The 71951-nt window shown below is 36.3% G+C and overlaps 2 protein-coding genes across 3 annotated transcripts; one reads left to right on the top strand and one right to left on the bottom strand.

Annotated features, from left to right (window-relative positions):
• Positions 1–11632: 11632 nt before the first annotated feature.
• Positions 11633–30072, bottom strand: PHF17_1 (Protein Jade-1). 2 transcript variants are annotated; one of them, XM_051213070.1, is made up of 8 exons: positions 29883–30072; positions 29683–29849; positions 29605–29652; positions 29273–29573; positions 29050–29237; positions 28750–29017; positions 22900–23069; positions 11633–13204 (listed from the first exon to the last, which is right to left on the bottom strand). In XM_051213070.1, exons 1-8 carry the CDS (start codon positions 29964–29966, stop codon positions 11989–11991), a joined length of 2442 nt encoding a protein of 813 aa, XP_051069009.1. In that variant the 5' UTR covers positions 29967–30072; the 3' UTR covers positions 11633–11988. The 2 variants fall into 2 exon arrangements, with proteins under 2 accessions (XP_051069009.1, XP_051069010.1); XM_051213071.1 differs by having other exon boundaries at positions 29273–29849; positions 29883–30029.
• A 5692-nt stretch (positions 30073–35764) lies between these two features.
• On the top strand, positions 35765–44897 carry MS3_00005053 (uncharacterized protein). Its single transcript, XM_051213069.1, has 2 exons — positions 35765–36655; positions 42754–44897. Exons 1-2 carry the CDS (start codon positions 36101–36103, stop codon positions 43708–43710), a joined length of 1512 nt encoding a protein of 503 aa, XP_051069008.1. The 5' UTR covers positions 35765–36100; the 3' UTR covers positions 43711–44897.
• Positions 44898–71951: the final 27054 nt, after the last annotated feature.

Genomic DNA, 71951 nt, shown 5'->3' with positions numbered 1-71951 from the left:
AACGGCCGTTGAATCTGGTGGGGGAGTATTGTAGGGCCAGTGGAATATCACTGAGCCCTAGCCAAATCATCCGGCAGTTGGAACACTGAATGTCGAACAGATCATCGCTCCCTGTCAAGGTCATGTACAACCAACGCGCATAAGTTAATCGTGTACCATGGACTGGTCGGCACGGACTGGCGGGTAAGCCACGGATTTTCGCGCACACGTTACATATTGTCGTGGATTTTTTGTGTCGTTATTTAACAGCCATTAACAGGCTTTTTTGCATGACACATCAATTTCTGTATTGCTAGTGCTTGTAACATAGTTTTTATTCCAATTTATTGGCAGTTTGACGTATTTCTTGCTCACCACGTAAGTAAATCTGAAGTTAGCTTAATATAGTTATTTGTAACAATACAAACTCAAGCAAGTAAAGTTCACTGTGTTACTAGTCAAAAAATACATCACAGATTGAGTTTTCATGAAAATGAACCGTAAAATCTTTTACATATGGTTCACCTCCTTGATTGCGGTGACGGTGAACATGGATGTCGGTAGTTGTTTATAAAATGTAAGTAGAAGTAATCAAGCGTTAACCTAATTGTGAATATTATATAACTTGTTTGTATTCAGCCATAAACAGTTATATCCATTAGAGGTACCATTGTTTTGTACCGAAGTGACATAATTATGTAACGTATCTGAGAAAAATTATGTGAGTGACAGTTGACGTTTATAGTGTTGTCCAGCGGCTTTGTGAACGTCTGCAGTAATAGTGTATAACACCACATCAAGTAGGAACAAAATCTTCATGAGTAAAACGATCGGTGTTTCTTTTGAGCATGGTGACACAACCATGTTTTTTAGTTAACACTGATTTGTGACGTATCTGTTATAGGGTTCACAAATGAGTTATTATAAACTCTTCACTCCGTCTCGGTAATACAGTTGTTGTGTTACTTAGGAAGTTATGAATGAATGTCACTACTTGTAAATAAAAGACTTATAGGCACAGTCTGTTACTTGCTATTTGAATAACTTATTGAACATGATACTGAGAACAAAGTTTAATTGTTTGTCTCAAAACGGATTTGTTGTTTTTCAGAATAGTATGAAGCTTATGGAATTTAGGATTACGGAAGATCGTGTGGAAAACCGGTTTACAAGTTTACGATAACTGTTTTATATTGCCTACTGCTATGTTCACTCATCTAATGAATTACTTAAATATAAATATAACAACCATAAGCAGTGTTTTACATTATAAATCCTGTAAGTTTGTATAACTATGGTCTAAATAAAGCCAAAACAAATATTGACGCAGAATCATGTGACTGCATTACATTTCGTGGTTTCTCACAAGTTGCATACAACTGAATATGCATTAAAATTTAAGATTGAGGGAAGAAATAGTATGAAAGATAATAGAAAGCAAAGAATTGGAATGACCTAGGTTATCAATAATAACTATACATATGTATATGCTTGAACAGGTCAAAGGTCATTTGATGTTAGACTTAAGGGAACATAAAGGATGGGTGGTGTAATAGTCGAGTGAAGCTCAGAAGCATACAAGATAAATTGTGTGATAATTCTAGATGTAATGAATAAATCAGTGAATTAAGAACTAATAAGATAAGCGAAGACAATCTGAAGAGTTAACATAATTTAGCAAAGAAGTGTGAGTGGAAGGGTGGTCTAAGGATTACGTAATCCATCTTATCAGGGAACTAGCTGCATGAAATTGTCTAGTTCCATACTAATACTAACTTGATAATGGACGTAATCTGACAACGAAAAATATGTAAGGCGGTTGTTCAATCTGTAAGGTTTTACGTGGAAGTCGCATTGTTGTTTTATTTGACTCGTTGATTCATCACAATGAACAACGATATAACGCTAAATTCTAACGACAGTTCGTAACTAATACAGTAGTACAAATTCTTAATTTTCACACACAATTATTCGTTAAAGCGATTGGTAAACCTCCCCATGAAAGTATGAAGAAGACGAAAATAAAAAATGAGAAAAAGTTTATTGATTTTTCATGACTACTGAAGTGGAAAGATAAGTTTACAAGTTGTATAAATAGTGGTATAAAATAAAGCCACAAAGAACTGTTAATCGTAAACCTGCTGTCTAGCTGTTTATAATTCTTAAGTAAAAATTGTAGACTTTTCTCTCCACCTGATTCGCGAAGCGTTCACCATATTTCTCAACAATTTGTTGTTTACACATTCTTTGGAGCCGTTGAAGTTGTATATATTCTTTACTCCGTCTCCGTAATGAAATTGCTGTGTTGTTTTGTAAGTTGTACCTATTGTCTAATTTCCATCTGCAGCAACACCTAAGAAGTTGATGAGCTATGCAGTTTATATTTTATAATTTAAATAGCTTACCTGTTAGATTTCGTCTTTTAACATATGCCAGCAGGAGATGGCGGCACGGATATCGACACATAATAAACGTGCTACAACTACATTGACAAATACTTACATCCACTTCATAATGTTGTCCGCTGTCAACCATAAACAACCACTCGCCGCTTTCATATTCTAAGTTAACAAAACGCATTTTTTAAGGTTCGCATAACACCTTGGATCTTGCAAATGGAGTCAACATGTTAAGTAAGGAGATAAGACGCTGTGGAGCATCATAATTGTATGTTCTTCCACTGATTATTTGGTCTTCAATGCTTTTTCTAGAGAATGTCATTGAACTCCACTTAAAAGCCTTGTACATGCATTTGTGCAAGCTGTCGCTTTTGCGTACATATCTTTTTATCTGCCTATTTAATGACTCAACACGATTATTCGTGTTGTTACCCAAAGTTAATACACTGCCGTAAAAGGCACGCGCCCACATTGTTTTACGTGGCATCCAGAAACGTGATAGGTACAGTTCGACCTCGACCCCAATTGTATGTCACCACTAATTGGAATAATGAATATCTACATAGTAGAACAAAACGAAAATCATATTCACTTTTTATTATTAGTTTTATAAGTAGAATCAATACACACGACTTCGGGATATTGATTGTACAGCCGTATCTGATCATAACTGCTGAAGCATATCGCCGTAATACATCCATTTTCTGCATGCTCTCTAACTTCACCGTTTTGTCGCATCATCTGCAATACCTGCTTCCGAGTCCAACCTGAAATATATTTATATACACTTACCAGTGGAGAGTTCAGCTTTCATATTTTTGATATCAGCAGCGGTCACCTGCTTACCTGTTCTTTCCTTAAAACTTTCGACAACTTCGTCCGTCGACTGACAGTACAATATAACTGGTTTCAAGTTTTCTTTTTCTTCTGATGACAATCGTCTACTCAACGGATCACAAACCATCCACGAACTAGTACACGGATGGTTGTGAGACATGTTGTAAGATTTTATAACGTATTGTTGACCCTCCAATCTTACGCGAAACATCGATTGGCAATTTAAAAATTTAGACCTTAAATGTAACACATTAGTTAGAGTCCTCACGGTTTTTTAATCACATTCAGACCTTCTGATTTACGTTTACGACCAAACGTGCAACGAAACACTACGAACAAGTATTTATATCTCACATCCTTCAACAATCTACTTTCTGCGTGAACATAGTGTGTATGGGTCATCTGAGAAAACATAGATTTATCCTATCATACTTTATGGAAATCCTTTAGCGCATTATCTAATTCAATCCAGCTTCCGAATCTCTTGTTCAGCATAATACGTTGGAACGCGTCACTTACGTCCACTGAAATTTCACTTGAGCATGAAGCACTAGAGACAACATACAATAGTTATTAAAAAAAGGTTATTCCTTGAGAAAAATTAACTGAAGGAAGAACAACAAATATTTAGGACTTACCCTTCAGTTGACATTTCGTCTTAACTCACAAAAACTATGCGCATCTATAACCTTTTACGTTATTTTATCTTTCTTACGTTGTTTTCTGGACCTTATCAACAAATTATATATAGCTGTTGACTTTCACTACGGCACTTAGGACCACAGATCAAGTTTCGAAGGAACAACAGAGCTAAAGTGTGCACTACAAAACAGAAAATACTCAGTTAATGCTCTTAGCAGTTATTTAGTGTTTATTATGCATCAAAAGATGACTTATATATGGAAACATTTAATACTCATAGGACCCAACACACACACGGCAATTGAAATACGGAATGCCCGCTTCCAGTCAGCGCGTTCAAGGTCGTTGAAACGAAACGGCGGACAGGTTTGAAAGGGATTACCGTTTTTACCTTGCCGACTGGTCCATGCGGCAGTGGTCTTACTTTCGCTTGTATCTACTTTAACTAATATATTTCTGTCACGACGTCCCCTGTGTTGTACAGTCTTCAAAGCATCTATGGTACCTTGGCATGTCAATGGGGTAGTCCACGTAAGGTGCTGACCATGAGGTGTGGCTTCGATGTTAGCTAGTTTGTCACACCATTCACGTCTAACTCGAGTAGGCCTGCAATCATTTCCGACATAGATCGCCTACGTTGGTGGTCTACAACAGATAGGAATTAGTTTGTAATATATGATGAGTATAACAGTAAATAACTAACGGGACATAACTCAGATACAGCTGGTTCAAGTGGGAGATGGAAATCCATGAGTCGGCTCATGTTGCAATTATCCGTTCTTGAATTTGTCTACTTAGAAAACTGTCTATTTGGTTCAATCATATTGTTTGACCATTTAACCAGTAGAATGACATTTTCTTTTTTTTCATGAGGTTCCAGATAATAATTGAGGAGCATTAGAACCAATAAACGTGTATATGTGTAAGATATAGGAATGACAACGGAAAGGGCTTCAGGAGAAAGAAACATGACGCAATTGTGTGATGCTGGAAATCATGGTTAACCAAAACGACCCGTGAAAAGCAAACAAAGCAAATTAATCACCAACAGGTGAGTAGAGCATTCGAAAAAACTGTTCATTTGACGGGCAACCACCCAACCCACTCAATATCGCAGCAGAACACACGAACCTCCGAATCGATGTTGACTCACCAACAATTGGCCATTAGACAAATCAAGGACGGCAAAGCAGAAGGACTAGACATTATTCCGGCAGAGCCACTGTAAACAGACATAGTAGCAAATGTAAATATATGCCCAATTCACTTCAGCAAGATTTGAGATGAAGAACAAGTACCAACAGATTAAAAAGCAGGACAACTCATCAACATACCAAATAAAAGCGATCCCAGCAAGTGTGAGAACTACAGAGGCATCACGCTCCTCTCAATACCAGGAAAAGTAAGTTCAGATAATAAAGGATAACATAACAGTCAGCTTGTAATAGCTAATAAAAGCTGATACATTGACTTTTGTTAGGTAAGAAATGTGTCATTAGTTCGAAAACTCTGGTAGGACTTAAATGATTTTAATTTTTCCTTATCTTCCCATTTAAATAAACTAGCTTCTTGTACGAATTTGTTGATCAGTCCGTGGCCAGTTCAACCAGATTAATTTTAAAATTGAGCTAGATGATAAATTAAAATACTGAGATAATTAGGAGTATTTGAGATATAACACAAATCAAGAATCTCAGAAATAACGCAACATAATAAAGGAGTATAAGATGAGCACGAACAAACGTATTGTATTTAAATTTCGAAATCATGCAGTCAACAAGTACAAAGAAATCATTATTTCATACAAACACCACAAATACGTCTGTAGAAACATAAATGTGCTCAGAGACATCTGCAAATTTTTCGTTTTATAAAATAAATTTGCGATTTTCTATATTTGATTCCTACTCACACCTAATGATCTGAATATTCAGGTCAACCTCGTGTAAACCAGTCAACTATTTTCTAGTACTTTGGTTTTTTTATCAATATTGATTCGTTGTTTTTTGATCAGGAATCGTCAGCAAGATGAAAACACCTGGCTTCAGCCGTTAGATGACCTTGAAAGATAAATGATTTCACCTCAAAATATATCGAGTACAAACCACCATTTGAATTTACAGAAGCTGTTTCAGATAAATAAATGAAGACACTGGAATCCAACTAATATCTTGAACCATTCATATAAAGTGGAAAATTAAAGCAAAGAAATTCGTCAGCTCTAGCAAGATTTGGACAATTATTGGATATTGGAAACAGCGCTGAGTATTAAATCAAGGTTGCTTCTAGTCTTCGTTTTGCCAAAGTAACTTTTAGTGATCTTATTTGTTTTCAGCTCGTGTGTGTTTGACAGGAACGTCACTCAATCACTTTTCTAGAGCTTCCATAAGAAGCATAACTACATGATTTTGAGTTATTCATAACCCTGGCACTATAGAGATAGCTATTAATGTTCACGTCGTTCATCATCTATTGTCAGTAACGTTAACTTTGGTGAAATGCAGACCTTTGGGGGTTAAGGTTTCGATCTCTAGACATTGCCTTACAGTGGGGAATTTTTGGGAAGGATCCCACTATTTACCTGGGTCGGGGTGAAAGCGACAATACATCAAGTTGTCGCTTATATTCACACCAACGTATAAGGACTTTTCAGAAATTCCCCTTAGTTTCGCATCTAATTCCTATCCCTTGTTTGTCTAGGTTGGTGCAACTAAGTGGCTAGATTTCAATCAACTGGGGTTATAACCTCAATGGATGTTGCAAAGTATCATCAACTGTCTGTCAGCATTAAAACCTAACTTCAAATAAATTGACTGATTAAAACTAACTCGTTACAAATGTATTCCAATAATCAGTGTACGTCTCATTAGTCCCAATTAAGGTTGCTTTTTGTCGAATCAGGAAAGTGTTGGGCTAGTTGTTGCTCCAAACTTTTACTCCTTTGGGGAAGTATGTTCAACGTCACTCCTTCCCCGTCACGAATGTTTACTGTGGTGATTCTAATAGGGTTGTAAAATGTTATTATACTATGTGCCCATAAAGATAGTTTGACTATTTGAATCGAGGATCTGATATCTAGTCTAACTATTTAGAAGATCGTTGTGGCTTGCACTAATTTTGATTTATATACTGTCGGAATGTTTACTCTTCGTATACACTACATCCATCTGGCTCCCACAAGTCAACGTTTAACAAATGTGAACTGTATTTCCCACGAAGTTCCAGTAATTTATCCCCCTCAAAGCAGAATAATGGTTTAGTGCAGCCGCATAAATAAATCTCCAACATTTTCACAGGCTTTCAATTCTAGTAATAAGACTTGATAATTCCTAAGTCAATGTTACAAGAGTAGCTGCTTGAGTAACTTTTCTTTGGGGTCTGTGGCCGACTAGAACTTTACTTATGCAGTATCCATTCCAGTAATATGACAACCACCCACACACCTCACGAAAGTGGTTGTGACTGGATTACTCAACTTTCAATCATTGGGCTGGAAGTCCGGACCCCGTTCCACCCCTTATACTGGTAGTCGGATAGTATTACTACTATTTACAAAAAGGAAGCTGACAGCAAACCCAATCCGTTGTTAAAATTCTAGAATGTCCCTGCTTGTATCACTAGTGCTAACGATTCGAATTGGGTAAGTTAATCTATGTTGTTCTGGAGTCTCACTCCAAACCACGTTTTCAAGATCCGAGTGTTCGAATCCTTTATCGAGTCAGACAACAAGGTTCACTAAGATTTATTCTTTGTCTCCCTCCAAACTTTGGTCATAAGAATTAGTTTATTTTCTGTCTACCAATTTTATTCGTCCCTTTTGATCCCTACTACCTATGCATCTCTATAATTCACTACATCAGCACACCTTCAAGATAATACGCCAAAATGGCAGACCGCTTCATCCCGTAAATTTTCATCAGCTGATGTGCTTAAGATGCTATTCATGTTCAGCGAGTCCTTACTTTGGTGGCCAGTACAGGTAAATCAAGGATGGTTTGAAAAGAAGGCTAAAGGTGCCTAAACCAAGAGTTGGTGTAAGCCCGTGCTGTCACTGATTTCTGGTATAAACCCTGTGGAAAAGTGTAAACTACTTGCTTGTATTCTACGTGATAATCGCAATAATAAGCTCAAAATTTTGAGTGACATGACTCGACATTTAGGGCGTTGTCGCAACTTATACTTAGTACATGGATTCCATTTATAGTTGAAGTCAAATTGTTAGGCTCTTTTTCCAAGTGAGTTCTGAGGATCTAACGTCTCCAACACCCCTTCCCCTCTTTAATAGCGTACTTTCCTGGAGTCGACTTGCATCTTGGCTATTGTTCGCCGCTGTCGGAGACGCCACCTTCTGGAAAGGAGATCAGCTTGTTGCTGAGCTTTTTCTCGTGGTGGAGCTGCCGGTAAGTTGAAGGTATCAAGCAGAATGTCAAGGGGAAGATTTACTCCTGTTGATGGGCGGTCTGGGGCTATCCGCTTCTGTAGTTGGTTTCGGTGTCGAGTCCACGTGTCTCTTCCCAACTTCACCTCGTACATAACTTGGCCTAGTCTTCCAGCCACACGTGCTTCGGTCCAAGGGCCATGATTTGCTCTGTAGTCTCGAGCGAACACAGGGCACCCAACCTCGTACGTTGGTAGCTTCTGAGACTTAGTCTGAGATGGTGGTGATGCGGTTCTTGGGCGCCTCACAAATACATATATTTTATATCATGGCACGAATAGTATGCTAGTTCGTCAAAAATGTATAATGTACACTAACGGTTTTATGTCGAATGGAGTCAGTCAAATAAATGTCATCGTACAATACACTAAAACAAGTCAGATTTTACTTTATGATTTGTCTTGTTGGTTTTCTTTGTCGTTTAGGATGACACAAAATACGAGCATTCCAGTCAGTTATCCTATGATGCCTCCGATAGATGATTTAAATAAATATGCACATTTATTGCAAGTCATTGAAGAAATGGGACGAGATATTAAACCAACCTACGCCAATAACAAAAATGCCGCAGAAAGACTAAAAAAGAATATTCACACTGCTAGGATTTTAGTCAGAGAATGTGTTTCAGAACTTGAACGTGTTATGAAAGCGTAGCATTTTTTTCTTCTATCCTTTATCTATTGTATTCTTTAATTAAACAAAATAAACTTTCATCTTTTGCTCTTCAACTCATAATGTACATTGTGGGTTCGTTCTACAACATGTTTTTCGCGTAGATCAGTGCCTTTCAACGTTAAAATGTCTTCGGGATATCTAATAGTTTTGTTTATTCGTTTCATTATCATATATAAATGGACTAAGACTGTTGGTATAGGCTTGTTCAGTACTTGTTGGTACTGTTTTATTTAACTTCGTACGGCTAAGTGAATTAAACACCTTAGAGAAAGCGCTAGCATTATGTGTTATAACAAATATGCTGTAGCACGAATTTATATTACATAAAATGTGTTCCAAACAAGCGATCAGGCGGACAAAACAAAGATAACTGAAATAAATGAATCTTAAGTATATATATATATATATATATATATATATATATATATATATCATCGTACATGTATGTCAAAATTATAGTATTTAGACCAAATAGACGATCGTCAAACATTCATACAAGTCCATATGTACATAGGTAAAAGTTCTCAGTTACATATGAGAAGTGCGAAATAACTAACATCGCAATTATACATCTGACTGTCAAGCATGTCTCATATTTCTTTTAGAGAACAGGTGTACAAACAAACTAAAAATAGTGAATTGGTTACTCCCAAAAATTAGGGCATATTGTCAGTGGACCACTCCTCGAACGCCCAACCTAAGAGTCTAATCTACAGAATATTGGTGCTATGTTAGAAGATGGAGATTCATGTACGTGGCAACCAAATACATTCAAATAGCGTTCGCTCTCACATTAAAGCAGTACGTAGGGCTTCCTGACAAGGTAAAAAAAATTTCCTAGGCATTTAAGAGTATTTCAAAAGGGGAAGTGGAATTACTTTACCGTCAAGCATACCAAGATATTTGGGGATGGTAAATCTGTACTGCAATTCTATTGGAAACGCTCTGAACACATAAGACGAGAATTAATTGCATACTTTGTAAAGGATGCGATTAGAGATTGTATGCAGTGGGATCCATTTCCGAAATCCTGAATGGTAAAAATGAGGGTTTTTTAATACCATGAGAAACCCATTTTTCTGCTTGTAGCCGAATTAAGTACTTAACTGTTGAAGTTGGTAAGACTAATTAAAACAATTGCTTGTGTCTACAATATTTGCCAGATATTTCTGCAGTTGTCCACGAACACATTAATGTTCACAATAAAAAACAGATTATTAAGAAAGGAGATAATAAAACACTACATAAACATTTTGTATCTAGATGCGGATATAAACCGACGATCTTTTTAGCGACTCCCTAAATGCATAAAATATCTTCAGTTTAACTGATAGCTACAATAAAAACAAACTTTTCGGTTAGACTAATTTATGGACGACCTTTGAGCGACTCTAAAGTGGCCTTGGGTATATCCACCAACTTACTAGCGCTAAATGAGTCATAAACCTATGTGAAGAATATGGATTATGATTTGTAGTTGGTGGTTAGGGTTAGGAATTAGAACTAGGGTTTTTATCACGAACTGATATCAGCTGAAATGCCAGAACTCTATTTGGTCAAATGCGTGAATGGGTTTCGCGCCGAAATCAAAGACCTATTATCTTAAGTCCAATATGCTATAGTCTCGCCCTCAAAATATCGTACAAAGTGTCCCATATACATGTCATACGCAGAAATAACACTGAAAGTAGCATGAAGCCATAGGCTAGAAGCAATTAGTTAACTAATCGACCAAAGCTAATGTAATGCAAGAATGAAGTTCAGTTACTACGGACTGGAAGACGAGTGGGGATATGTCCGAAAGTTGCGTTCCTAATAGATCCTGTCCTGCTTCAATTCAATTCCTTAAACGTAATTATGTTGAATTTATGTCATTGATAATAAACCAGATATCTTTGTAACTAAACAGACCGAAGTATTTAACGAATACTGCATGTCGTCCACTGAAACTAATCAATATCCCCGACTAAAATTCAATCTATGTCTAGCAAGTTCATTATTTCAAATGTTCTGCTAGTCATTACTTGATTGTTCGCAGTACTGCTGTTCAGCGAACACGGTCGCAAATTTTTCCAGAACATCCAGGATCGCCCATGCTGAAATCGGTGGTTTGTAAGTTAGAATTGTCCCAGTCCTAGACATAAAACGGCCTACTTTGGTCTTATTTCTGTAACTTCAGCAAGGTAAATCATAAAACAGTACAAATCTCAACACTCTTGCAAACTATAGGTGTGTTTTACCTATCGGACTAGTAATCTATTTTGAATACACTTTTATGATTAGATTTAATTAGAGATTTGAGTAATAAGGACAGTACTACATATGATCCACATCTCATGAATCATTTCCATACGATCAACTTTATTTATAAAAGCATCAAGCGATATGTTACTGGGACTGTACTATCAAATAAAACGACTACATCAGAGGTGTAGTGTTATGTTCCTTTTCGGACCTAGATGGTGAATCTTAAGAAATAAAGTTGTGCTCAACAATTTCTAAGCCTCAAAATATTCATAAGCATAAGCCAACTGGAAACAGCATTAAATTAATTAATTATACTATTTGTGAATGAAAGAAAAAGTCACGTATGCTAAAATTTTCAACGTCTAACATTTTCCAAAACATATCAGTACGTTTGGTTAACTAAAACACGAGACAGTCACAGTTAGCTAAAAATAAGCTATGTTACAAGCCCTTTATTTTTCTTGCAAGTAACGAATACATGTATAACAAAATATATTGGAAACAATACATGGAAAGCAAAAAAATAAAATATTAACACGATAACAATATGTTGAGAAAATTACAGAATAGATTGCCATATACAGTGTTATCGTGAAGTAATAAAACCAGTTTAGCAGAAAGCAAATTATCTGAGAAAGTAAATAAAATTATGTACAGGATATAAAAGAGATATGTTCAATGATAAATTCTAACCTTATAATACAATTATACAATATATTATATACAAGACAATACAAATTATTTAGTTAAAATCTTGTGTGAAAGAAAAGCTTATAGAAATTTAGCAGCTCCCGGTGATAAAGTAATCATTGCTAATTTAGTAAGAACAGGAATAGAATGACTAGGTGGTGATTTTTCGAATACTGAATTAGAATTATTCAATTGTTTACGCCTTTTTGTAGGTGTACATTCATTATTATCACTACTATTTACATTTTTAACACAATTAAACGATGCTCTATCTGGAATTGGCGATAATTTCACGTGAACAATAGGCATATCATTTTCTAATGGCTTATTTATTTTAGTTGATGAAGTTAATGGTGAAGAACAATGAGATCTTGAGGGTGAACGTTCAAATCGATTAAGTGAAAGAGACTTGTGTGATTTGATATAATGATTATTTGTTTTGCGCTTATGATTGGGACTTTCTACATGTTTGTCTGCTCTCCACATATTACAATTTTCAGCGACTAGTGTTAATGCAGAACGAAGTCTCTGTTTAATTGTATCGGAAACAATCAGACATTCTTTAGGAATAGCACTAATATTGAATGAATCTATACTTTCGTTTACTTTTTTAGTTGTATCAGGTATAGACGTCTGTAAAAAACTAGAGTTGTTTTCATTAACAGTATACACAGATGAAGGCTTTGACTCGTTATTAGATTCACTAATGTAGGACATATGTTTACCCTGATCAACACGCCGATGCGGAGGATTACTATGAGCTAAAAACAATTCCCAATTATCATAAATAGATTCACCGATATGAACAGTCCGGAGTAATTCACTAGATACTAGACTGTTTTGTTTATCAAGAGCAGTCAATTGGATTTCAGATATACGCCACATTCTCTTAAACAAAGCTAATTTTCGTCGTTCTCTTTGCAAGACCATATCTGCCATTAATCTAGCCCTGTCAAGACCGAATCTAATACGTTTAAATGACTCAAATGCTTTCATATCAGAATTAGCACGTTCTACTCGAGCTAGTTCTTCGTTGGTAGTGGCAGCTACTTGATCAGCACTTTCTTTCCAAGTTAATGGAACTGGATTGATTAGCGGTTGGTTAAAGTTTGAGCGCCTTTTCAAACGCCAGTAAACGAAAATGGCTGCACGAATGTCATTAGGAATGTTTCTGTTTTCACTTTCATTTTGAAAAGCCGAATTTCCTAAGTGCATTTTCATGGAGTCATTATCTAGCCAGATATTCAAGTGGGACTCTTGCACCAAATTATAAAAATTACACTCCAGTTCAAGGAGTCTGTAAATAAAGAATGCAAAACCAAAACATTAATCCAAATTCATATGTAAACTATCAAAGTGAATAAAAAATACTAAATTTTGATGAAAAACTGTGACATACATGTCGACATCACATGAGTTAGACTACTACGTACTCCAACCTCACGACAGTTACATAAGAGAGATATACCACTCGATACTGTGTGAAGGACCTGATAGAAATAGTCTAAAAACCCATACTTGTGCGATGATTTGTACTAATTTCAAGTCATTTACACCTTTAGCGATAAACGAGGACCTGATATCAGTCAGTCACAACGTAGGATTAGGCACATATATGCATCGCTCCAAGTTGCCATACCTCATTAACACAACAAGATGGACACCGGATTCATAAAAGTAGTTAATTCAGAGGTGGTAATATATAAAAGAAAGATTGCATATAAGGATATAGTATAGGAAGAAATAATTAGTTCGTAGAAAGAAAGATATGAAGCGATTTTAATCTCTTAGTTTAAGGGAAGACAGAGAGTGTATACACCTACGCCATTGTGATCGATTCTGAGCCATATCACCAAGAGTCTCCAACCACTGGTTACGATGGTCACGCGGACCCCAACCAAGTAGTCTGCATCTATAAACATGGCTCAGACTACAAGTTAGTGACTTCAAGCATTGATGCCACGTTTTGGTTTGGCCGCCCCAATTTTTCTTCCAACCATTTCCAATACTGGACAGCATCGCACGTCGTGGTAATCGGTGTCCGGGCATACGTAACACGTGACCCAACCATCTCAGTCGATGAATATTCATAACCTCATCAACTGATTTATCATCATTCCCTAATACCCTGCGTCTAACCTCACTATTACTTACCCGGTGATCCCAGCAGACGCCAGCAATATTTCTAAGGCATCTGTGTTCAAATACTAGTAGCTTACGGGTGTCTTCTACTCTTAATGGCCATGTTTCGCTGCCGTAAACTAAAACATAATGGACTGCCGCGCAGTATACTCGTCCTTTTATTGATAGACGGATATCTCGCCTTCGCCATAGGTGACGTAAGTTGGCAAAAGCTAAGCGAGCTTTTCGAATCCGTGCTGGGATTTCGTCAGACAGTAGTTAATTCAATCGTACAAATGCATAAAAGAAAGATTGTGTATAAGGATATAATACAGGAAGAAATAATTAGTTCATAGAAAGGTATAAAGCAGTTTTAATCTCACGATTTAAGGAAGGACAAGGAGTATATACACCTACGCCATTGTGATCGATTCTGAGCCATGTCACCAAGAGTCTCCAACCACTGGTTACGATAGTCGCGTGGACCCTAACCAAGTAGTCTGCATCTATAAACATGGCTCAGACCAAAAGTTAGTGACTTAGTGGACTGATGCCACATTTTAGTTTGTAGAACAGAACAGACTGCTGAGCAGTATACTCGTTCTTTTATTGATAGACGGATATCTCGCCTTCGCCATAGGTGACGTAAGTCGGCAAAAACCAAACGAACTCTCTGAATCCGTGCAGAGATTTCGCCAGACACCAACCCATTAGGGCTGGTCAGACTTCCAAGATAAGTGAAGTTGTCAACGCGTTCGACTACTTCACTCCCTATCCTTAGTTCAGGTGTTAACGCAGACCAGTCCTGAAGCAACAACTTGCATTTAGAGGGAGAGAAGCGCATTCCAAACATTCTGGCATTGTTGCTCAGTGCTACCAAAAGACTCTGCATTTTATCAGCGTCTTCATCAAACAGGACTATGTCATCTGCGTATTCTAAGTCGATAAGTGGACCTCCTGGAACGAGATCAATACCCGAGAACTCAGTCGACGAGAAAGTTATTTCCATCAGTAGATCTATGATGAAGTTAAACAAAGATGGAGAAAGTGGACAGCCTTAACGGACACCACTTGAGGTTGCAAAAGTAGATGACAGTTCGCCATAAGCCCTGACTCGACTAGTATTGTTCGAGTAAAGAGACTTCACAAGGTTTATGTACTTCTGGAGTACGCCTTTCAATGACAGACACTGCCAAAGAATCTCGCGGTCTACGGAGTCAAATGCTGCTTTTAAGTCAAGAAAGACCACCATTGTCGGACGTCGATAAGTATGCCTGTGTTCTAGAACCTGACGAATGATGAATATGTGGTCGATGCAGCCACGACTAGGTTTGAAGTCAGCCTGATTTCCTCATGTTTGTAGTTCATGAGTCTTTGTTAAGCGTCCGATAATTATTGAGGCTAGTATTTTAGATACTATATTAGTCAAACTAATCCCTCTATGGTTATCACAGGATGATTTTGACCCCTTCTTATATATTGGGACGATAAGTGATTGCGACCAGTCTGATGGGATTACGTCCGACTCCGAAAATCTTAGCTACAATACTGGTCAACCTAGTCGCCAAAACTAGACCACCATACTTGAAGACCTCTGGAGCCAATCCATCTGGACCAGCTGCTCTTCCTCGGTTCAGATTAGCTATAACTTTTTGAACTTCAATTATAGTCGGGAGACCCACTTCAATGTTCCATTCACACTGTTTAGTAATGAAGGATAGAGCAGGTGGAAGTCAGTTGAACTGCTCCTTAAAAGTGTTCCGCCCGTCTAGGCTGTGAGCAGATGTGTTCTTTTTCCGAGATTGTCTCACTTACACTAGACTTCTTAATTTCAGTTTCTTTTTTATCAGTCTGAAAAGCTATCTGGTGTTACCTAGAGCCACTGCCTTTTCCATCTGATTTATTTACGCTCTTCATCATGTTCAGAGCATGGTAGATGGGTTTATGAGAATCTATCAGTGCAACAGACTTAGTAGACTCTTTGGTTCAACTCATTAATAGATGTCGCTGCCCGGATAAAGGAGGAGGGTTGGGCATGGGGTTAGCGTCCCCATCCCGTAGAAAACTAACTCGCTAAAAAAACGCTAACCAGAAAAAATTATTCAAACCTTTTAAACTCTGCCCTGGGAGTCAGAAGATCTTCATTTAGAAGAATTATGACGCCTCATGATGAAAGCCGAATCCTTTCGGAAGTTATGAGGCCGATGCCCCTTCTGACAACCAGAGCGACCATTTATTTAGGTACATGGAATGTTCGTACAATGTGGGACACCGGAAGAGCCTTCCAGGTTGCTGCAGAAATGAGAAGATACAACCTAGAGGTACTTGGGATCAGTGAAACACATTGGACACAAGTTGGACAACAACGACTAACTACAGGAGAGTTCCTGTTATACTCCGGCCATGAAGAAGAAAATGCACCACATACACAAGGAGTTGCATTGATGCTGTCCAAACAAGCGCAAAATGCACTTATAGGATGGGAATCTCATGGACCAAGGATCATCAAAGCCTCGTTTAAAACAAAGAAAGAGGGCATTTCAATGAACATCATCCAATGCTATGCGCCTACCAACGACTACAATGAAGACGCTAAAGATCAATTCTACAATAGGCTGCAGTCAATAGTCGAGAAGTGCCCAACAAAGGACCTGACCATTCTGATGGGAGATTTCAACGCCAAGGTTGGAACGGACAACACTGGATATGAAGACATCATGGGACGACACGGACTGGGAGAAAGAAACGAAAATGGTGAGAGATTTGCAAATCTATGTGCCTTCAATAAGCTGGTCATAGGCGGCACCATATTCCCACATAAACGCATACACAAAACCACATGGACTTCACCGGATCACTCTACACAAAACCAAATCGACCATATTTGCATCAACAAAACGTTCAGGAGGACTATAGAGGACGTGAGAACCAAGAGAGGAGCTGATATAGCATCAGATCATCACTTACTGGTCGCCAAGATGAAATTGAAACTCAAGAAGCACTGGACAACGGGGCAGACAGTATCACAAAAGTTCAATACGGCCTTTCTTCAGGATACTAACAAACTCAACGAATTCAAGATAGTCCTCAGCAATAAGTTCCAGGCCTTTCATGATCTACTCAATGGAGAAGGAACTACTGCGGAGAGCAACTGGAAGGGGATCAAAGAGGCAATCACTTCAACATGTCATGAGGTCCTGGGTCACAAGAAGCACCACCACAAGGAATGGACCACTGTTGATACACTGGATAAGATTCTAGAAAGGAGGAACAAGAAGGCAGCGATCAATACCAGCCGAACAAGAGCAGAAAAAGCCAAGGCACAAGCTGAATACACGCAAATAAACAAACAAGTGAAGAGGAGCATCAGAACCGACAAACGTAAATATGTGGAAGATTTAGCAACGACGGCGGAAAAGGCTGCAAGAGAAGGAAACATCAGACAATTGTATGACACGACAAAGAAACTCTCTGGAAATCGCCGCAAACCAGAACGACCAGTGAAAAGCAAGGAAGGCGAGGTAATCATCAACATTGAAGAGCAACAAAACAGGTGGGTAGAACACTTCAAAGAACTGTTGAATCGACCAGCTCCACTGAACCCACCCAACATCGAAGCAGCACCCACGGACCTCCCAATCAATGTTGGCCCACCAACAATTGAAGAAATCAGCATGGCCATCAGACAAATCAAGAGTGGCAAAGCAGCAGGACCGGACAACATCCCAGCAGAGGCACTAAAAGCAGACGTAGCGGCAACTGCAAGGATACTCCACATTCTCTTCAATAAGATTTGGGATGAGGAACAAGTACCAACAGACTGGAAAGAAGGACTACTGATCAAAATACCGAAGAAAGGCGATCTCAGCAAGTGTGATAACTACAGGGGCATCACTCTTCTCTCAATACCGGGAAAAGTCTTCAACAGGGTATTGTTAAACAGGATGAAGGATTGCGTAGACGCCCAACTTCGTGACCAACAGGCAGGATTCTGTAAGGATAGATCGTGTACAGACCAAATCACAACTCTACGGATCATTGTGGAACAATCAATTGAATGGAATTCATCACTCTACATCAACTTCATTGACTACGAAAAGGCATTTGATAGCGTGGACAGAACACTATGGAAACTTCTTCGACACTACGGCGTGCCTCAGAAGATAGTCAATATCATACAGAACTCATATGATGGATTACACTGCAAAATCGTGCATGGAGGACAGTTGACAAAGTCGTTCAAAGTGAAGACCGGTGTTAGGCAAGGTTGCTTACTCTCACCCTTTCTCTTTCTCCTGATGATCGACTGGATCATGAAGACGTCAACGTCTGAAGGAAAGCGCGGGATACAATGGACATCTAAGATGCAGTTGGATGATCTAGACTTCGCAGACGATCTGGCCCTTCTATCCCAAACGCAACAACAGATGCAGGAGAAGACAAACAGTGTGGCAGCAGCCTCAGCAGCAATAGGTCTCAATATACACAAAGGGAAAAGCAGGATTCTCCGATACAACACAGAATGCACCAATCCAATCACAATTGACGGAGAAGATTTGGAAGATGTAAAAACCTTTACGTATTTGGGCAGCATCATTGATGAACAGGGTGGATCTGATGCAGATGTGAAAGCGAGACTCGGCAAAGCAAGAGCAGCATATTTACAACTGAGGAACATCTGGAACTCAAAACAACTGCCAACCAACACCAATGTTGGGATTTTCAATACAAATGTCAAGACAGTTCTACTGTATGAGGCAGAAACCTGGAGAACTACAAAAGCCATCATCCAGAAAATACAGGTGTTTATTAACAATTGTCTACGCAAAATACTTCAGATCCATTGGCCGGACACTATTAGCAACAACGTACTGTGGGAGAGAACAAACCAGATCCCAGTGGAGGAAGAAATCAGGAAGAAGTGCTGGAAGTGGATCAGACACATATTGAGGAAAACACCCAACTGCGTCACAAGACAAGCCCTCACATGGAATCCTGAAGGTCAAAGGAAAAGAGGAAGACCAAAGAACACATTACGCCGAGAAATGGAGATAGACATGAGAAAAATGAACAAGAATTGGAGGGAACTAGAAAAGAAGGCCCAGGATAGAGTGGGTTGGAGAATGCTGGTCGGCGGCCTATGCTCCATTGGGAGTAGCAGGCGTAAGTAAGTAAGCTGTTTCAACAGCTGTTTGTATATCTTTCCAAGCAACATCTGGGTCAACCTCGTTTTCGGAACTACCTAATTGTGATCTCAGTTGTTCCTGGAATCTACTTTTAGCTTTCTCAGCGTTGAGTTCAACTCCAATAGATTTTCTCATTGTGGCTTTTCTACGTCCAGTAAGGCGCAAACAAATGCATGTTCGTATTAGAGCATGGTCAGAGTCTAAACATGTGTTCCAGAACGAACGACAGTCTTTTATCGAGCCTCTCCAACAATGACTGATGGCAATATGGTCTAGTTGAGTTCATCGTTGGTTTGATGCAGGGGGTCGCCATGTTGGACGATGTATCTCTTTATGCTTAAAAATAGGGTTAACTAAAAATAAACGATTGTCTGAGAACAGTTGCAGCAGACGATCACCATTATTTGTTCGCTGTGCCGGAATACCAAGATACCCACCTAAATGTCTTTCTGTTTGGTTTAAGCCACCTATCTGGACATTAACGTCACCTCCTACGAGTACTGTCTGAACGTCTAGCTTTCTGTAGAAGTTCAGAGAGCTTTCTGTAAAATTCATCTTTTACTTCATCCGAGCTGCAGTCAGTGGGCGCGTAGGCAGAAACGGCAAAAAGACAACGTGTCCCTATCTTTCCAAGTTCTTACGGTGCCGTTAAGCCGAACAGCACATAGATGACTGTTAACAGAGATCCATTCTAATAGTGCTTGTTCTGCCCTCGTACTTAGTGCTATGCTTACATAGGCCAAGCCACGAGAACTAGCCACTGGGTCGCCGGATAATCGGAGAGTTTATCTTGTCGGCTCTCTATTTTGGCGAGGTGAGGTCAAGTGAATGGCCACACTAGGATCCTGTAAGCGTGTTTCGAAGATACAACATATACATATTAAACGAGATTCTAGGATTTTAGCCAAAGAGGTCTGTTGGCTGATTTGACATAGGGCTTACTTTGAACGCTCCAATGTGCAGTTTGGAGCGAGGTTTCAGTTAACCTGAGACAAGGTTTCGTGCACTAGAATTGTTGGACATGGTGACAGTTGAGGAGGAAGTCAAAAGAGGGAATTCAGAGTCGAAAGTCGAGGTAGGAGGAATAATAGGAACTGAACAGAGAGATTGATTATGAATGCAGTGATCTTGAGTGCTGTCAGAAGTATGGGGGCGGTTATTATTTCCATATCGTGGAAGGGTTTTTCTAGAGGTATCTGCAAAGGAAATCGGGTTAGAAGTGGTCTTAGTGACCTGAGCGTGACCGCAGTGTCCAGGAGACAGCTGCCTGAGGTCGGTCACAAACGACCTTTTTGTGAGTAATTTTCGTGTTACCTCCATACTTGTTGGGACCTTACCGCTGGAGAAAGAAATCCATGGGATCAGGCGAGATGTACATTTTTAAGGTCAAGCTTTTCTAATTCCACCCCACCTTGTGGGAAGGTGGCATCGCTGTTACGCTGATTGTAGGAAGGAAACACTTTACTGCCGTCACACCTCTGTACAGTCAACAGTACGGCTTCGCCCTCGGACCTTGGTTTTGTTGCTTTTAGTCTTACCGCTCTTCAACCGACCTGTCTGACATGGTAGGACCTTGAGGAACGATTGTTCCAGCCAGTATAGCTCGATAGGTTCATTACGATAGGCAAGCCCGACCACCACGTCAAGGTAGCAGCAACGGTCGGGTTGCTAAAAACTCAAAACTAGTCACAGGATGACTGAAGATTAACTAAATTATAGCTGAAATGACTCTACTCACCGATTCACTCGTAATATGGTGGATAACTGGTTCATCTCCCATGATAACAGTCCTATTATTGCTTATTCCTATGCAGTCTTTTTAACATAGGATTCATATAGTCGGATTATAAAGCTATGTCAAGTTACTCCCGTTGTTTTAATGCGTGCATAGTGTGAAAAGTGAATACTTCAATGTAAAGTCTAGAGTGCATCATCAGGAGGTGAGTGGTACTATATTTTACAGTCTTGGATCGTCAACATAACCCAGGGAAATGAAAAAACTGAAGATCTATCGAAAAGGAGAGACGAAGATCCTAATGATGAAGAAAATGAATGACCAAGCCGGGAGAAATCAAAGTGACATTTAACGTAGATTAGTTATTTACAAACTAAGGTCAGTAAGAAAACAATGAATCAAGCAAATCTTTTTCAAATGAATTGATATCAGATTGTTGGTATCTAAACGAATTTATCAGAATCTTTCTCATTAGCTATAAGGATTAAAATATGTGAGAGTCAGGATGGAGGTTTTATAATAGTCAATAAAATTGATTTGCTAGGACGACAGATTAAAAAACTATGATAATTATTAAGATTATTTTTCGGAAAGAAGGGTCAATGATATACAAGAAAGCGACTGGAATGGTTGGTGGGGTAGCCTAAGGAGCAGTCAGTCTAAACTTTGATAACTTCATTTATTTGCTACTTATTAATAGACTGAGAAGTGAGATGAGTCTTTTAACACTTAATTATGTTGGAAAGGTTTGAGTAGTTGAAATGGGACAAAACAATGGGTCTTCTTACGATGCGAATCAAAAGACACTAGGTTAATAGGCCCCCAAGTGCTCTGGTACGGCCGAGGGTGGGGAGAGTCCGCATAATGTGTCTAAAGAACGCTAATCCACAAACATTCACAACATACCCCATTGACTTGTCATATTTTCCTAGGGTTATACTCCTAACTAAATAATTGTTTAGTTAGACTATTCTGCATGAATGCACAGTATCAGAAATATCCATAGTAATATCATAAAAATCCTTGCATATTTAACCCTAATGGGCCAGATCACATCCGAAAAGTACTAAAAAGAGAAGAGTTGCCCAATACAACATCCTTTGGTGGAGAGATGAATCACGCCTTTTCCATGTGTAGTTAGCTGATCAATCATGTGCAACATAGAACCTGATACATTTCTGCAATGGTTCAAGCTGCCACACCGTATTAGCACAACGAGATAAAATTATCAAAACAAATCCTAGAGAATTAGTAGCAGTATTAATAGTGGTAGCAAATACTATATGTAAAAAAGAATAAGTTGTAACAAGATTTTGGGACTCAAGTTCTAAGAGACAAGAAATTAATTCATCTGGACTGACGTTAAGTCTATAACCAGTCATTACGATAATTACATCATCTTCACCAGATGTAGTAATTTACTAAAAGTCAAAACAGCACTTTAATTTACGATAATATATGAACCAGCAACTCATTAGGACTGATAAAAAATACTAGGTTATATTAAATAGTATAGACACGACTGTTTTACTTTATCGTCAAATCAAGCACTAGGGTGAACCAGTCTTGTAACGACAATTTAGGTGAAAATCACATCTCAAACATATTTGCACTCGCGTTGATAAGGATTCATTTCATCGAAATTTTCGCCAATTAAAATTACTAGCGACAACTAGCTAACACTTTCAGAGCATAAAAATAAAAAAGAAGCTAGACTTTTGTGAATAGTCTAGCGAATCATTTCAAAGGCCTACATACATAAGATCAAAACAGGAAAGGCTATGAATATAAAAACAAACACAAAATACTTCGAGTTTCCATAATTTAAAGCAAACAGATGGATTTTATGTAGAAATAAGAATTTAACTAGATTAAAGCTACAAGACATTTTCATTTAGCGCGAATGATATCCGTTAAGGTAAAGCATACACATAGGAATTAAGAACTGACCTTTGTTTACGCGTTAAGGCTACAGGTTGCGTTCCACTCCCAAAGTTTTGATTTGCATCATGCACCTTGATAGGGGAATTCGGAGCACGGAAAGAATTAGACTCACAGCTAGCAGAAGAATGATGAGTTGTTGACTGTTGCTCTTTTCGGGAATGCTTCCAACACAACCCCTAAAGTACGTTCAGAAGGTAAAATCAAGCTTTATGAAAACTGCTAGCACTTATCGAAAGAAAGAATACAATATGACACCATTCTTGTTTAAATATGATATATGCATTCTAGTGAGAGTAGCTTTGGTTATCCAAAAAAATTTAAAAAATAAGGATCCTATCCACACTTCAAGAAAAAATGTTGTGCTCCATATGGACTTAGAACTGGTTAAATGCAAGACGAAACATTATTGCTACTCGGTAACCAAATTGTGTGGTTATTTTATTATTATTTAAACACACCGGTACAGAGAGGTACCTAATAGATATGAGCCAGATAAATCATTAGATTTACGTGAGGCCTCGATTACTGCCCAGATGCCCAAACCGAAACAGGTGGTTTTCTTAGGGTGCCACACCCCGAACCTTCGACCTAAAAGTCTAATTCACAAAGTAGTGGAGCAACGTCAGAAGATGCAGTCCCATGGTATCCAGTGACCAACAATAGGTTCATACGCCATTTGTTCCCTCCGGATCCTGAAGCTCGTATACATCGTTCAGTCAGTCAACTACAACGTAGGATCAGGCATATATATGCATCGCTCCAATTTGCCATATTCCATTAGCACAACAAGATGAACACTGGATTCATAGTAGTTAATTCAGTCGTACAAATGCATAAAAGAAAGATTGTGTATAAGGATATAATACAGGAAGAAATAATTAGTTCATAGAAAGGTATAAAGCAGTTTTAATCTCACGATTTAAGGAAGGACAAGGAGTATATACACCTACGCCATTGTGATCGATTCTGAGCCATGTCACCAAGAGTCTCCAACCACTGGTTACGATAGTCGCGTGGACCCTAACCAAGTAGTCTGCATCTATAAACATGGCTCAGACCAAAAGTTAGTGACTTAGTGGACTGATGCCACATTTTAGTTTGTAGAACAGAACAGACTGCTGAGCAGTATACTCGTTCTTTTATTGATAGACGGATATCTCGCCTTCGCCATAGGTGACGTAAGTCGGCAAAAACCAAACGAACTCTCTGAATCCGTGCAGAGATTTCGCCAGACACCAACCCATTAGGGCTGGTCAGACTTCCAAGATAAGTGAAGTTGTGGCCATGTGAGAGTATTTCGAGAGGGAGAGCGGAATCCCCACCCTCAACCGCACTAGGGCATCTAGGGTTCATGTGTGGTAGCTTACAACCATGTTATTCACAACTAAAGAGAAGGGAATGGTTCGACCTCGCAATCAATACCAAGGTTGGCACCGAAGTTTAGTTTGACTTCAGATTAATGTGAAGATTTGTAGGGAGTGTAATAAGACTTAGCCCGGAGTTCCCTGTATGGTGATTGCCGGTCCCAACTCCAGGTAAAAAAGTAGGGTTAGCAACTCCTATAGTAAAAAGAACCTCTCTGAAAAGCGCAAACCAGAAACAATTAATTAAACTATGCCCTAGAAGTTGAAAGGTTTTCATATAGGACAGTTAAGACTCATTACGGTCAGTCACAACTGTCTACTCTCTCCATTTCTTTTTTTGCTAGTTATTGACAGGATCATGAAGAAATATCACAACCAAAAAAATTATAGGTATTTATAGGAAGCCGTTTACGTAAAGTGCTCCAGATTCATTGGTCGGAGACTATCAGGAATAACCGACTGTGGCAGAGGACAAACCAACTGTCAAATGAGAAAGAAATTAAGAAAAGACACGAGGTGGATACGACACATGACGAGAACTGGAGGCAGATATGAATAGCACTTGATAACAAGTGGGAAGGAGAGCGCAGGATAGAGTTGGCTGGAGATCTCTCGTTGGAAGTCTAAGCCCCAGGAGGGGTAGTAGGCTTAAGTAAGAGTAAGTCACTTGTCTAATTTTGGACTTGCATTAATAAGTGGACAGGATTTATAGGACTCATACCAACTTTCAATACTGCTAAGGGTTGGGAAAAAAGCCGAAAATCAAAATAACTCATGACATTATAGAGCAGAACCTTGATAAGAGATGCGAATTTCCACGTTAAAATCCGTTGTGATTATGGAAATATGACCCGAAAATCATCATAATGAAGCAGAAGTATCAATTATTTATTGTTAAGTTCGGAATATTATTTTAAACTATATATTATCGAGTCACTTTCCTTCATGATCTTTTACGCGTCACCACGTATTGTTGCATTCATTTATGTTTTGTTGGTATAATGAGGTGGAATGTGGGACTCTGTCCACATACATTGTTGTTATGTTCTTCTACTTCTTCCGAAACTGTTATATAACGGGAAAATTCTCCATGGCTTTAATTGCGATACACCTGAAAAATAAACTTATTTTGAATAGCTATTGCAATAGGAAAACCACCTGTTAGAGGTTCTCTTAGTACAATTATAAAGTTTGTGTTGCAAAAAGAGTTAAGGTGATCAGTTAGACTAAAGTTGACGAGGAAACGTCAAACAAGTACCCAAGATCAGTTGTATTTAACAAGTATGACAAAACTAAGTGAGGTCCAGAAAGGCTCACTATAAAAGCAGAAACATCGTTTCTGCCTACGCTCCCACTGACTGCAGCTCAGATGATGTGAAAGATGAATTTTACAGAAAGCTTTCTGAACTTCTTCAGAAAGCTAAACGCTCAGACATAGTACTCGTAGGGGGTGACTTTAATGCTCAGATAGGTAGCTTAAACCAAACAGAAAGACATTTAGGTGGATATTTTAGCATTCCGGCACAGCGAACAGATAATGGTGACCGCCTGCTGCAACTGTGCTCAGACAATCGCTTATTTTTAGCAAACACAAATTTTAAGCATAAGGAGAGACATCGTCTAACATGGCGACCCCCTACACCAAACCAACGATGGACTCAAATAGACCATATTGCCATCAGTCATCATTGGAGAGGGTCGGTAGAAGATTATCGCTTATTCTGGAGTACCTGCTTGGACTCCGACCACGCCCTAATACGGGCACGCATCTGCTTGCGCCTCACCGGACGCAAAAAAGCCACATTAAAAAGACCCATTAGAACTGAGTTGAGTAACGAGAAAACCAAAAATAGGTTCCAAGAACAACTGAGTTCACACTTAGGTAGTTCTGAAGATGAGGCTGACCCAGATGTTGCTTGGAAAGACATACAAGCAGCTGTGGAAGCAGCAGTGACATCTATTAGCGACTCAAACCACAGAGTTTCAAAGAACCAGTGAATTTCTTCAAAGTCTATCACACTGATGGATTCTCGCAAACTCGTCCCATCAGGTTCCGAACATGATGAAGAGCGACAACAAATCAGATCTAGGTTAAGAAAAAGTCTAAGGAACGACCGTGAGCAATGGTGGGCAACGAAAGCAAAAGAGATGGAAAAGGCGGCGACTATAGGGAACACAAGACAGCTTTACAGACTAATAAAAGAAACTGGAATTAATAAGTCAAGTGTAAGTGAGATTATATCGGAAAAAGACGATACACTCATCTGCTCCCAGTCCAGGCGTTTAGAACGATGGGCGGAACATTTCAGAGAACAGTTCAGCTGGCCTTCAGCTACTCTACAACTACCCTCCATTCCCAGACAGCGTGAATGGAACATTGAAGTAGGTCCCCCAACTCTTGCTGAACTTCAAAAGGCTATAGTTAATCTGAAACGAGGAAGGGCAGCTGGTCCAGATGGACTGGTTCCAGAAGTCTTTAAGGGTGGTGGTCCAATTTTAGCGATTAGGTTGACCAGTATTGTAGCTAAGATCTGGGAGTCAGACGTTATTCCATCTGACTGGTCACAATCACTTATCGTCCCAATATATAAGAAGGGGTCAAAATCATCCTGTGATAACCATAGAGGGATTAGTTTGACTAATATAGTATCTAAAATACTAGCCTCAATAATTATCGGACGCTTAACAAAGACTCATGAACTACAAACATGAGGAAATCAGGCTGACTTCAAACCTAGTCGTGGCTGCATCGACCACATATTCATCATTCGTCAGGTTCTAGAACACAGGCATACTTATCGACGTCCGACAATGGTGGTCTTTCTTGACTTAAAAGCAGCATTTGACTCCGTAGACCGCGAGATTCTTTGGCAGTGTCTGTCATTGAAAGGCGTACTCCAGAAGTACATAAACCTTGTGAAGTCTCTTTACTCGAACAATACTAGTCGAGTCAGGGCTTATGGCGAACTGTCATCTACTTTTGCAACCTCAAGTGGTGTCCGTTAAGGCTGTCCACTTTCTCCATCTTTGTTTAACTTCATCATAGATCTACTGATGGAAATAACTTTCTCGTCGACTGAGTTCTCGGGTATTGATCTCGTTCCAGGAGGTCCACTTATCGACTTAGAATACGCAGATGACATAGTCCTGTTTGATGAAGACGCTGATAAAATGCAGAGTCTTTTGGTAGCACTGAGCAACAATGCCAGGATGTTTGGAATGCGCTTCTCTCCCTCTAAATGCAAGTTGTTGCTTCAGGACTGGTCTGCGTTAACACCTGAACTAAGGATAGGGAGTGAAGTAGTCGAACGCGTTGACAACTTCACTTATCTTGGAAGTCTGACCAGCCCTAATGGGTTGGTGTCTGGCGAAATCTCTGCACGGATTCAGAGAGTTCGTTTGGTTTTTGCCGACTTACGTCACCTATGGCGAAGGCGAGATATCCGTCTATCAATAAAAGAACGAGTATACTGCTCAGCAGTCTGTTCTGTTCTACAAACTAAAATGTGGCATCAGTCCACTAAGTCACTAACTTTTGGTCTGAGCCATGTTTATAGATGCAGACTACTTGGTTAGGGTCCACGCGACTATCGTAACCAGTGGTTGGAGACTCTTGGTGACATGGCTCGGAATCGATCACAATGGCGTAGGTGTATATACTCCTTGTCCTTCCTTAAATCGTGAGATTAAAACTGCTTTATACCTTTCTATGAACTAATTATTTCTTCCTGTATTATATCCTTATACACAATCTTTCTTTTATGCATTTGTACGATTGAATTAACTACTGTCTGACGAAATCTCAGCACGGATTCGAAAAGCTCGCTTAGCTTTTGCCAACTTACGTCACCTATGGCGAAGGCGAGATATCCGTCTATCAATAAAAGGACGAGTATACTGCGCGGCAGTCCATTATGTTTTAGTTTACGGCAGCGAAACATGGCCATTAAGAGTAGAAGACACCCGTAAGCTACTAGTATTTGAACACAGATGCCTTAGAAATATTGCTGGCGTCTGCTGGGATCACCGGGTAAGTAATAGTGAGGTTAGACGCAGGGTCATCGTAACCAGTGGTTGGAGACTCTTGGTGACATGGCTCAGAATCGATCACAATGGCGTAGGTGTATACACTCTCTGTCTTCCCTTAAACTAAGAGATTAAAATCGCTCCATATCTTTCTTTCTACGAACCAATTTTTTCTTCTTTTACTATATCTCTATATGCAATCTTTCTCTTATATATTACCACCTTTGACCTAACCACTGCTATGAATTCGGTGTTCATCTTGTTGTGCTGATGGGGTATGGCAACCTGGACTGATGCACATATGTGCCTGGTCCTACGTTGTAGCTGACTGACTGACTGACCTGACAACTAAAAGTATGAACAAAAAATCAATTACTTTTCTTGATATAAATAAGTGTCATTTGAAAGCAGAAAATGTGGTGTGTACAACATCATAATATTACCCTCACTCAAAAAACAGACCTACTATTAAGCGCACATCCTTGTCGACGAGCTCTTGGCGCATGACGAGGTTGCTTTGGAACGCGCATGTGACATGGAATGCTGTCTTACATTTAACACTAGAACACTGTACAGGAGCACCATAGCGTGAACGACATATTGAACAGAGAAGGTTTCGTCTGGCTTGTGGTATATTGTCTAATTTAATAATGGGTTCCATCATTTCGACGTCCCCAAACCCAACTTCTGGAACCCACAGGGCACAGCTAACATGACACCAACGTTGTCCGTCACTAAGAAAATGATTTCATGACACGCAACGTACTCTGAAAGTTTCATAGCTCCACCAGTATTCGGACATAAGCAGCAGGGAGTGGTTGACTTGACACCCGCCTCACACTGCCGACACATCCATGATCCTTCAGGGATTTGGAGAATGCCATAACACGCCTGGTGAACACACAGGAAGCAACCATCACAAAAGACCAATTCGTTTCCATCTTCACCTTCAAACTAAACCAAATAAGGGTATAATATAAACTACAAACCGATAAACATATGTCACATCTAGCATTTTCATCGAATTCTAAAGACTGCATGTCTATCTCCTTAATTTTCTCACGCATCTTAACATAAGTAAGATACTCTAGTGTACTGATGACCTTCTCAAGCATCCAGTCCTCAACAATTACTTGTCCTAAGCATTCTCTTTCTTCGTTTACAGTTGCAATCCACGAGTAATCTAAATCGTCGATGTTGTAATATGGAGCAATTTTTTTCTTTTTAACCAACATATGAGTGGTTTCGTTAAAGTTACCACCGGTAGATTCAACTCGAAGTTTCTCAGGCCTTCAGAGGTAAAAATAAAGATGTAACTTACATAATAAATCGAGGACAACGGCGCTTTGGGCATGTAATGTCAAGTTTCCTAAAGTAACAGTTTCGTTCACAAACTCACTTATAGACAGGTCGAGGTTGACTGCTAGGATCCTTTACAGGAACTTGAACTCCTTCCCGATACCATTCAGACTTCCAAGAGTTTAAAATTAGTACAAGATTATCTTTCCTTCCGCATTCACTGTCAGCACTAATCATCATTGCAGATAGGGGATGTCTATCAAAGACCTATGCCTGAGTAAAATTTGAAATATTCAGTACCTCTGCAGGAGCGTTTTCATCGCAATCAGGGAATGATGGCTCCCAGTAACGTAATATCCGTCTGACCTCTTCACAACTTCCCATCTCAATAATTTACTGCTACCGCGAACATTCAAAACACGCGCGCGCGAGATTAAACAGCAAACTATACAAAAGTCATAACACTTGCCTGAAAATAGCTATATAAGTGTGAATTAAACGAGAAATTCGAAATTTTCGTCCATTTACCTAGAGATTGTAACTTTGTGCTCAATAAAAATGGCGAAAATATATGTACCCTTGACCCTGAATCAAGGTCACTAGAATCCCAGCCCTTTCAATAATTTCAGACTTCAACTGTAAAGAATCACCTGTTTGTGCGAAACTTAAAAAAGTCTACTCTGAGAAAAAAGGAGTGGATTTCATAGTTCTATCGGGTTTCTCAAACTGGATTCTAGAATATGTTATCAGATAGTGAGAACAAAAAATATCTGGAGTATGTATATTCATGATGTATAATGCTAACTGTTTCGGACGTATGTGTTTATCATATTCATGTCAAGATTGGGAACGTAAAGTTAAGTTTCCTACATACGAAGAACAAAGGACAAATATCATCCATTCAATCTGCTGTAATTTTATGTTTTTGGTCTTTTGTAGCGTGGAGTGCTAAGTCATTTCATCAAACGTTCATGTCTTGAGCTGACTGAAGGAGGCTGGTCACGCAGCTTCACCAGATCAAGAGTGGCTACGCCGTACTACGCATCTATTGAAACAGTTGACAGGCTTGGACCAAGTACGTTCATAAGTGATTTTTCGAAACCTTACGAAGGTTTAAATGGGGCTAGTCCCGAACGCAGAGACCTAACCGACACCAAGTTGTAGCATGGCTTAGCAACAGACATGCTGCAACGAATTCACGAGTTCGTCGATCAACGGAGCTTTGGCGAGAGCCTGTTTGACAGCTCTTCGCGTTTAAACTTCCCCATCAGGTTCAGGCAGTTCCTGTCTCATTCCGAAATAACGCCATTGATGAATTGTCTGAATCTGTCGACCGGATTCTACACATTTCCAGAACTTCATCAAGAAAGCAACAGGAGACAACTTTATTTGCTACATACTGACCATCAAATGTCATATTGTCCTTAATTTCCAAATGTCACCAACTATTACTGGGAATGAATGATTTGCCCACTTCCGGAACCAAATTGTCTAGTAGCTCCACCTGACATTTTTCGTGTTGTGCTATTTTTCTATATAACTCCTCCTGGTAGTGATCTATTTATTCTTAAGAGTAAACAAAATATCGGGTTATGGTGTCATTGGATTGTTTAGTTTCTTATATGAATAAGCAAGCACATCCTCTGAGTGTCCATCTTGGGCAAAGGCTAAAAATTTGTTATCAACAAAAATATTTATTACAAACGGCTGTTTTCTGACAGTTTTAGAGTTATTATCAATATGAAACAACATGAATATTAAAACGTGAAACAAACCCGATGCGACTGTTGGAAATGTACCAATTGACAATACGAGTTTTACTAATGTTATCTACATTCACATGTGAGAAGTGTTATTCCCCATAACTCTATAACCAGTGTGCCTTATAAAAAATCAACCTGAATAACTTACTACAGTGAAAACTGTATCCTCTGTAACAACTTGATTTTGTCTGAACTGGCATGCCTTGTGTAACATACAGTTGTTTGAGAATAAAATATTTTATGATTCACTTAGTGCTAATTTTAGTAGTAGTGGGTTCTGGAGACTTATTTTAAATGCTCATGTGACCAACAATCACATGATAGTTTAGCCATTGTACCAATGCAGGACGATATATTAATCCGGTGACTTTGTTATCATAGCTGTGTTAAAAGCCTTTTTATGAAATTAATATAATAGCTTGATTTACAAACCCAAGTATACATAACAACGATGACCGCTATGGGTTTGGTGGAAAATTTTAAATGCGGTTTAAATAATTGTTAGATTCAAATGGCATAGAAATGATATGATGCAACCCATGTACAGGTCAGGTCAATATGTACGGTTATGAGGAATACAACAGTTAAAAAGGACTTGACAGGAAAAAGTTAAAAGTTGAAGGGTGACATATGGAAATATATGTTAAGTATATGACAGGTATAATATATAATTCTCATAGATAATTACTGTAATTAGCCAAATGGCTTTCATGGATATGTAGTATTGATAATCGGAACTAGGAAGTGCAAAATTAACGTTCAATCTAGTGGGGTTTGTAGAATTTTAGTCTACTATGATATTAGTACTGTTCTAATAATAGACCTTATTTTAAAATGGTAGATTTGTCATGATGTCACTGCCTTATCTATAAGATCTTACGTGGAAGTTACATCACTGACTACACTGACTCATCGTATCGTGACAACTACCAATATATGATGGAGAACACATTCAGACTGGAGATAGAACAATACATTTAATATAAGTAAAAGATATAAGGTAACGTTCAACGGGGACCACGCCTACAAGGTCGAGCCATGCCATCCAATCAACGCGAATTAATTCAGTTCATTGTTACCGCCTTCTTCACTGTTGGGTTTTTCTCCGCGTTAAATGCTGAATATCTATTTCCCCAATCGCCTCATTTTCACCTTTGAGGATTGTGTAGTTAAAGCCCAGTGCCACTACATGTTCTCCTGAAAACAACACACTTTCTCATGACAATATGTTGTTATTCCAAGCTATTAAATATGTCTTATCCCGAAAACAGCTTTATTGGTGTTTTATAGCAAATATTTACAGCTAGTCTTAGTAAATATAAATGTTAAGAAGTACCAGAAACATAGTAAGACTGGCCTGGATTCTTTTCGGAATTTAGATAACCTAGTAGATTTATCAAATAGAACCCCATGATGTGTGATGCTGTTGACTTTTTGTCACTTGGTCTATTCAGTACAAATCCGGGAGTTAAGATAAATATATGGCTATCACTGTATGAACAGTCTGAAATGAAACTAAGAGCGCATAAACTTTATAGCCTAAACTCACGGTAAGTTTCCGGAATATCGTCTTCGTTTTTTGGCAATAGGACTGGAAAAGTGAAAGTTAGACAGGCAGTGGTCGAAAGAATAGATACTAAGGAATAGTTCATTTTTAACATAAGTAAGAATCTATCGATAAACCAAAAATGAAATAAAGATTAATAACATGCTGAGTTTCTTTGGTCGGTCTCACCAATGTAGATCACACAGATGATCCTTGTCGAATGATTGGGGGCCTACTGGAGTTAGACGGGAATAGTACGACGAATAAGATAACTCCAAAGCCACACTTTGCGGTGAGAATCTAACTTGGATTACCCTTTCGTCATACCAAGGTACTATGACTGCTTTGAAGACCATATAACACAAAGGACGTTATTACAGGAATATATTGGCAAGAGTAAGCACAAGGAAGAGAGTGCAAATACCACTGCATAGAACAATCCATAGTATGTGATAGTGTCCTCTCGTGTCCACCATTGTTGACCTGCTTTTAGTATTACATGTTGAAAGTAATTCTGCTCAGCAATTATACGCTAAGCTTCGAAGATCGTGTGGTTAGGAACCTATACCACTACAAGTAGACACGTCAGACAACTTGGGCTCTACTTTGTGACACAATTTTTACCGACGAGATCGAGAAAGGGGAATGAGGATGAAGAGATAATATGTCGTTTTACGGAAGATTGGTTATCTATTGATGCCGAACACTAACTGTAACTTCTAATCTTCGCAACAGCTGATCGACTACGAATAAATTTTGTGACGTTTTTATCAAAATTAGCATTGTCAGCTTAGTGAGAGTCAGTCATCATGTTGTGAGATATTAAGTGATGTTTTTGCAAAGTTAAGGACGGTCAGGAACCTGAAGGAATGTTGTGTCAGATGCCCGGGTAGGTATTGAAGAAATCGGAAACGAAGTTAGTCTGCTTTCTTTTTATGTGAGAATAGCATGCTATTTGTGGGACATATTTATGGAGATAGGAAGTTCTCATAGGAAGGCTATGGAGGGCAAGCATTGCCAGATAAATAGAAGCAAACAACTGACCACCGACAGTTGATATACATAAAGCTGTCCAAAATACGTACATTCAAATCCATCCTAACGGTCGAGGAACTTTGCAGCAGATAAAGAATTGTGAGTAACAAATGGAATATACGGAATCTGCACTGAGCCCACAACTGACGTTCATGTGTGAGTTTACAACAAACGAAGCCTAAACTTGTCTCAGTAGAAGGGACCCATTGCACATCAATTTCAGTAAAAGAAGCATAATTGTATCGAAGTGTTAACAGACAAGTCACACAACTCCGAATTTATTGTAGTGACATTTCAGTCTTTAAAACAACTGTTAACTACAGTTTATCACTCACCATACGATGAAATTTTTAAACGGAATATCTCGTTATTTATTGAACTTCTGTTTTCTCAAGCCATTGTCGGTCTATGCCCAATAACCTCAGTACTTTATAGTCTCTCTATATCCCTAGTAGTTTATTGGAATTCCAGGTGACTGCCTCACAAATTCTAACCCCATGGTCATCAATGGCACTCCAAGTCCAACGTTTGAAATTCTACAAATCACCAACAACGTTCGTGTATATTGTAGTCAACATACCATTGAACGAGTTGAAGACACCACAGGTATTCGGAGTTTGGCAAGGCTTTAACCGGTAACACCTCCTAATATTAATCGTACCCACTAAGTGAAATCAGAAGACAGAAGCGAGGAGGTTCGAAGATATATTTGATTTGCTATCAATCGTCTGATCTAATCTGGCTAGCGACTGCAGGGGTTGACGAGCACGGCGTTTCCACTCATGATCTGGTGCGGATGCATCATCGAGCGCCTTCAGCTAGGTGAGTCCATTGAAACTAATGTGGTCAACATTAAATGTCGAGAAGTTACAGAGCTATTTATTTTGGGGATTTCATTACGGCTACAAAAAGAATTGCATGTATGCACGTGTCATGTACATTCATTAATTTTCCTTAAGTTGAATCTGTAGTCAAAATTGTTTCCATATGTATACAGACGGGTAGGGAATGAACTGTAACTCAACTTCGCGACCGTGTAACTGAAGTTTGTATGTTTGACAGAGAAAACCCTGAATTACACTACGAATATGCTCACGTTTGCACTCCTTCTTAATGGAAGGAGTTGTTTAAGTACCCGGACGCAAACCAGATTCTTTCTGAAAAGCAGCATAACTTTAGTGTTGCGTCCAAGTGTATTCTGTCTTCCGATATTGATGCATGATAGTGTAGATCACCAACGTAGATGATCTATGTCGAAAATGATTGGAGACCTACTCGAATTAGACGGGAATGGTGTGACGAACCAGCTAATGTCGAAGTCACATCTCGTGGTCAGCACTTTACGTAGACTACCCCATTGACGTATCAAGGTACCATAGATGCTTTGGAGACTGTACAACACAGAGGACGTTATTACAGAAATATATTAGTTAAGGTAGATACAAGCGAAAGTAAGATCACTGCCGCATGGGCCAGTCCATGGCATGCGATTAACTGATGCGCGTTGGTTGTACTTGACCTTGGCAGGGAGCAATGATCTGTTCGACATTCAGTGTTCCAACTGCCGGATGATTTGGCTAGGGCTCAGTGACATTTCACTGGCCCTACAATAGATAGATCTGTTTTGTAACTTAAGATACCGAATAACAATAGAACCGAACTCTAATTCAAGCACCAAAGTTTATTTGTAAATTACAAATAATCGACTCAAATATTGTTCCAATTATAATTATAACGAATACAGAACAGACCTTCAGTTTTTAAGGTTCCCGAAGCAAAAACTCCTAAACCAAGAGCAAAAGCTAAACACCAAGTGGAACCAAAGTATCCGAAAAAATAAAAACATTTCTCTCCTAATCACAGTTGGTAGATACTGGATTTGTTCAACTTTATTTTCCTATTTTCAAAACGAGCTTTTAGGAGAGGATATACTGGGGAAGTTCTTCAGGTCAATGCCATGACCGAAGCGGAAACAAAGTTATGACCGTTCGACCTACAAGCCCAAGGCTACTTCCATTGACCTTGGTTCACTTGAGGTCAGATTCGGTATTTAATTTGTTGCTCCTATTCTTCTTGTGATGCGTTGATAAATAGAAAAAAATTTTCTAGGAAGGAATTTTGATCCTCTGTTGTGTTTTTATTTCGATGAGCTACCACTTGCATCATTTAGGCCCATGAAGCAAGTACCCATTACCCAAGATTCATCAGATGAGTTCGAAATAAATAGTGTCAGACCTTCAAACTCATTCGATAAAACTATTCAAGCCACTTCAGCTGATTGCTCAAAGATTTCGTTTTCTTTGCCTTCTGCGAGCAAATGTGTTCCAGGATCTAGTCCTCCCATACATAAACTCCCGTTTGATGTGATTCTAGAGATTTTCAAGCTTCTTCCAGCCTCCGACTTACTACACAATGTTCCAGCTGTCTGTCAGTTGTGGTATAATGTGTCTTTAACTCCTATTCTTCGCACCCGTCTTGTATTAAGACGTCAGATACCAGCCGAATTGATTATCAAAGCTATTTCCAGTCGGCCGATGCTTCGAGTTCTACGATGTCTGGCACTTAAACATGCGGAGTCTGTACTTCCGGATGCCATTAAGCTTTGTCCTTTACTTACATGTCTTAATATAGGGTTTAGCACCTTGAGCGAGCGAGCAACAACTATCCTCGTGAATAATCTTCCATCAACATTACTGCATCTCAACGTTGAAGGTGTAAATACTATAGAGGTAATCAATGAAAAAACTTTTTTTACTGTAGTTCAAGCGGTTGGACATTGGGATTCAGGTTTTTAGTAGTGTAGTACCGTTTGGTGTTGACTGAGTATTATTGTTTTGGCAGCTTTTGCATCATCATGAATTAATATTCACAACTAGACATTAGCCAAGTCTTTAACATCTACCCAGGTTCGGGATAATTTTAAGGGAAATCCCCAAAATATGCGTTGCGCATTATTCCAGACTGACATTTCATCACCATTGCATTATTAGGCCTTTGAATATTAAATTACAACTAAGAAATATAAATTTTAAACCTAACGTCTACCTATTGCGTGATGGATATGGATTGGCACTAGGGTCCTAGATTCTTATCTGATGGTTTATTAGACTGAATTTATTTTTCTAGGTTCACATGATGACTCCTTCAGTTGTTTTGGTGTGACATCTCTAAGTATGAGCTGACAATAGTAATAAGCAGCCTACTTTTTCAAATTTTTAACTAATAAGTATATTGAGTGTTCACTTTTCAACGAGTTTGTAGGGTTAGTGTTGGGCCTGGAATTGGTGACAGTGTTGTTCTAAAGCAAACTTTTTTTTATCGAGTAGTATATACATCGTTCTCTTTAGCGAGTTTAATGCTAGTAGTTTTGTTACGAATCCCCTTATTTCTGGTCAGTTGTAAATAAGTCTTAAAGCTTGCTATATGCTCAATGTTTAAGTTGTATTGTCTTAGATTACAATCATATAAACTCTTTCCTGTACTTTAACGATTAGTCGTCATGTATTAATTATGTTAAGGTGGAAATAGCGGTTGATTGAATGCTTAATACATTTGCACGTAAGTTCTGTTCCATTCGTTTTAATTTTTGATAGTTCAACACGACCAGACTACCAATCCAGATACTCTTTTCACGATGCACGACAAGAGAAAAGATAAAGATATGCAGACAATGGTGCATGCCTAAGAGAGAAAAGGGTGAAAAAAATGGATGGAGTCGGGTGAGACATATGGCCTGACACTGGTTGAAATTTAAGAGAGGAGTCTTTCACTATTATCAATGTCGGAATATATCACACAGTCTTCAAACGCAAATTATGTTTATTTGTTGAACCCAAACAAAAATATCCTCATACGCCTACATGGCTTAAATCAATATCCATCTACTCCATAAATGTAGGTGTCTTCACTTAAGTGAAGGTCGTATACGTACAGATAATGATATGTATTGTTCGTTTTTCTTATGTTTGTTTGAAGTCATGACCATGGTCATGTCAGTCATTGATTTTGCTGTCGATATGCATAAAACTGAATTTACGTGAAATAGAACGAGTTTTTAAAAAAGTATTTAACCACTGAGAACATAATTATCTACGTTTAGGTTGCTGTCTGTCAAATTTAATAGAAACACATCAGTTTATAAATTGAATAAATGCACGCTTTCAGTAACAACAATAACTTGAAGTAAGTAGGGAGCTAGGTCCTTCTTGATTTCTTAATCAGTGCCCCTCTGAGTACGCAAAACTTCACTTGTTCATGCAATTTGAATTTATTTATGTATATTTGAAAATTTGGGTGTTAGCCTTTCCTTTATAGTAAAAAAACCTTTTTGAATAACTTTGATTATTTTGAAGTCAATCTTATGATGTATTTCTGCTGGTTTCATTGTTATCTCTGATCAACTTCCAAACATCGGTACCTTTAAGTATCTTACATACAAATATCTCATTCACTATATCTAGAATTTTGGATAGTTTTGCTTCTCTGCCTTCGGTTTCACATCTTAAACTCTCACTATTGTCGGATCAAAAGAATCATTTGTGCAAAGATAGATCTTCACTTTATGCAATCATTACCTTATTGAATAGAGTGTACTAATTTGTTATCTGAATGTAGCCATAGACATGTTGTAAAAGGAATTACTAATCTTTCAGAAATTAGCATGAATCTAGTATTTAGTTTTATTTGTAGGTCATAAGCACATTATTCCACACACAATTTCTTTCATTATTTTTTTTCTTTTAGTTCATCTGACTTTTTAATAATTTTGTTGGCTGTTTCTTTCTGTCATGGATTGATACACTTATAAGTAACAAACATGACGTATCAAGTGCACGTTTTTGTACTAGAATTTGAACCACATTTTATATTAACGCTAGTGACATTACTTAGCTTCTCAAACCGGTCCTATATTGCTCAGGGTAGTTGAAAGCGGAAGTTTACGAACCAATCAAATTTTCTTTATGAAATTGACAAAAAGCTGAGACAGTAACTGGAATAAGTTTTCTGTACCACGGTAATATTTGTTCACAGTCCTATGTGTAAAGCGACAGAAATTCGCAGTTCAGATGGATACTTTGGGTGGTGTTGTGTTCTCTGATCTAGATGGCCTAATTCCAGAGCTTTCATTGTTATTCTAAATAACATCTTTAATCCCTCCTTCATGTAGAAGTGATCTTTTCAGTTGCTCCACAAGTGTTATGCCAGTTAGTTCTGGTGGGTATGCTTGTGATTAGTTGTCTTGATGTGTACTTGTATTCACGTTAGCTGTGTTTGTCAGCTAACCTTCGACCCTGTAATTGATTAGCCCCCAAATGCCCTGGTACAGCCGAGGATGGGGAGAGTTATCTCTCCCTCTCGAAATGCTCTCACATGGCCACGCGTATACAGTCACTGTCAGGGAAGTCCTACTCACTGCCTTCTCGCGGCAAGGGTGTTGTTTAAGAAATTGAAGGGACGAAAAGCGAATGTCCATCGCTTTAACCGGATTGGTGGATACAGAGGATCCACCTAAGGGAGTTGAAAGACCCCGATTCTAAACCAGTGGTGCACACGGGCTCCAGGATCCTAAGGAAACAAAGGGCGTATGAACCTATTGTTTCTCACCGACTACTATGGGACTGCATCTCCTGGCGTTGCTCCACTGCCTTGTGGATCAGACCTTTAAGTCGAAGGCTCCGGGCGTGACCCTCTAGGGAAACCACCTGTTTCGGTCTGGGTACCCGCGGAGTATCACAGCCCACACACAAATCAATTGACTTGTGTGGCTGTTATGACTTTAAATTGGGTCGACTTTTACCCTGTGCTAATTGTTGTGTCCTTGACTGAAGAGATTAGAGAGCAGCGTATTTATCGATCGATTCAATGACACGGAAAACATGTACGGACGGCCTAGAGTCTCGATTGGTCTCGCTTCCCTGTCTAGCCCAGTCAGTTGAGTCCAGAACACAAGTCACAGCCTCGGAGATATGAATCATTGTATTTCAGACATACTCTATTTATATACTAACCAAACATACCACATCTTACCATAAACATAGGAAACAACATTTGTACAATATTTAACGGATGAAATAAATAATGGCCAATAGAAAATGTCCATTTAACGTCCAAGGACATCACTAGGCTTAACATGATAATGATTGGCACATTATTCTGCATCCATAACACCTCCCCCTTTTTTGAAAATTCCGGAGTTGATATCCGGATTCAAGATTTTTCGCGTCTATCCTCCACCGCGGAATAATGTTGGGTCGTCATAAACCCAAAATACAATTAATTTGATTGTGTTTAAGACATACTGGACAGGGAATTCAGTAAAATCGACCAGATAATGAGGATAAACACCATTCGATTCGAAATCATCAGAGTTTAAATCTTCTGAGATATTGTTATCAAATTTATGGGGAGCATCACTAGCAGATAATGGATCATTATGATAATCCGCGTCCGACAAAACCGTACCAGGCTCTTGATTATTATTCGATGCGTGAGACATATTTCCTGGCAAAACAATGGGACCTTCTTGTGAGCTGGATTCCTCACTGTCTGTACATGCTTCGGGCAAAGTGGGATTTGAACCCACGACAGGGAATGTTTCTGGATTTGACATTTCTGGACAACTGGGCGAATCATGAATGACTGTCTCGTTTACATCACTAGTCGTCCGGGATTCACAGAGGCTTTTATAAACAGCTTCATATGTTCTGCAGTTGTTTTCCAGCTCAGTCTGCAGATGAGAAATGAACTTACCAACTTCTGTTGCATCTCCGAAACATGGAAGATTTACCAACAGTGTGCGTAAATTTTCTAAAAATTTAACTGGCTATTTTTGAAACACTGCTGTTGTTGCTCAAGTAGAAGCTGTAATTGATCGGAAAAGGTAGTCATTTCTTTTTCTTTTCAGCACCAACAATGAAAATTAACTGTAGGGATAATGACAAATGTTGCTCAAGGACGCTGATGATAAATCTGGACTCTGATTTGTCGAAAAAATTAGCCTGAATCTCGTCCAATTACAGGGTTCAAAATTTTTATCCCATCCCCGTCGCCAATTGTTATGCCTTTAAGTTGGGTTGTGTGCAACGGGGTGGAGAAAAATCTTGAACTTTGTAATTGGACGAGATTCAGGCTAATTTTTCGACAAATCAGAGTCCAGATTTATCATCAGCGTCCTTGAGCAACATTTGTCATTATCCCTACAGTTAATTTTCATTGTTGGTGCTGAAAAGAAAAGAAATGACTACCTTTTCCGATCAATTACAGCTTCTACTTGAGCAACAACAGCAGTGTTTCAAAATAGCCAGTTAAATTTTTAGAAAATTTACGCACACTGTTGGTAAATCTTCCATGTTTCGGAGATGCAACAGAAGTTGGTAAGTTCATTTCTCATCTGCAGACTGAGCTGGAAAACAACTGCAGAACATATGAAGCTGTTTATAAAAGCCTCTGTGAATCCCGGACGACTAGTGATGTAAACGAGACAGTCATTCATGATTCGCCCAGTTGTCCAGAAATGTCAAATCCAGAAACATTCCCTGTCGTGGGTTCAAATCCCACTTTGCCCGAAGCATGTACAGACAGTGAGGAATCCAGCTCACAAGAAGGTCCCATTGTTTTGCCAGGAAATATGTCTCACGCATCGAATAATAATCAAGAGCCTGGTACGGTTTTGTCGGACGCGGATTATCATAATGATCCATTATCTGCTAGTGATGCTCCCCATAAATTTGATAACAATATCTCAGAAGATTTAAACTCTGATGATTTCGAATCGAATGGTGTTTATCCTCATTATCTGGTCGATTTTACTGAATTCCCTGTCCAGTATGTCTTAAACACAATCAAATTAATTGTATTTTGGGTTTATGACGACCCAACATTATTCCGCGGTGGAGGATAGACGCGAAAAAAATCTTGAATCCGGATATCAACTCCGGAATTTTCAAAAAAGGGGAGGTGTTATGGATGCAGAATAATGTGCCAATCATTATCATGTTAAGCCTAGTGATGTCCTTGGACGTTAAATGGACATTTTCTATTGGCCATTATTTATTTCATCCGTTAAATATTGTACAAATGTTGTTTCCTATGTTTATGGTAAGATGTGGTATGTTTGGTTAGTATATAAATAGAGTATGTCTGAAATACAATGATTCATATCTCCGAGGCTGTGACTTGTGTTCTGGACTCAACTGACTGGGCTAGACAGGGAAGCGAGACCAATCGAGACTCTAGGCCGTCCGTACATGTTTTCCGTGTCATTGAATCGATCGATAAATACGCTGCTCTCTAATCTCTTCAGTCAAGGACACAACAATTAGCACAGGGTAAAAGTCGACCCAACTTAAGGTCATAACAGTGGCGCATATGTATTCGGTGCCCTTTTGTACCAATATTTGTTTTCAAATTAATAAATAATTGACTAACCCCTTCCGTATGGATTTGTAGGTTGAATCCCATCTAAATTCTTCACGAAAGAGCAGGCTGAAGATGTTGTCCGAAACGACAACAAAGCTCTGCGACCAAACTATGTCGCTCAAAAAACGACAATATCATCAAGTTTTATGTGTTTGTTTACCTGGTGTTTTTGTAATAGCTTGGATTTTCGTCCTCCATTGTAATAAGTAACTAGTTACGATGAATATAGTACTTATTAAATTGTATTTTATATATCTTATATTTTATTTGTGGAAAATAATTTAGGAATAGGTATCATTTAAGCATATTGTTGTATACTTTACATATTTGTCCTATCATTGATTACTGATAAAAGTTTTATTGCTTTTAAATGTTTTAACTTCCTTCTACTTTTTGATATATTTTCTAGATTGATTTCATTACTACTTTAGTACTTAGGTGTCCAAAGTTAGAAGCGCTCAATCTGTCACATTGTGTTTCAGTGTGTGATACATGTGTAAAAGTAATTTCAAGTGGACTACACAATCTACGCCGTCTTAACTTGGATGGTGTTCTTTGGATTACAGACACCGGTGTTTTACATCTGGCCGACAGCGAAGCTGTGCGTAATGGTAACCTTGATGCGATATGGTTGGATGGTTTTGAACTTTCAAATTCCGGATTAAATGAATTCATTATTCGATTGGAATGTGCTACGAAACGGATATTAGACGTTGAAAATCTTGTAAATCCAGAAATTGAACACAATCTAATTGGAATTCAACAACTGTGGATTAGCTTTTGTGATCATGTTGAAGATGAAGCAATTAAATCCATAGCTAACCTTTCAAATCTTGTCGCCCTTACATTGCGGAAAACTCACCAAGTCAGTCCTACCGGTTTAAGCTCATTATTTGTCTCCAAAAGTCTAAGTCATTTGGACCATCAATTAAAGTTGAGGTATCTTGAACACTTAGATTTAAGTGAAGCTCCTGGTTTGAATGATTCAGTAGTGATGGATATTTGTAGTTGTTGTGGTAGTCGCCTACGCTTTCTTACCTTAAACTGGTGTTGGGAAGTTACTGATATTGGTGTGAACCAAATAATTGAAATATGCAGTTCTTTACGTCAGCTAAGCCTTATTGGGAATTCTGTTATTCAAGGAAAAGCATTTGCTAATATCCCGTTAAAGGTACCTCATTTAGTGATATTAAATTTGACTCAATGTAATCACGTTGTTGATAATATACTTGAAGATCTTTCACTTAAAATGCCAAATTTATATGTTTTTGACTTCTTTGGTGAACGTGTCGGTGGAGGACTGAATGATATTTGCCACTTTGATATATCTAGAGCATTAGGCAAGGTGCCAATTTGTACAGATTAACTAGTTGTGTCCAAAATCAATTGAATTACTTCAGCTATGTATTCAACACTTTAATAGTTATTATGCTGCTTAATTAATCTGTGATATTTACATCTAAGTCCTATCCACACTATCTAATTCGCTTAGTTTGCCTCTTTTTCGCTGATTCGGTGTCATTATAGCTTTGTATTTATTGTCAAGATAACGTTTAATTATTAAGCAGATTTTGTCCATTCTTTTATGGAAATCTTGTACATTTTCTTGACAAATTGACAAATTACAACGCATACAAATCATGAAATTAGTTTGGTATGGAGGAATATTTTTACATGTTGCCATGCTGGATAAAAATAAGACTTCTATTTTATGATTGAAATTTATTTGATATTTTTTGCGTGTTTTGAATTTGAAGCTGTGCCACATCCACTTTCAATTCTTATTCTTATCTTAATATTCTAAACTGTTCCAAGTTTCTTGTTTAGTAATTATTGCATAATATCTATTTTTGTTAAGAAAAAACAAACAATACACACTGAACATGTGTTTAGCCTGTCCTTAGAGAAGGTAGTTCAATTTTTTTTGTTGATTAAAAGTGCATACGAATAGCAAAAGATATAATTTCATGTTAGTGACTATTTTACATGAAACGGTTGCTGAAATGATAGTTTCCTACCAAAGTTTATGGATGAAATACAAAATGACTAATATATTAAGTCATTTAACGTGTGATAGTTAAAAATAGAAATCTCTGATCGATGTCTATACATATCAAATACTGACAGGGTCTTTAATTGTAGCACTGTTCTTGTTCGAAACAAGAGTATTCTTGAGATTGTAATGTGATGTCATTAATCGAACCCTCTTTCAAGTCTATCAAATAGTAAACAGCTGTCATAAAAGAACTCTTAAAAAATACGGTTTCATACAATTAACGTGAAAAACATTCATTATTACCATATTATCGTGCTACATTTTTAATTTTATGTAGCTGCACGGATAGGTTCTTACATTTTTTGCTACCAGACACTAAAGCACAATTACTGAATTTTGGAACATTATACCTGATAATCCTAGGCTTATAACTTTGATGTCACTAAAAGTAAAATAGTTTTATGATTCCCACATATTGCTGCCTTTTTGTTTTCTGCAGTTTCCTTCACCGTTCTTTTACAAAACAGTGAGAAACGTAGCATTGCGGTAACCTTGTTTTATAAAAATCACAGAATTCGAGTTTTCTCAATATCTAAATAAGAGATTCCATAATTTGATGGATCGTGTATGTATATCGTTTCGACTTGTTATTTAATAAAAAAACGAACAGTGAACAAGCTGAAGCCCATGTAGCATCACTACCGTTGTATAAGTTTTCTCGTAAAGTAGTTACTTGTGGATATATCGCCACTGTAAGAAGGTTATAGAATTCATTAGGGTTTTTTCTTATTTATTTTGATAAAATCTCATAAGAGATTTGGTTTCTGTTTCTTACCCTTGCGCCATAAAGTCTAACTTTAATATCAGTAATATTTCACCAGAAATTAATTAGTTCTTAGATCATAAATCTTGTGAAGAACTGAGTGAACCTACTAAGCAGTTAATCCGACAAAACAAAAAATAATAAATACATCAACAGTTCATAAAATAAATTTTGTATCAGTGATAAGGGCTAATTTATGCTTGTATTTGTTGTTTAAATGATCAGAATGTCTGAAACACAACTACGTATATTAAATAAGGATTTACGAAGTTCCCAATTATGAAGTGCCTAGTGTCATCAATCGTTCAATATCTTTATGAAATTCCATTATAATTAGTTATTATAGAACAGTCAACGAACGTAGGTACGCATGCATAAGTTGCTTCACTATAACCTCGATTTCATTCATAATTCTTACCGTCGGTAAATGAAATTTCTGAACAAACTTAAAAGTAAATAATATGGTAGAATTCTTTAATTTCTTTATATTGGCATTTCAACCCAATAACATGAAAGCATCAACTTTACCTCTGTTTAACTTTTTCTCGAAATGTTATTGGTTAATTGTTTCCTTATGACTACGAATCGTTTTGTCTACAAGGTTAATTTCAATCAGAAATTTAAGAAATTTTTTATTTGTCTTGACTTCTAGAATACTGATACAGGTATACCTCTGTCAAAATCTAATGTATACCGATTGTCAGTCATCAACCACGACCCTCACTATGTAGCTTGATGAGTTCCTAATACATTTTTTATGTAAATGTACCAATAGGTGTTGTTCTGATCTAAAATCATTCCACGTGCCTAAGTATTCATTACTTTATATTAATAGTCTGTTAATTATATTTACTTGTAGGCAATGAATGTGTTATTTAGAAATTTATTTCAATTGGTAGTCCGTAAAGTTGTTTTTTGAAGCTTGAATATATATATATATATATATATATATATATATATATATATATACTGCATATTCGTACTGGTATTATCTTATCACATAATACTTATAATTGTATTGTACACTTAACTGAGATCGTCTGTTTTTAACTAGTAAAATAGTGGCGAATCCCATTTCTCAGTGTCAGTTATATATTTATTCGTAGTAGAGAAAAAAATTATGTGTAACTGGAAATTTTCGCATATTAATGTACCAGTCTTATCACTGAGTTGTGAATTTATAATTCTGGTAATTTCCAGGAAGTGAAATTACAAATTTCTTCAGTGTTTAAAGCATTTAACTTTTAGCTACTAAATCCCAGGCTTAAATCCTGCTCCATCTATATTGGTTAAGGTAACCGAGTAGTATCACTAGCCCTCACACTCAAAGCGTGGTTCATTTCAATTACCACCTAGTGAATGAGTTTCTGAAAGAAAAGCAAACGATCAACTGGAACGTTATTCAGTAGTCTTTTCAAACTTCGGTCTAAGGTCAAGTCAGCATTAAATTACTTGTGTCAAAAATTCCAGATAAATATGGCTTTATTTGGGATCTAACCTCTCGCTAATCAGTTTTACATGATTACAGGAAAATATAGCTCAACAAATGAGCGGTTTTCGATGTTTAAAAATGTATTTATACTACTTGTAAGTAGTTTAAAGATGATTGAATAATTTCATAGACCTCACAGGTTACTTTCGTTGAAATCACTAATTTGATAAATAATAATGAAAGTACCACAAACTTACCAAAGTAGATATTGTTCCTGAGTATTTCATTGTTTTGTTGATATTCTAAGCTTATGTTGGAAATAGTTTGATAAACAGGATTTCCGCTTCAGATGTGTCTCTCACATACCTGTCATATTTATGCTGAAATGTTAAGTCAAATAACAAGTAGATGAAACCTAATTTATACTCATGCTCAAAGTAGTTATTAAAGTAATATTGGTTGTTTCACTAAAATCCACCATGATAATACTCTAGTAAAAAGGACAACTATATACGAAGAAAGGAATTACAATAACTTATTCTAGCAAATAGCTTTGTAAATAATCCTTCCAAAATTTATGTGAACAGATTGGTTTTGTTCAGAACTTAATGGTCTGGTAAATTTATGGTTTTAGCAGACATATTTTGTTAGTTTAGGGTCTGTCTTTTGTGGTGGTATTTATACATACAGCTTGGATTTTTATATACCTACTTCATCCTCAAAAGGGTTCATTCTTAGGAGAACTATTATTATTTATTTCAGTCTTAAAAGTGAGATGCTGTGAGAGATGATGCAAAAATATGTAACGAAAGAGGCAATTTAAAGTCATATCTGAGCTATCCAATCTATATCACTCATCTATATAGTTCACTTTTGAAAATAAAGAAGGGTTTATTTATTTGTTTTTCTTAAGTCCTAGTTACATAGAAAAGTGATAGATTTCAGTAAAGATCTATCCGTATAAGGTAAACCTGGAGTAGACAAATTACGAATTTTTACTTTTGTACTTAGAAAGTGAACTATCATCTTTAATTCTGCGTAAATAATATCAAGAAAAACAAAATAGGTCCCTAAAACTAAATTTTATGTTATGTGGGAGACTTAATTTCTATCATGAGCGATCTAAATGTTAATAATATGTTCATACTCTAAAATCTAGTAGTGGGAAAGATACTAAGGATCTGTCTGGTCAGATCGTTAGACCCAACTCTTAATTTCATACACCAGTTACTTCATGGTTCAGCTCTTTGTGAACGACAAACTGCTCCAAATAGTCTCTTCAGTGTCTGTATACTTGTTCAACTGCCTTTTTGGATTTAGGTCTAGTAAGTGTTGATTCAGGAACATTTCTAAACATATTACAAAGGACGTTTTAAGTCCATCGTTTGATATTATTTACGAGATTGAATTCAATATATCAAAAGTCATACCATTGGATTCCTTTACACTAAAAGGTATAATCTATAATCAACTATAGGCCAGACCTATATGTACAGTAACGTGTTTACTCCTGAGATTTTTAAGGATGGTGATTCAGTATTAGCAGTGAGATTAACCGAGGTCTTAGGTAGAATTTGGGAACTGAACGTAATCCCATCTGACTGGTCTCAATCACTGATTGTGCCAGTCTATAAGAAAGGACAAAAGTCCTCTTGTGACAATCACACAGGAATCAGTTTGACTAATATAGTGTCTAAAATATTAGCTTCAATAATACTTCGACGCCTAACCAAAGCTCGTGAAGAACAGACTAGAGAAAATCAGGCTGGTTTTCGACCTGGACGTGGTTCTATAGACCACATATTCACACTACGTCAGGTTCTAGAACACAGACACATGTTCAGACGCCCCACAATCGTAGTATTTCTTGACCTTAAGGCGGCATTCTACTCTGTTGATCGTAAGGTTCTATGGCAGTGTTTGTCACTGAAAGGAGTACCAAAGAAGTACATTAACCTTATAAAGGCTCTCTACTCGAACACAACTGGTAGAGTGAGAGCTTGTGGCGAACTGTCATCAGAATTGATTACCTCAAGTGGTGTTCGTCAAGGCTGTCCACTCTCTCCATTCTTGTTCAACGTACTTTTAGAGATAACACTTTCCTCGTTTAGATTTCCAGAGGTTGAACTTCTACTGGGAGGTCCACTTGTTGACTTAGAATATGCTGATGACATAGTTTTACTTGGTGAAGACGCTGAAAAATGCAGAGTCTTCTGACCACTCTAAGCAACAATGCAAGCATGTTCGGCATGCGATTCTCCCCCTTAAAATGTAAAATGTTGCTTCAGGATTGGGTTGCATTGACCCCCGAACTAATGATAGGGAGTGAAGTAATTGAGCGTGTCGATCGCTTCACTTATCTTGGAAGTCTCATCAGCCCTTGTGGTCTAGTGTGTGACGAAATCTCAGCACGGATACAGAAGGCTCGACTATCTTTCGCCAACTTGCGTCATTTATGGCGTAGGCGAGATATCCGTCTATCAACCAAGGGACATGTTTACTGCGCAGCAGTTCATTCCGTCCTACTTTATGGCAGTGAAACATGGCCGGTAAGAGTAGATGATATTCGTAGGTTACTAGTATTTTATCATAGGTATCTTCGAAATATTGCTCGTATATCCTGGGACCATCGAGTAAGTAACACAGTTGTTAGGAAACGGGTACTAGGTAAGGACGGCAAATCAATTGATGACGTAGTGAAACTTCATCAGTTGAGATGGCTGAGATACGTGTCACGTATGCCCAACGACCGACTGCCTCGACGTGCGATGTTCAGTGGTATAGGAGTAGGTTGGAAGAAAGGTAGGGGCGGCCAGACCAAAACATGGCACAAGTTCGTGAAGTCACTGACAAGTGGACTGAGTCATGTTGATAGGTGTACACTACCTGGTTGGGGACCGCGAGATGATAGCAACCGATTGTTGGAGACCCTGAATGACATGGCTCAAAATCGTTTGCAATGGCGCAGGTGCATACACTCTTTGTGTTCTCCGAAATTTTGATCTCCTTATTCCTCCTTGTCTCTTTTTTTTCTCTTCCCAAATTTATTTCACTGGATTATACTCTTTAAATAACATCTCCAAACACTAATTTTCCTGATTACTGCTTATACTCTTATTACCCCTACCACTACGGGATTTGAATCGACCACTCCATCTCTGTGCTAAGGTGGTGTGGCAACTCGAACTGATGTACGTACGTATGAAGTTCTACGTTGTTACTGACTGACTGACAGTAACGTCTAATGTGATAGGATTCGTTACCATGACCCTAGTACCTCTTATTTTCACATTTTCTTGCTTCTTCATGTTTAGGACCAATACACTTCTCTTTAATTCATTACACTGAAACAACCTCATCAGAAATTTAAAAAATATTCCATTTCATTCTGATCAACTTTGGTTTGGTTCTACTCTCTTCAGTTAAACCATTCTAATTAGCTGTTTTTGACCCTGAATCTCCTACTTTGCTTATATTTTCTGTACAGCTTTACACTATTAACTCGTTTCATGAATTTCATGCATTAGACAAATCAACAGAGATTATAACATAAGTTACTATTTATATTTAAGTCTTTACATCTTTCAAAAAAGAAAATGCCACTGTTTCATGTGATAATATTAACGAATGACATTATCATAATTTATAGTCTCTCCTAATATCTGATCCTATTTATCAGATTCAGTGTTCTACATTCGTTTGAAAAAACTAAATACAAAACAGTCCTTTTGCTTATACGTTCATGGCACTGAGCTGAATAATCTCTCTACTTTCTTTCTTTAATTTAATTATTCATTCAGGGTCATTTTTGCTTCGTTTTAGGGGACTATCGATTAATAATCTCTTCATAATGCAGTCCAACGTCTTGGGGAAGCTCTTTGCTTGTGTTAATGAAATATTTATACTCGGGCATAAAAGTTGAATTAATTTGTAACACAATAATGTAAATTTATCAATTGAGATCATGAACCGATTGATGTTAGACCATCATTGAAAACCTGGAAGCATTGGACGGGCGTTTCGTCCTTTTGTGGGACTCTTCAGCAGTCACGCGAGCGGGATCGTGGATGCGCACTGCTGAAGAGTCCCACAATAGGACGAAACGCCCGTCCAATGCTTCCAGGTTTTCAATGATGGTCTAACATCAATCGGTTCATGATCTTAATCAAAACCTAACAATCTCCACAACCCCTATACCGCTAAATTTATCAATTGTAACTGAAAGAAAATCTTTGTTGGAATAAGATTTGTCAATTCATGGGGGCCGAGTTTAATCACTACCTGAAATTATCGTAAAGTAGGGTGAAGGTGTAGTTACCCGATAACCTTCAGCAGCGCACAAAAACAACCTTGAAAAAGCGAGATTAGTTTTTAGCCAATCATAATGAAAATAGTATGAATGAATAACTAGTTGCACAAAAAATTAAAAAAACTTAGGATCAGAAGTTTGAGTTAGAGATAGTGGATTAAAATAATGTAGTAGCGTACTCACAGGATGACAACTTATGCGGTTAGTTCTTTGATTTTAATAATCAACAAACTTCAATTTACCTACAATAATTCATGAATAATGGTCCCTACTTTTCAGTTTTCCTATGTTTATTAATCCTGAGCATCTTATTAATCAAATATTGAAAGATTTTTACTTGAATTTCTTTCAAATACGAGTATATTCGTCACCAAATTCCAAAATTCTGCAAGAATCCTAAAGTCACTACCTTAAATCTGATTGATTTGTCAGTAAAATATTCCTTTACTCAAAATAAGTGCAACTAAAAAGCGTAATAAAGCATTTGTTTTACAGTTAACACTGAATTCTGTTCACATCTCTTAAAGAATCATTATATACAATTCATGGGATATCTAAATTAACTTGGAATTTATAGAGGCTATGTTGAAAATATTGATTATTAACTAGTCTTATGTAATCCAACAAAATATCATTCTAGTCCTTAGAATTATTAATGTTTGATAGTAAACAAATAAAGGATAAGTAAACAACACTGCTAGCCACTATCCATCTTTAATCATAAAAGTGTATACTTAGAAATGCAGTGTTCTAATAATAATACTGACGTGTCTTAATTCTTAATCAATATTTTGTTCTCCTGAGTGTATTTTTGAGAAAAAAAACATACATTTTAATTGGAAAATTCCTTGACAGCACTGTACAGAAAACCAGACTAAATAAAAAAAAAACTACCTTGGAAAATGAATGAAAACAAAATAAAATTTTTAGATTATGTTAATTACTTGTATCTAGAAGTAAACTACTTATAACATGTAAATTTCACATTATAAAGCTAAATTGTTCACATATAAACTGGTTATTTAAAAGATTGACTCTATTGGTATTCAAACATTAAAAAAAAACTTCATCACTCATAACAGTACATCACTTCCAGTTCAGTATGGAGCCTGTCAACTTCCGTAAATCATATGTTACTCAGTATTTAGCTGGGTACATAAGCACCATCATATCAGTCGGGCTACTTCACTACATATCGAATATTTGTTTATATAGCTTGCTGATTTCATGTAAATATGTCTTTCAATGTAGTTATATTGAATGCCAAAAAGCAATTGTCGTATAGTATTATTTAACACTAATCAAGTTAGTTATATATGGTAGGTATTTTTATATTTTTGATTAAGAAGCTCTGTTGACTTATATTTTTTATCGAATAAAATTATGTCGTAATTGCTCTGTAGAAAAATTGAAATTGAATATTAGTAAATAATCTCTACATTACTTTTTCGTTAGAATTTATGAACGGCCTTTGAGTGACGTTGTAATGACCTTGAGGATGTTCACCTATTTACTAAGGCTAAATGAGGGTTATAAAGCGGTGTGAGGAATTGGAATTATGATTTACAGTTTGACGTTGTAGTTAGGAATTAGAACTAGGGTTCTTATCACGAACTGACATAAGCCAAAACGCTATTTAACCAAATGAATGAATGAATTTCGCACGAAAATTCGAAACCTGTTATCCCAAATCTGATTGGCTCGTGCATAAATTATAATCTAATCGTCAGTATTAATTTTCACTTAAATAAACACTTCAATCATCTGAGGAAATGTTTTATTGCAGTAATTAAGACTTTGTAGATAGCTATTACGAAATTTAGTGAGTGACCATTTGATGTACATACTGTGGTTAAGGTCACTGTTATCGAAATTCTCTAAATTCACTTTCCAGGGAGATATCTATTGGTTTGATAATGTACAGTAAGTTTAACCGTAATCTCATAATAGGTCTATACAAGAATATATCACATGTTTGTTCCACACATTTTAAGTATTTCTCACATTTGATTTTGTGAATTTTCCCTTTTAATAATCTTATATACGCACGATTTTGATACTAAGTTAGTTGGACCCATATTTAAATTAATTTCGTAAAGTATTGGATTGCGGTAAGTTTGTCGCTTCATTTATATTGGTGAACAGATTTGTTCAAATGTCCATAAGATTTGATGTTTCCGGTTCCAATCTTAAGTGGAGTTATAGGAACCTACTACTAAAGAGTTCTAAGTTGATAAAAAGCATCTATCCGGATCTTCTTGGTATCTTTAAAATTTTAAAAATTCCCATATTGTGAATGAGAACAACATATATAAGCTAACAATACTGTTTCGATGAGATCCTTATCTAACTTTAATATATAGAAATATTTATGTGCATACATGAAGAAAAATAAGCGAAAAATGAGTATGGAAAATAATAATAATAAATAGAATAATTTATTTAGAGTGATTTGGCCAAGGAAGATATAAGGGTGTTATAAATTTTTAATGAATACAAAGGCTTGGATTGTTAACTAAAATCTTTATAGCTTCTATTATGTGTAAGAGATGTAATCAAACTTCATCATGTAAGTTAGTAGGCATACGACAAATGACTTTAAATCAACTACAGGAAAACAATATTGTTCGCTTATAAGTTTTGTTCTGTTTTACAACGTGGTAATTTTTAGTATTTTGACATTTGAACTACTTTTTATTAAGTCTAAATAGTTAATTACGTAACACTCAGTAAACAACTGAAACCATGTCTTTACATATTTACATATTGAATCGGAACGTCATACACTACGGAGAAATGGATACCAACTTTTTCGAACTTTATATTGCAATGAAGAATAAATTACACGGAAACTCTTTGTCATAAGTGTAGTAAGAAGTCATTGAAAACCTGTCAGTGTGGTACACCTATGTCATTCTAGATAGGGGTTCCTTAGAATCTCTCAATTTATCAAATATCAACTTTAATATTTTATGCCACTTGTTTTACTATAAGGCCACTAGGCTGAAATTCAATTATTCATATTTCCAAGTACAATCAATAGGCGACACAGTGAGACAATTATCGAGTGCATGGGCAACCAACTCGCTAATGGCATAACTAATCTCACTGTGCATCCTGTTTACATTTCAAAGCATTTCAGTTGATATAAAACCCTTAGCGAGCTGAATGCAACAGCAGATGTTTCAATTCCAATGAATCATTATGTAATCTTCGGGAGATTTAATAAGCACAGAACAACAATCTTTGACCTGTGGATATTCATCCATTCGTCGCTTTTCAACTAGTGTGCGGTATTCAGCACTTTCGACCACTTTCTTCCGTCAGTCAAAGTGAAATTAAGTCATGGACATCTATAAATAAGAATAAAATCCTAGCACTGTGCATCGTTAAGTCCATTGAGAATATCGATTGTTCACCAAACTATATTAAGCGTTTATACGAATATTCGTCAAGATTAGAACGAATAGTTTGACAGAAGTTGGGCGCCGAGTATAGAGATTTTGATTATTACCCTGAAGAAGTCTAGACAAGTTAGCTGGACGAAACGTTGGAATTATTTAAATTTTAGTCGCTGAGATTATTTCAGATATAATTTTCTCATATATTTTAAGCGTTATATTTAGAAAACAAAATCTCGAAAGTAAACATTAAGAAGAAAGAAGGAATAAGTAAAGTAAGAAGAAATACCGATACATATGGAATAATTAACTCAACTATTGAAACAAGATAAGTGGTTTTTGCAGAGAAGCTGTAAAATAGTCAGATTCAGATTTGTGTAGTAAAGAAAAAAGACCTACAACCTGTGTTATTCCTTTTCCAGTATGCTTCTGTGAGTGTCTAGTATCCTCTTGAATGAGTTATGAAAGTACATAAAACTAATAAATAGGTTTAACATACGTTTTCATCAGATTAGTTTATGGGACTGGGAAAATTATTCGTGCTGTAATTACTCATTTATAGTTTTGTAAAGGACCAAAGTAATTCAACAAATAAGTTTGCATAATAATGAATACTTGAGTTCTATAGACAACTAAAATTTGCTACTGTTTAAACTTATCCATCAGTATATCAAGTTGACATTTTATGGAAAAAGAACTGTGTCAAGAATTCATGTTGAAAAGTGAAATGATCAGCGTATGTTATGAATGAAAACACAATTGGGGTCAACCAAATGTTTCATAACACAAAATTACAGAATCTCTTGATAGCATATAAGAACCATACATTAAATACTATATATGCAAATTTTCATCATTTTTCCTTCACATTCTGTATGAATCTTCCGATTCACAATTCCTTTCTAATTCCGTTTCTGTTTTCTTCAAGTCGACCTTCATGGCCTTCTGCTGCCAAGGTTTCCACTTTCAACTGGTCTTACATACTACTTATATTGACTGGTGTATGTAGCATACACAACACTTATATTGATAAATAAATTTTAAATTCAGAAGGGGTTTTGTGGAGATTTTATTAGTTTAAATAGTTGAGATCAGGAGTCAATTGAAGGTAGACTTCTGAGGAGTCCCACAATAGAACGAAACGGCCGTCCAGTGCTTTCAGGTTTTCCATGATGATCTAGTTTCAATTGAATCATAATTTCAACTATTGAAATTGTATCTATATTTATTCGAACACATAAATACTGGTACAAGAAGGTACCAAATATATATGCGCCACACCATATTTGTGTGTTTGCGGGCTGTGATACTGCCCGGGTGCCCAGACCGAAGCAGGTGGTTTTCCTTGGGGACACACCCCAAGCCTTTGACCTAAAGGTCTAACCCACAAGGCAGTGGAGTATCGTAAGGAGATGCAGTCCCATAGTAGCCGGTGACCGAAAATTGGTTCATACGACATTTGTTCCTTCAGGATACTGGACCCCATGTGCACCATTGGTTTGGTTTAGGGATCCGGTTAAAGCGCCGGACATTCTCTTTTCGTCCTCTCATTTTCGTAAACAACACCCCCACCACGAGAAGGCAGTGAGTAGGACTTCCTGGCAGAGGCTGTATACGCGTGACCATGTGAGAGCATTTCGAGAGGGAGGCAGGGTCCACCCCACTCTCGGTCATACCTGGGCATTTGGGACCTACCAGGTAGTCTTACAGTAAACATAAATCATACTAACAACATAGTATCATCAGTTTAAGATATATTCAAAGTTGAGTTCACTAATCGAACTAAGGTAGATCACCATTGAAAACTTGATAGATGTATTAATTATTTCTTGATCATTGTCTGAAAAAAAAGAAAAAAATAATTATATCTCTCACGTCAGTTTATAGAATATCCTATTCATACATTATTCTGTTAATGATATTAAAATGAGAATAAAACGTAATTCAAGCAGAATAATATAAATTCATTCATGATTTTTCACTAACAGCATATAAACTAAACATGTTCCTATTGAATTTTTTTTCTTTTTTTTTAATGAACGACACTAATTAGTGTAGTCATGCAACATTGATAGATATTTTCAAGTAAATAATTGATTAGTGAATGAATGTTATGTTAATGATGTTGTTATAAAGTGGACTAATATTGAAACATTGTAAAGTTTATTTATATATTCAAAAGAAAACCGTTGTAGTTATTATTTGTATCATTATTATTATTATCTGTAATTTGATAATCAATCCTTCTTTAATTAATAAGACCATTTATTTATTGATTACCGCATATTATTTCAAAGTATTCTCTTTTACCGAATGGTTTCTACTGATTGATTAGATGTTGTATGCATGTGTAAATTCTTTGAATTACCTATAACAGTCACTAAGTAATATATATGCCCCCAAATGCCCTGGTATGGCCGAGAGTAGGGAGAGTCCGCTCTCCCTCTCGAAATGCTCTCACATGGCCACGCGTATATAGTCTCTGCCAGGGAAGTCCTACTCACTGCCTTCTCGTGGCGGGGGTGTTGTTTACGAAATTGAGAGGACGAAAAGAGAATGTCCATCGCTTTAACCGGGTTGGTGGACACTGAGAGTTCACATAGGGGTGCATATGGGCTCCAGTATCCTGAGGGAACCAATCGTTGGTCACCGGCTACTATGGTACTGCATCTGCTTACGATGCTCCACTGCCTTGTAGATCAGACCTTTAGGTCAAAGGCTCGGGGTGTGGCCCCCTAGGAAAACCACCTGCTTCGGTTTGGGCACCCGATCAGTATCACAGCCCTCACACGAATCAAATGAGATTTGTGTGGTGCATATGTATTGGGTGCCTCCTTGTACCAATATCTATGTGTTCAAATAAAATAAAAATTATATATATATATATCAATGAATTCCCAGGAATTGATAATTTCATTGATATATTTCTTTAAAGGTTATAAGCAATTAACAAGAATTCATGAAATAAGATGTTTGTTTATTATTTTTATAAAAAAAGTATTTGCTCACAGGATATTTTCGTTGGTGAAAAATATACAGTTGGTGAAGGTCAGAATGATTTGGAGTAAAGCGTCCAGTCACAATCAGTATAATAGTAATATTGTGGTCTAACATCAATCAGCTCGTGATCTCAATAAAAAAACTTAATAATGTCCACAACCCCTATACTGATAATTATTATGTGCTTACTAGTGACTAGCTTCATGAGGGAATTCTCGGAGTTCTAGTGAGAAGGCTTGACTAGTGGAGTTAGTCCATGTCAGGTAGAGACAGGTATCTGCCTCAGTACAATAGATGGTCACGCAATTTCGTGGATTAGTAGGGGTTAGACATTAACACCATTGGATGCCGACTCAGTGGTCTAGAGGTTAAGCGTTCGCGCGCGAGACTGGAGGTTCTGGGCCCGAATCTCGTGGGCGGGATAGTGGATGCGCACTGCTGAGGAGTCCCGCAGTAGGACGAAACGGCCATCCAATGCTTCCAGGTTTTCAATCGTGGTCTAACATCAATCGGCTCATGATCTCAATCAAAAACGTAATAGTAATATAGGAGAAATGACAATGAAAAGAAACTGTGAATAAAATGCATAGTAGGAGAATTTCATCTCAGTTGAGATAATAATGATCATAGTAATACAATTATATGAACAAAGAATATTCTTTTCGATAATTTCTCTTTAGGTTCTACAATTATAAATCCAAATTAATAATTACAGAATTGTGTTTTAATATAATGGGAATTTTTCAGTGATAATAGTAATCATAACAATAATATTGTTGTGTGAATATAATGTGTAATCAGAGGGGTGTTATCAAGGTAATTACGATAAACGAATTGGGAATGATGGATGTGAAGATTAAGATAGAAGTAATGAAAAAGGAAGGCGGTAAGATGTTGATAATATTCAGTTTAGGTATCCGGTGATCCAGTCGTCGGCCAAGGTAAACATAGAGTAACCGTAATCTAGCTCCTTGAGGTAGGTTTTTTGGAACTTGATGTGAAACAGAGAAAGCTTCCTCTGTTTTGATATGATGTTCACTATCTATCAAATGAGAAAAGAGTGCCGTTGATCGATTTAGTGACTCTTTTCCCACGCAAGGATAAAGCCCTCTAAGTACGACCTATGTAACTAGCTCCACAGGAGCAGTTGGATTGGTATGCACACATGGAGGAGCCCATCTTCGGTAACCTATCCTTGATTAGTTGTGTGAGTACTGGTTTAGTCGAGAAAATCATATGTAGCTTGGTGGCGTGAAACGTCCTTTCAACAGATCTTTTGTTTTCTATGTTCCCTTTAAAGTCCAGTCTCAGATATAGGGTTTTTTTTACTAACTGAGTTACAATTTCTTCTTTTTTAGTACTTCCTACTAGGAATTCTTTTAACGAAATTATCTGGATAGCCATTATTTCATAATGTGTTCTTTAGTATATCTATTTTGCCGTCTACACTATCCTCAGAACATAATAGTTTGATTCTGTGACTGAGACATTTAACCAAATTTATTTTATATTAAAGAGGTTTGAAGCTTTGGAAATGGGCATAGTGACCTGTTCATATATTATCTCTAAATTGCAATTAACACAATTTCAAAGTATATATGTCGTAAGAGATGCAAACGTTCACCATTTTTAACATATAACATTATCAAATTCATCAATGCAGAAATATCAATTAATACGTTTAAAGTCATTGATTTCCGCAATGTGACTGTACGGTTTCTAGGTATTTCGAATATGGGAGCTGTTTTAGATAAAATGAGTTTCAACAATATTCTGGAAGGTAAAATAACTGAAACATGAGACTTGTACTTTCAATAAACTTTATTCTGAATGTAATATATAAATGATATTCGAAAATACTATTGTGAACCTATCTAGTTATTTGTCTTATGAAAATCTATCTGAAAGAATGGTTAAAATTGCAAATTTATAAAGCGAAAATTCAAACATGATATGTCTTTGTTAAAATTAATCCTAACAAACTAAAGAAATATTTTTCGTAGGAAACTTCATTTAGATGTAGCGACACTTTTCATAACCTCTGATGAGAAAGAAAAACATTCATTTAAACGATGCAATTAGGTGATTTATAATAAACTAATAACCGACTGACATATTTCATTGAAATCATGCACCTATCCAAGTTAAACCACTATCGAAAACCTGGAAGCATTGGATCTCCGTTTCGTCCTAGTATATGACTCTCAAAAAGTACACATCAACGACTCTGCACATGGGGGTGGAACCCAGCACTATCGGTCTCGTTCTAACGCTTAACCTCTAGACCAATGAGCCGAAACTTGATGTTAATATCTAATGTCAATCAACATACGATATCGCGAGACCATCTTCCATTATCTTCGATCTGCCCCACACCCAAAACGGTTAAGCTCCACTGGCCACGGCTTCTCATTCGAACTCTGTTTAGTGCTTCCAGGTTTTTTTGTGGTGGTATAATTTTGATCAGTTCATAATTTCAATGAACTTCAACTATCTTCACAAGCGCAAGCTAAAATCTAACCTATTGTTTAGCAAACTGAATCATATATTTACTAAAAATATATGGTAGCTTGTTAACTTTCGGCATTTCTGACCATAATAATGATGTAGTTAATAAGAAATTCGTCTTCTAACTGATTGTAAGTTTATAACAATGTAGAAAATATTTTGCATATAAAACTGAAAATTTGCTTAGCGGAAAGTCAATGTGTAGCCATAAAACGTAGTCATATATTACACATATGGTTTTTATGTTTTAGTGATAAGGTTAAAATGATAAAACAGAAAGGAAATATGCTAATTAACTGAAATAACTTTCTAATACTCTTTTATGTTTAATAAAGTCGATAAGGTATACAACATGAATTATTTTAAGTGTTAAATAATTATATATATATGGTGTATGCTACTTATATCTGTCGACATAAGTAGTATGTAGAAGTGGAAAACCTGGCAGTAGATGGTTGAGATGATAGAATCGAAGAGAACGGAAACAGAGATTACTTGTTATGACAATGAAGTTTTAGATAATTGATGAAGAATTTTCAAGTGAAGTACTGAACGTATGGTTTCCATATTTGATAAATGTATTCTGTAATTTTGTATTGAGATATAATCGATTGTTTCCACCTATGTTCTCGTTCAATACATATGTAGCAAACAACTGTCTTTGCGGTTCAGTGATTTATTTTTTCTTGACAAAATGTTTTATATATCAGAATCAAATTTTCTTATTTTCCCTTTAAACTTGATTTGCATACAAAAGATGGTTTGTCGTTAGTACTACAATTCAGAATGAATATTTTGTTTTATTTTGGACTTGTCAGTTGGATATACCTTCATCCAAGTAACAGTGTTCACACGAGACTCAATCCCAGTACTCTTTATTTTAAATACCGACACGTTATCTACTGAGCTGCTGATAACAAATATAATCTATTTGTAATATCCCAGTAAGTAGAAAATTAAATTTCATGGCTTTTAGTTCCTTCATGTAAGCCACTTCTTAAGAAAATAGATAAATATACAAATAAAATTAACCCAAGTTTAATTAATTTAAAGGAACAAAGCAAAATTATTTAGTACAAGTAATAAAAAAACAGATCTTATCAAGTCAGACTTATGTCACTGTAGTCAAGGTGATTTATATAAGACATGATTGTGTATTTGTGTGTTTATATTCATTCAGAATGAGAAGGAAACTAAACTGAAATTTAAACGTGATAATATATTGGATAAAATGAAATCAATTTGTTTAGGTAAATACCATTGTTCTCATTACACTACTGAATGATCCTTGGTTTGATTTTATATAAGAGTAATGAATGTTCATTCACGAAGAATTTCAAATTAAAACAAAATCGGTGTTCACTATTCCATTATTTTTATAAAACAGATGTCAATCAATGTTGAGAGTATTCTTTCGATTTAATAAAAAAAACTTACGTTTTCGTTGGTGTTGATAAAGAATTTTTAAAAAAATGAGTGGATATATCAGTCGTCGGATTGATTTCATTAATTTATTGAAAGCTTACAATTTTGATAGTCAGAATGGAAGGTTTTGATGCAATAAAATATTGTCAGTATGGAGTTGTGGAGATTTTTAGATTTTTGATCGAGATCATGAATCTATCAATGTTAGACCACTATTGAATACCTTAAAGGACTGAATGAATGTTTCGTCCTAGTGGAGCTAATTCGTGTTAGGTATCTACCTCAAACAATGGAAGATGGTCGCACAAGATCATGGATCGATTGAAGTTAGACATTAACACTGTTATATTCCGGCTCAGTGCTCTACAGTTTAAAGGTTTGAACGAGACCGAAGGTCCTGGGTTCGAGCCCTGCGTGTAGGATTGTGGATACGCATTGCTGAGGAGTCCCATACTAGAACTAGATAGCTGTCCATTACTTCTAAGTTCTCGATGGTGATCTAACACCGATTTATTTATGATGTCAATCAAAAATAAAATATTGATTTATTTCTACATTATCTTAAGCTTATAAATAATTTCAAGGTCATATTGACTAGTTTTTACAACAAATTTGAGTCTAAATTTTGTATGTACAAATATGTCACAGGATGTTACATGCCCAGTTTACAAACAAATAAATAAATATACTGCCTACCGTGATTATTAAAATTAACAATATGGCATAAACAAAGTTTAAAAAAAACATAATAAGAATTCATTTTATCCAAATACTAACATATTTTCAATTCTTGTGTTTATCATTTGATTAAAGGTGTTCAAAATTTCAAGTCTCCAGTGGCAATTTGTACATAATATCTTCCTTTTATGTTCAAATGAAATTTATTTCTCAGGAAGAAAAAGCTTTTCTGTTGGTAAATAATTTTTAACAGTTGAATTCACAAGTTGTGCTAAGCTAGACCACCATTGAAAATCTGGAAACAGTGGATGGCCGTTTCGTCCTAGTATGGAACTCATCGGCAGTGTGTATCCACGATCCCATATATGGGAGTCGAACCTTCGGTCTCGCGCACTAACGCTTAATCTCTACGCCACTGAAACGGCTGTCATCCGTGTTGATGTCTAACTTCAGTCGATACACAATCTTGTGCAACCCTTCATATATGGTCTGAAGTAGATAACTATTTCACACCCGACACAGATCGAATTCCACTGGTCATGGCTTTTCACTAGAACTGCAGGGAATCGATCTTAAAGCTAGTCCCATACTAGGAAGAAACGGCCGTCCAGTACCACCAAGTTTTCAATGGTGGTTCAGCTTAGATCAAATTATGGACTTAACCATTAAAATTTCTACAATCTCCATAAATCCTCATTCTGAAAATATTATTTAGTAAAATAAATATTTCCAAGTTCATATATCTTTCCTTTAATTATTACAAACTTAATAAGGAAGCTCTAAAACTCCAAACGCTACATCTCACATAGTAAATGAACAGTGAGTGATAAATAGATCTTTTACTTCTGTGTACATACTATTTTCAATGACATCAGAAGTACACCATGTGGCTGATACACGATCTCATTTCAGAGATTATTTTTATTCTTCCATTATTCTGAGTGTTAATATTAAGCGAAAGACTGTATTACGTGACTCACATCATTTTGACGTTTCTTTAAAATTTTATTTCCATTAGAGTTGTAAAAGCTTTGTTCCGTAAGGGAAAATATGAACAAAGACTAATCACGACAGTGTGTTAGTATGGATCGTAAGATTGTTAATCAATGTAAGTGATAAAGAAAAGGTTAGGTAACGTCCATAAGAAGTGAGTAATTAACGAAGAGATTTAAAACTAACAACGCACGATAATGTGAATGCCATAAGGTGATTATAATAAATGACTGTCCTATTTCATCAATAAGAAATGGAAAGACGGATTTTAAACATAGCTTGACGAAGCGCTGTAAAACGAGCCATGAAAAATAGGCACATAAAACGAGACAATCTTTAACATAGAGCTATAAGAAACGGATATTAAGTTTGAACTAGGGGTAGCAACAAAACTGTGTGAAATTTCCTCTATACACAGAGGTCAGGTTTTATGTCATAAATGCAGAAAGCCTCGGTTATTTTATGGATTTAATGACGAGAAAATCTTGGAAGATAATGGAGAATTCTATGGGTCGCCTTAACGTTAGTTTATGGGTTATTTGAGTCATCGAACTCAATAAATGTCCAGTTATTGAACTGCTAACTGCTTTTCTCTCATTGTTTAATCGATACTGGGAAACGTAAGAAATCGACTCTGGTTATAACCAATATACGTCGATCTACCGAACCACATGAACCAGTGGATGTATAGTAAAGTGACCAGCCTTCTTCAGTACATATAGAAAACAGTTTATGGCCAAAGTTTAGTTACTTCTAAAGACCTTTCAATCATTTCAAACTGACGGCTTCTAATGGAAACTATTGTTTGATTATCTTTAAATGTTTAATATCATATATGGTACTTTTTATAAATATAATCTCAGATTTATTTACTAAATATGTCTTTTTGCATCCCGATCCCTTGATAAATTTAAATAAAGCGAGAACAAGATTTGCGAAATCATATGAATTCATTATACTTCAATGCTTCTCATAAGCTGAAGACGGTGTAAAGTTACATCAGTAATATTATTATTATAAAAGTTTTTAATAAATACCTTAATCAATTAAGTTTATTTCGAAACGACATAGGATCCAAGAGGAAACAACCTATTTGACATAGTATTTAAGATCGATTGGTAGTTACATACTGATGATGAAATCATAAAACAGGTAGAAAGCGGCGAAATTGTAAGTAATAATAAAAAGACAATGAATAGAAACAATAAATGAGTAGTCCACTAAATGTCTAGTGATCACATATGGGAATACTTCACTCCTTTTACAAGTACAACTTACGGAGAATATGTTCTAAAAACCTTGTAGATGTCCTTTTTTCAGTCTTTCCTATATACTTACTTACACAAGTACATGTACGTCTATATATTTATTTAGAGGTGACCTCGAAAGAGTATTGATCCACTTTTGATTGATTTGATAAACATCTGGTGTTATACACTGAAGGGAAGGTTTTCCTTAGCTCTACTTTAATCCTTGTAACGATCCTACTTGAAATCTCACCTGTGAATCCTAGACGGATGAAGATATATTTTCTATTCACACTTGTCTGCTTGAAACTTTCTATAATCATTTTTCTATACTTCATAATAAGTCTTCTTGAATAAGTTTTTAATAGACACTCTTTAATGTGTGCTATTTTTTCCTGCATTTTGTCAGCTGAACGCAAACTTCTAGCCTTATGAAATAGGTTTTCGACTTCTCGTCTTATTTTTTTTCAATGAAATGACTGTGACGGTTGTTTCGACTTGTTTTTTTTTGAAGACATAGACTTATTCAATAAATCATTCTTTATCATCGCATGTACGATAACAAAGAGGCCAATTTAGTGGTCTAGAGGTTAAGCTTTAGCTCGCGATATCGAAGGTCCTGGATTCGAGCCCTACGTGTGAGATCATGAATGCACACTTCTGAGGAGTCCTATACTAGAACGGAACGGTCGTCGAGTGATTCCAGATTTTCGATGGTGGCCTAGCTTAGATTAACCTGTGAATTCAATTGTAAGAATACTACAATCTCCTCAAATCTCCATACTGATAATGAATATATCAAAAGATTAAAAAGTTTCTGTCAAAAGTTGGATTCAAAAGACGGTTAATAATATGCTTTTAAAAAGATTCAGCCTCAAATTAAAATAATTAAATTGGATAGAGTAGCTATTAGTAGCCAGCTTCATCATATATTAATGAACAAACCTGAAATATGCTAAAGAAAAACAACATAGTCATACTATAGGTAGATTAGAAATTCAATACAATGACTGTAATGACATTGAATTCACAAGACAAAGGAAATGATTGTATATTTGAAAATATTTAAAATAAACAACTTGCTTTTGAAAGGTGTATTGAATAAACCTTAAGTGAATTTTTTAAGCTAACCGTAAATAAATTTTGCTAACAAATATCAACTAGCATGAAACATAGGTTTATAGTTTTCTATTGAATACTTCCATTTGTCAAACATGTGCTACTTCTTGTTTATCAAATTATATTCTCAGTTTATCAATTATTCTATCAAATGTAAATCGTTAATGTACTGAAATTGTAAGTCAAGTGGAATTATTATTATCATTAAGATGTTTGCTTAACTAGAGGTAACGATTTAGTTCTCCAAACAATTACTTATTAAAATATTAAGGTAATTAGAATTTCAATGGTTAAGATCATGAGTCAATTGAAGCTAGACCACCATGGAAAACCTGGAAGCACTGGACGCCCGTTTCGTCCTATTGTGGGACTCCTCCACAAATGTCATTTAGTAGAGGGGTTATGAGCACTGATTAATGATAATTTAAAATAAGAAATCCTTTCTGATATTGTAAAATGTACTTGTTTATGTGTATGTAACTAAGAATAAGTAAACAGCTTGAAGTGGAAAAAAAAAGACTAAACTAGGTTGTAGTAATAGTTATAGTAATGACTACAATATCAATAATTAAACTTGAAATATTCTTTGATTAATTGAGGAAAATTATTTAGGTTTATTTAAATGATGTAACCGTTTAAAGTACGACATCAAGTATAGCTGTGTGTTGATGATCAAAGGATTTACATTTCACATAAGTAGTCTAAGAAACAAGATCTCGGTTGGGGATAACTAATATATTGTTTAATACAAAGTTACACAGCGTCTTCGTAAAATATGAAGAATATACATTAAAGACTTCAGTTGCACAACTTCCATAAGTTGTCATTTACATTCTTCATGATTCGTTCAATTCCGTTTCTATTCCAATTTCTTTCGGTTCTTTTCAGTTTAACCTCAATTCACTTCTGATTGGTGTTAAATATTACTTAAATCTGTCAACATAAGTGGCATACATCATAGTAGGTTGTATGTTTAAGCGTCACTCTACTTTCTTCATTCTGAACAACCAAGTTAAGTCAAAATCTATCATATGAATTCTGGGGCTAAAAGTAGAATGCATAAACCTGAATTCGGTAAACGAGTTTTATTATTATTATTTTTACAGTTTTTGAGGTGATAAACTTTTGGCTTCTGAGAATTCACTAAATTGGCTTTATTTTATTCTTTATTCTCTACATAAACGTGACATTTCACGATTATCTGTGACGAAGTTTTAAGAGAATGTTTTGAGAATATATTTAGAAAATGTAATAAGAAGGTCTTCAATTATTTTTTTCCTCTTTTTTTTGTTGGGGATTCGGATACATTTTAATGTCTTATTATAGATAAGAGTAGTGTTGTTAACAAGGTTTCATTAATGTATCATACTTTCAAATTGAAATTTTATTGTTATGTGATTATTTGAGACAAAACCTCATAGTAATTTGCTGACTATTGTAAAAGGTCTTTCTTTAAAACTGGATGTTAAATCACAATCAAGTCCGAAAATTAACAAACGTTGTATCGATTTCTTTCATAACCAAGAAGAAAGTTCAAACAATTGGCAAACTATCTATAACGTTCGAATCAAACGGTACTGGGTTCGAGTCCCGGAGTGAACATCAACTGTGGGATGCAAGTACATCCAGCTGACAAGTCCCAAATAGGACAAAACGCTTGTCAAACTCGACCCCACTGCTAGCCACTATCCATCTTTGCTTAATAATACACAGTTGCTATAATCTAATTATAATACTAATTAGAAAAACCATATAGTATATCGTTAATTTGCAAAATATCATTCCATCATATCAACCTGGACTGTTTCCGCCGCAAACATCAATCCATTGTCTCACATTTCATTGTTCATGCGTTTTCTTACATATTGCATTGTGTTTCCGCTCTTTCTTTCTTGATCTTCTCTCATGTTCTGCTGCCAGATATTAAGCTTTTAACTCGCGTCATATACTACTTATATCAATATAAGTAGCACACACACCACAATATGTACATCTTACTTTAATCTCATTTCTTGGATATTAGTTATTTTCTTTTTTCAACTCAATAATGTACAATAATGTTTTTTCTAGACAAAAACAAACAAACAAAATTATTACATCATCTATTTGGTTATAAACTTTTATAAACGTTATGAATTTTTCAACCATTTTCCAGCTGATAACAATCATTTAAATAAAATTCATTTATTTTATTTTATAGACTGTCTGTTTCTAACTTTTTCTTCGATATTATAAAGAAAAAATAAAGCTTTATCGAAACAATCATCAACTGACTCATGATCTCAACTATTGAAATGACTAAAACCTTCACAAAACCCCTTCTGATACTAATCAACATATACTCACTAGTGACTGGCTTCAAGAGGTATATCCTGGAATTCTAGTAAGAAGCAGTGACCAGTAGAGTTCAATTGGGTCACTTGTGAGATAGCAACTCACTGAAGACAAAAGTAGATGTTTCACTGTTTGACGTAATGAGTCGATTGAAGCTGGACCACCATGGAAAACTTGAAAGCACTGGACAGCCGTTTCATCCTAGTATGGCACTCCTCAGCAGTGCGCATCCACGATCCCGCACCCTGTGAGATCCAAACACAGGACCTATCAGTCTCGCGCCAGGCGCTTAACAAGCTAGACGACTGAGCCGGCACCCAATGGTGTTAATGTCTAACTTCAACCAATCCACGAAGTTGCACCACCGTACACCATTGTCTTCAGTGAGCTGATATCTCACAACAGACCTGGTTGAACTCCATTGGTAACGACTTCTCACTAGAACTCCATGAGTATCTCTTGAAGTCAGTCACTAGTGAGTATATGTTGATTAGTATCGGAAGGGGTTTTGTGAAGATTTTAGTAATGGTTAAGCGCTCGCGAGCGACACTGATATGTCCTGAGTTCGAGTCTCGCGAGGCGCGATAGTGGATGCTCATTGCTAAGGAGTCCCACAATAGGACGAAACGGTCATCCAGTGCTTCCAGGTTTTCCATGGTGGTCTAGCTTCAATTGACTCATGATTTCAACCGTTGAAATTACTATAATATTCACAAAAACCCGTCTGATATGAAACTACAATATGTTATCTTTTAGTCGAATGTATAATTAAAGCTTCACTAGAGTACGAACTACTTTTGTTGAACTAGTAGATGTAATATTTTGAAAGAACATTAATATTTATTATACAAATTGCGTTGTGGACGAGAATAAACTTATAAAATCTCTTAGTAAAATATGAGAACTATATAGTAAATAATTTACTTTTAAAAATGTTAATTAATTACCTCAGACTTGACTTTTCCTTCGTTTCCATATAAACCAGTCTCTGTTCTCGTTCTCATCTCCTCGATTTTCTTAACTTTCTTCCACCAGCTATTGCACTCTCGATTGGTAATACATACTATTTATATCTGTCAACATTAGTAGCACACACTACAACTGTATAGTCAACATTTAAGAAGTAGATTAAAAATATGCGATTACATTGGGAAGTTAGCTAACGTAATCATATGATTACGGGTTTTGTGAAGTTAAATTTAAGTAATTAGTTATTATTTGTTAACAACGTATTCGTAATATAGGATATTTTCAATGTAACTGAAATCATACTGACTTATGGATTTAGGTGTTAACGAATGCTTGCGGTGGGACAAAGTCAACAAAACGTCTTATGATTTCTTCATCTCGCTGTTTTAAAATTCACGTGCCTATGTTTTACATGACGATACGCATAATATTACCACATTATAGCGATATGAGGATGCGGATTTCTAGTTGGTCAGAGTAAACGATGAGAAACCTAAGTGAATATAAAAACAATAAAATTCGTGAAAACAGTCAAAAGCAAACGTGTCTATCGGAATAAACCTGTTTGATACATCTGAACAAATTTTTAAAAGCTCAGTAATGATATTATCTGAAATGACAATTAGGGCTTAGTAATTTAATTGAACCTTCGATCAAAATCAACATTATCAACAGTTCGTTGACAATCACAAATTTAAGATACCTTTTTTCAAAATAAGTTTTATTAATATATGACGAGATATTTCAGATTAACTTGACTATCCTTAAGGTTATTCTGAGTTTCACGTGAAAAACTACATAAATATCCCACTGTCATTGATGTGTTCTCAAATACATCACTTTCCTTTCGTATTACAGCAAAAAATTTATAACCTTATCATTAAAACCGAATACGTCAAACCATGTATCAGCGGAGCTTAAATAGTTTGAGTTGTTTTTTCTGGTTAGCGTTTTTTTAGCGAGTTTGTTTTCTACGGGATGGGGTGGGTCGCTAACCCCATGCCAAACCCTCCTTTTTCCGGGTTTGGGACTGACGGAGTTAAACCATGTATAAGGATGAAATATAATTTAGTGATCCATCTAAAACCTTTTAAAAGAAGCTCTAAAGTTGTTAAAAATACAAAAGTCAAATGCATTAAAACTAGACTGTTTCCATATCTACCTTATTGATTTTAAATAGTCATATTTGGAGAGATTTCCTGTTTAATAAACTAAGATTTAGGAAGTATGATAATTACAATCTTGTATAAAGAAACTTATGAAGATTTTAGTAATTAGTGAAAGTAGAAATACTACATTCAAATCAATAAGAATGGTTTAGCTTCTATAAATATGAAGGGGATATCAATGAGAATACTTTAATATATATAGTAAATTGTATGAACTTTATAAATTATGCAAATCATTTGCATCAACTTTAATCTATGATAGAGATGAATGCCAAATTACAATTACTTTCTGAGTTAATCTGTTTCATTCAGAGTCAAAAGTTCATTTATTCTACTCTTTTAGTTAAACTTATTCTTCTTTTGCTTAACGATTCATTCTATTTCACTAGGTTTCTTTTTTGCAAATTATAATTATCTTTTGTTTTGGTATCAATATTAAAGAACATTACTCTCATTTCTTTAATTAACTTAAATCCCTGAATTCAATATTATTATGAATTATTTATTATGACTGACAAACTGCTTTTTAAATTAAAAATTAGAAATAAAGTGTTTCCTTTGAAGTAAGATGTATCTATGGATAAATATGTATATCAAGATAGTTGTACAAAATTTTGAACAAAACCTTAAGTTTTTGTTATTCTTTGAATATTAACCATAATACATTGAATACAGATGATTACATTCTAATTAGTATTATAATTAGATTATAGCAACTGTGTATTATTAAGCAAATATGGATAGTTGCTAGCAGTGGAATCCAGTTTGACACGCGTTTTGTCCTATTTGGGACTTGTCAGCTGGATGTACTTGCATCCCACAGTTGATGTTCACTCCGGGACTTCAACTCAGTACCGTCCGCGTTATTCACTACTTAGCTACTGAGTCCTGATAACCACCTGCTTGTGCTTGATCAATTGTGGTCCTAAATAACAATGAGAAAATACAAGTAAAACACCACCAAGTGAACTTAAACTGTGCATTATATTTATTTAAAAGTATTCAGTTTTTTTAGTGTTATAATGATTTTAAAAAGTTGTGAATCCATTCTAGAATACGTTAGTAATGGAAGAAAAGAAAATATTTTAACTGTTTTATTAGATCCTAAAGAATGATTTTCATAGAGGAATTTCCGATATAACTTGAATGAATAAGTAACTTCATACATTTACCAGTCATTGACTACATTAATTAATTTGCACATTATATTAAATACCACGTTTTCTTTTTGGTATAGAATCATAATGATTTGATCGAATCAATACTTTATAATTGATTAATCACTGAATAGTAACCAGCATTATGTTTGTCTAGTTGTTTTTTTAATCATGACAAAATTATATCAATTCAGTTACAGTTTAGTCACAAGTCCAAATGACTTGATATTACATGAACTGTGTTGAAATTTTTGGTAGTTGACAATCTATTACTGACGATTCTTAATTATCGACTATCTTCAACCACTTAACATCAGCAAATGCTTATAATTCTCTTAAACAAATAGTCTTATTTCACGAATAATCAAAAGTGATTAGGCTTTTGTTAGACTATACCGTATAAAGCTCATTTAATTTTTCATGCCAAGTTCAAACATATGTCTGAACAATTGATTAGTCACCCAATAATTTCCTAAAGTAGAAACATTAATTTAAGATCTTCTTTTAAGTGATTATTCTACTAAATTTTAAAGGGATTCAGTAAAAGGTTTGAATGTAAATTGATCTATTTTAAATATTTATTAGCAAGTTACATCTAGTTTATTTCTTTTTATTCATTCACAGAATCACCTTAACAAATTATAAAGAAAACACTTTATTTACTACTGATAAATTGTTTCTATAGGCGACACCAAATATATGATATTAAGATTTCTAGTCATAAAATAATCAATAAAATCTGTTTGTTCCAGTTATCATCTAATAGTTTAAACTAATAAGTATCCATACCAAGGTTGAATTTGATAATTTCAAATAAATGGAGCATTGAGTAGAGAGTTCATAATAAACTTGTATCAATTTAATGTTGGTCATTTACTTACTCTGAAGAAGTAGCTTATATTAAGTCACGAAACATCAGAAATATAAATTTTCTACACATTAGGATATGAAAAATATATATTTATTAATTTAAACTAATATTTCTTAATGTGTTGATGGTTATTTGTAGGAAAGAACTAATTAACTTGAAAGTTAAATCCAGCACTA

The sequence above is a fragment of the Schistosoma haematobium genome, chromosome 3 (genome assembly GCF_000699445.3).
Source record: "Schistosoma haematobium chromosome 3, whole genome shotgun sequence".
Classification (NCBI taxonomy): Eukaryota; Metazoa; Platyhelminthes; class Trematoda; order Strigeidida; family Schistosomatidae; genus Schistosoma; species Schistosoma haematobium.
The sequence above is the reverse complement of the archived record's forward strand: the minus strand, read 5'-3'. Positions and strand labels throughout refer to the sequence as shown.

What these genes read in the sequence shown, in the direction of transcription:
- PHF17_1 (XM_051213070.1), bottom strand. Translation starts at nt 29,966, where the DNA reads ATGGGAAGTTGTGAAGAGGTCAGACGGATATTACGTTACTGGGAGCCA. An exon ending in CAACCTCGACCTGTCTATAA is followed by an intron (nt 29,653 to 29,682) that starts GTGAGTTTGTGA and finishes CTGTTACTTTAG; the next exon opens with GAAACTTGACATTACATGCC. An exon ending in GGAGCTATGAAACTTTCAGA is followed by an intron (nt 29,018 to 29,049) that starts GTACGTTGCGTG and finishes TCATTTTCTTAG; the next exon opens with TGACGGACAACGTTGGTGTC.
- MS3_00005053 (XM_051213069.1), top strand. Translation starts at nt 36,101, where the DNA reads ATGAAGCAAGTACCCATTACCCAAGATTCATCAGATGAGTTCGAAATA. An exon ending in AAGGTGTAAATACTATAGAG is followed by an intron (nt 36,656 to 42,753) that starts GTAATCAATGAA and finishes TATATTTTCTAG; the next exon opens with ATTGATTTCATTACTACTTT.